General features: G+C 41.8%; 3 protein-coding genes across 3 annotated transcripts; all 3 read right to left on the bottom strand.

Moving 5' to 3' along the window:
* Positions 1–355: 355 nt before the first annotated feature.
* On the bottom strand, positions 356–34,089 carry sik2b (salt-inducible kinase 2b). The gene is made up of 15 exons (XM_068745140.1): positions 33,946–34,089; positions 30,686–30,802; positions 29,420–29,483; positions 22,682–22,843; positions 15,713–15,837; positions 15,021–15,144; positions 11,739–11,965; positions 11,108–11,260; positions 10,025–10,189; positions 7,932–8,163; positions 7,571–7,843; positions 6,240–6,397; positions 5,395–5,508; positions 5,054–5,142; positions 356–3,933 (listed from the first exon to the last, which is right to left on the bottom strand). Exons 1-15 carry the CDS (start codon positions 34,081–34,083, stop codon positions 3,327–3,329), a joined length of 2,748 nt encoding a protein of 915 aa, XP_068601241.1. The 5' UTR covers positions 34,084–34,089; the 3' UTR covers positions 356–3,326.
* An 836-nt stretch (positions 34,090–34,925) lies between these two features.
* On the bottom strand, positions 34,926–40,799 carry laynb (layilin b). Its single transcript, XM_068745397.1, has 7 exons — positions 40,641–40,799; positions 39,062–39,368; positions 38,707–38,864; positions 38,092–38,136; positions 37,607–37,672; positions 37,324–37,441; positions 34,926–37,080 (listed from the first exon to the last, which is right to left on the bottom strand). The coding sequence occupies exons 1-7, from the start codon at positions 40,711–40,713 to the stop codon at positions 36,762–36,764; spliced, it is 1,086 nt and encodes a 361-aa protein (XP_068601498.1). The 5' UTR covers positions 40,714–40,799; the 3' UTR covers positions 34,926–36,761.
* A 3,581-nt stretch (positions 40,800–44,380) lies between these two features.
* Positions 44,381–45,764, bottom strand: zgc:162608 (uncharacterized protein LOC100037332 homolog). Its single transcript, XM_068745738.1, has 3 exons — positions 45,674–45,764; positions 45,504–45,597; positions 44,381–45,236 (listed from the first exon to the last, which is right to left on the bottom strand). Exons 1-3 carry the CDS (start codon positions 45,762–45,764, stop codon positions 44,381–44,383), a joined length of 1,041 nt encoding a protein of 346 aa, XP_068601839.1.
* Positions 45,765–72,089: the final 26,325 nt, after the last annotated feature.

The raw sequence follows: 72,089 nt of genomic DNA on the forward strand, positions 1-72,089 counted from the left end.
TAAAATAAAAAAACAAGGGACATCCTGGATTCGTTTTATGTATTAAAGAAGTATCGGATCGGAACTTAAATCAAATGAGTCGGACTCAGGGTAAAAATGAAGACCGTGATCGGGACATCCCGACTTGTGACACCCCATGAATAGATCCTGTCAACGCGCTGGGAGGCTTTATGTGCGAATGTTCACAGAGCTGCTGCCCGGAGGAGAGGAGACCAAACCTCCACATGCAACTCTGGGGGGAATAATTCTACACGAAAGTGGTAAAAAAAAAAAAAACCCAGTGTGTGTTAGCTCTGTAGCCGTGGTCCAACCATCAGGATGAGCTCTGACAAATGTGAATCAAACACACACAAAGTTTTTATGTTCAATAAACATTTGTTTAATCTCAACAGCAAGTTAGCTTATGTGTGGTCAACATCAATGAAACTGGATTTCTACTGCGAGATTTATCAGCAGGTGAAATGATGATACTTGGAAACACGTCCACTGGAATCTTCATGTCTTCAACTAGAGCTATTGCTGTAATACTTCTGAATGACACACACACACACACACACACACACATACACGTACACACCGATCGACCCCACAAGACAAAGGAAACGTGGAGGAGCTGATTAAGAAGCTCCAAAACTACACGCGGTCGGTCGAACGAGGGAACTTCTGAGGGACTTTGGTTTTGTACCTTTGTAAGTTCTGATTCTTTCAATAAAAACAAAACAAACAAAAAAACGTTGGAAAGAAAAGGGGTGAATAAAAGATGAAAGGGTCCCACCAGAAACAACGGCTATTCAAAAACTTGAGATTGGAAACATAGTAAAAGGCACACTGAACACTTCCTACGCTCGACACAATATTCAGACAGACTACATTTATTTATCCAGGTGAGTTCTCTCTCTTTCAGTAACGACCTGGACCCAAGTTGCATGGTGGGAGGAAGCCGGAGAACCCAGAGACAACGCAAACACCTCACAGAAAGGCCAGAAGTCGGGTTTGAACCCACAACCTTCTTGCTGTGAGGCACCGGTGCTAACCACTGCACCACCGCGCTGCCCAACTTCACTGGGACGAGGAGGACGAAGGTGATCCCCACAGATTTCTGTTTCCTGGCAGAGCAACACAAATCTTTGCTTTTTCTCTGCAACATAACATTCGCCTCCTCCTCTCCGCTGCATCTCTCCCTTCCTCCTGGTCCAGGTGCTCGAGCGTTTAACGGCCACAGACCACGCAGGAGGCTCGTCGCAGACTCAATAACCGCTTACATCAAAACTCCACCCTTTCCTAGTTTTTCATGGATATAAATTGACAATTTAAAGTTCCCTAAATTATTTTACTCATTTAAGAGATTCCTCGTTGTGACCCAACACCCTCAAACGGGGCGTGAGGCTATTCCTGTCAACAAAATGTAAAAAAAAATATTATTAAAGAGTAAAGAACTGAAGAAACGGAAGAGGCAAAGATGGGAACTTTGCTGCAAGTGTTAAAATCTTTTACAAATGGCCATTTGTAACAGTCATCACAGACTACGGCTCTAAAATCTACACACTGGTCACAGTCCAATAATCTCACTGTTTGCTGTTCCATCCCAGTGAAAACATTTCTAAAACATTATCGGCTGACAGAGAAGTGGAATCTGCACAGAAGGGCGTCGAGCCTCGAGTCGACGATCCAGTGTCACATGACCCGACATTCTGCTGGTCTTCATGGGACAGCGGCCCCAACATGAAAGGAGACAACCATTCATGAAATGTCTTACAGGGAATCATTGCGGGGGGGGGGGTGGGGGGGCTTGACTGGAGCACCGGGGGAAACGCACAGCTTGTGTTATTCTGAATGGAGACATCAATACAGTGTCAGAAACATTGAAATATGAAATGTACAAACAGTCTCTCTCGCGCGCTCTCTCTCTCTCTCTCTCTCTCACACACACACACACACACACACACACACACACACACACACACACACACACACACACACACACCCTGCGCTTCCAGGGCGAGTGACAGAAATGATCTCCTGGTTGCATCATTAGTAAGTGATGTCACCGCTTTACGAGCTCAGAGCTCCCCGCGAACCAATCAGACTTGGATATACAGGTGAGGTGTCCAATCGTAATCCCTCAACATCAAGGATTAATATTGCTTCAGTATTGCCACAACAATAGAATAATAGACAGCCTAACACTGCTACCGTTTACCTAAACATGCTAATTACAATCAGCCCTCATTTATCAGGCAACAACACCCACAATTCGACGGATGCGTGACCATTTCATTTGAAATAAACTGGCAGTCATCCTCATTATTACTTCTTTGTTGAGTAAAGTGAAATAAATCTGATGGAAAGGTGGAATATCAGGTCAGTAGTGTAAGAGACACAAATTAGGATCAGTAGTAATAAATCACCAAAAACAAAGAAAGCTTAACAAAAGAACAGAAATGTATGTCAAATAAGTGTTTATTATCTACACTAGTGAGCCAAGAAAGAGTTTAGTGCTGCTTAAAGCACCAACGGTGTTTTACCAACCTGGTGGGACTCCATGAGCAAGTTCAGAGAATTTGTTCAAGTAAAGGACAAAAGTTACCCGTTTCTTTATATTTATAAATTTATATTTATAGGAATACCGTAAATAAAATGTCACTTATTCCTCTTCTATCTACGCAGTCATGGAAATGACCATCATTATTGCTCTCAACATTCAATCCGTTCGATAAAGTGGACGATATCGTCTTTAATGCTTGAATTGGTGGTGATAAATGAGGGCCGTTTGCTCTTGTTCAGTTGTTTATCTACTTGAAGAAAAAAAATACACAAAAGTGTTTTTAACCAGTCTATTTTCTGTCGATGTCGTCCTACTTTAAATACAAATCAATGTGAGCCATTGTCCTTTTCGGTTGCTTGTCATTCAGTCCGAAATGACTTCACTTCCAGAAAAACTTCAAGGTGCCGTGCTGCAGCCTCCGGGATGTGCAGCAACCCCCGACCCGAGCTGCACGCTGCAGCCATCGCAAGGCGGAACAATGTCTGTGACAACGGGGGCCTCGCCAAAACCATCCGGCATCGGGGGCGACGATGTGCGACGTGTTCCTGCTGCACAGAGCTGACGAGAACGAGAACGAGAACAGAGGAAGAGACAGAAAGGGAGGAAGGCTACAAGAGGGGCTTCTCTAGAAATGTTTGCCACAACTAAGAAATGAAGTTTGTATTGGTTATACAGAAAGGAGCACTTCTCCTCCCCCTGTTGCTACACTCGGGGGGGCACTCAGATCTCGTTCTCATGGGTTCTCCTTCCTTACGCGTTCTGCTCCCCCAGACCGCTGGCTTTAGTTGACCAGCACGAAGCCGTGCTGCGAATCCACAGTCTCCATCATCTCGCTGTCCAGGAGCGAGCTCTGCAGCTCAGGCAGGCCCAGAGCTCTGCCATCAGCTTCTCCGGGAGCAGGCGGGGGCATCAAGGTGGGGTCCGGTGGGAACTTGTACTGCTCTTGGAGGAAAGCCTCGGCGGAATGGCCCAGGACCTTCTGCTCACAGGCTGCATAGCTGAAAGCCAGGCTGCTGGCAGAGGCTTCAGGAGGGTGGGGACTGTGGAGATGGTGGAGGCGAGGTCCAGGGGGCAGTTGATGGGGGTAGTGGTGGTGGTGGCTCATGTAGGGATCATAAAGCAGTCCCTCGCTCGGTTCCATCAAAGGACTAAAGCTATGGGGGTGGCTGAAGGGAGGCGAGGCTTGAGAACTGCCCTGCTGCTGAGGTTGGGGCGGGTGTTGGTGTGCGGATGTCATGGGCGGGGCCTGAAGGGAACTTTGGGGTGCCGCCTGCTCGAGAGCAGGACCGCGTGTTGGGTAGGAGCCTTCAGCTATCTGCATCTGGTTGAAGTAGGCCTGCAGGCCCATGCCCTGCGACTGCTGCAGGTACATCCTCTTCTGGTGCAGCCTGTGGAGACAGCAGCAACGTCAGCATTAACTTCACCTGCTGCTTTTAGGTTCGACACCCTGGTGGCAGTTAGATGTTACTCATATTTGATCCTGACATTTTAGTCTTCTGTAAAACTTGACCTAAAACTCAAACCTGGTTTACCAGCATCGCCCTGCTCACGTCACAGTCCTGTTTTACTCTCCATTAACACAGCACTAAGACTCCTGAGTAAGATCTCCACCCGCTCAACAGAAACATGACCAGCACAGCCAGCAGTCACCGAAAACGACCACGAACAGGAACATTTCCTGTTCAGCATGAAACAGCGAACACGAGTTTCAGTCGGCCCAAACATCTCTTGCATTTCCTCTTTACCAGATAAAACTGAGTCTGTGAGTCGCACACAGAACCAGGTACTAGACGGATCCATCTGATTTCCAGGCCTCAACCAGATTCCTCATGGCTCACCATCTTTGGTTCTTACACTCTCTCACTCTCCACCTCCTTAGACAAAAATAGAAGTTTTGGTAACAGTTTTGTTTTTGTAAGAACAATTTATTCAAAATATTTTTTCCGTCAACGATACAGCAGGTTGATTGAAAGTGTTTGATGACGTTAGTATTATTTCGTCATTGTAAAAAGTTTCTTTTTGTTCGAGCATTTGTAAAGGAATTTAACTCTAAGAAAGACTTCACTGAATAAATAATATAAAATTGGCAATGGAAGGCAAATTAATATGAAAATGGAACTAAGAAATCAGAATGTTGAATTCAAACATGGACTTTCACACATTCCAGTGTGATGGGGAAACATTAGCCAGGTATGTGTGATGTGTTCAACCAATCGGAGGTCAGTAAAGAGCACTGAGGTCACCCAGGCAGGATCATCAGAGGCAGAAAAAATTAACCTGTTACAGACCAGGTTAAGAAAAAAAACAAGAAGGAGGTAGCAGCTAAAATGAACACAATGACAGAATGAATGAATGACAGGAAATGTAATTGTGTTCAATGGTTTACTCTCAAGTGGTAAAATGTCACCTAAGCTGAATGTAAATCAGAAAATGTCCCTAAAAATATGTAATAAAATATTTAAATAAATAAAATAATTAAAATGTGTGGACAAACATTAACTTATTTACCTGTGTTCCTGCAGCTGCTGCTCTAAACTTCGAGGAGTCTCCTTACAGAACAGTTGGCAGCTAGCTGGACTGTTAGCCAAGACGTTAGCCTTTTGGGCAGAGGAAAGATTAAAACTAAGGACTGATGCTCAGTATCATGGCAACACACTAAAACCCGTTTCATCGTCGTTGCGTGATTGGCAGAGCTAATAATCCTTCGATCCCTAAATAGTATCGCTGAATGCTAACTTGAGGGAGGAGGACGAGCTTGCATCTTCATCTCTACCAACAGCAAACGTGTTTAAATCAGCTGATCATTAAATGTAGTCATGATGAGGACTGCAGTTGGTGCTAGACTGTACCTGTAGTCTATGAGTGAGGTACTGTGTCTCCAAACTCTGCCTGCGGGACAGCAGAGGTGGATGCGGCCCACCTTGGTATAAAGCTAGGCCCTCCTGCTGCTTGGATGCCTCACCCTTCGATCAACAACAAAAATGATTAAAACAACGGATGCTTATGGTCGTGTGTTTAATGCATGCATGAATGTGGACACATGTGTCACAGGTCCCCTTCCCTGCCGGTTAATGGGTGCTCTGCCAGAGTCTGGGTGTTTCTAATTGGATTACCCGGGCTGTCTCCTGCCCAAATGCCTGCGCTGGTGACTGACCAGCCAGATGCCTCTTTCTAAATGGAATGTACCACTGGGATTACACAGTAGCTAAATGGAATGAAAGCAAATTAAAAGGATGATGGGCTACAGCATCATAACTGACTTAGAGCCGCATTATTGCATTACAAGAGATGGACAAAAGGAAAGCGACCAGATCTTGTCTGCTTCTACATTCGATTTTTTTTTTTCTGCGGCACATCACCTCAAACGGGTTTTCCTTGCTGCGTGTTTATGCGAGCGTATTTTGTTTTCTATGTGTTCCATCTTCTTGTGTGATTGTAAGGGCTACTGAGTGCCAGTCACTACAACAGTCTGACCAAAACAACAATGGATGAATTCACTTTGGCCCGAGCTCCAGGCCCCAGGGGGGATGGGACACAGTAAACAAGCCACAGAGGGCTACCTCTCCTGGGGATACACAACAAATTGGGCATGTGGGTCGATGACACTAGTGCGACCGAGGCTCAGAACAGGTTTTGGGAGTTCTTAAGTAAAGTATATGTGCATGATTTAGTGTGGTCATGTGGTAGGACTGACCTCCAGGAGGTTGTGCAAGTGGTGCTGTGGTCCCACAGGGCTCATGGAAGTCCCTTCTCCTGATCCCATCTGCTCAACAAGCATCTGGACCTTGTTAAGCTCCAGGATGCCTTTGGTCCTCGCCAAGTTTTGGAGATGCTGCCGAAATGCAACCATACCTGAGCGCACAAACAGATTCAATGATACAAAGTCACGAGTGATCCTCAGCAACCGCTGAACAAAAACAATCACTTTGCGATTCCTGTAGAATAGCAGGGTTAATCATCACTGACATTATCAAACTGGTTGATAATGTCTCTCTGCCAGTACAATCACTGGGATACAAATCACATTTCACTTCCCGACGCTTTAAAAAAAAAGACAATTTTTAATGAAATCGTTGACATTAAACGTAATTTTTAGCTCAAAATATATGCAACAATTAAATCTCATTATTTTTTGTAATGGATGCCCATCTACCCCCGTCTTAGAAGAAAATGGTTTGACCCCTCTCTGCCGCACAAGTTAGCCGCTAACAGTGCAAGAGTTTAGATTCTCTTCCATATACGTGTTCGTACAACAGCGAGTGACTCCCATCCACTGGTGATGAGCTGTGGCTGTGATTGACAGGACTTACCATGATGGTGGGAGTTATTTAAAAAAAAAAAAAGCGTCAGTCTGATGCAAAAGAATACACAGCATCAACACTCTCTAAAGAGGATTATGGAAAATTTCTATATAAATAACTGAAAATACCAAATGGCTGTCCGTGACGGGCTAGGCAAGTAGCAAAGCAGCACACATTTTAAAATAAGAGTGTTATCTTTAATAAATCACAGTTGGATGTATTGCTTGAAAATAGAATAATGTAGTTGCAAAGAAGAAAAAAGGTTCTTGAATACTCATTTGTATATTTTGACTTTTTTCTGTTTAACTTGAAGTACAGATGAATCCTTTTGTAGACCCCCCCCCCCCCCAAAAAAAGAGAAACAAAACAAAGAATCAGAAGTATACACAAGAAGGAGAATGAATGAAAAACAGGAGGATGGAGGATGAAAATGAGCGAGATGTGGGTTGAAAACCTTAAAATATTTGTCTGTTATTTGTGATGTGAATCACTGCTGTTGAAGTTGTCACGGGGAGTAGAGAGGATGAGCAAAGGGAAGAGAGAGGAAAAGAGAGAGAGAGAAAAAAAAGGTGTGAAAAGGAGGGGGTACAAATGACAGATTTGGAGTTAGTCACTTTTATCCACCCGGCAGTACATTTTTCATGCATTTATATTTGTAAGGTGTTCATTTGTGTGAATGGGGAAGCTTTGAAGAGGATGCCCTGGTATCAGATCCGGTTCTAACCTTGGGTGAGGGAGGTGTCAGAGGCACGTCGTCCTTCTCTGAAGCTGATGGGGGAGCGGTTGTGTGCCTCCCTCTGCTGGGATGACAGGGCAGCCATCGCGGGGTTGGTGGGCCGAGCGCTCATGAAAGGTGAAGGGTTGGTTGGTACCACTTCACTGAGCGAGGGCGGATCCTCTAGCAGGCCGAGGTCACTGTGTATTGAGCCCATGTCGTAGCCGATGTCTGAGTCTACGCTGCCCATGGAGGGGTTGTGTCCCAGAGCGAACAATTTACCTGTGGGGGAAAATGTTTTACATTTCAAGATGATGATGGGATGCAGCTGACAGAATACAGGAGTATTTTTAATCAGGCGATGTCATACCTTGGTTCGAAGGTCCAGGCTGGTTGGTCACCTCAGAAAGGGTGTGTCGTCGTTGGCCAAACCGAGCCGTCTGATAGGCGGAGAGCAGGTAGGGTGGATCGTCCTCCGTGTCGGGCTCCTCGGTCTCGATGCCCTCGTCAATCGATGTCTCCATCATGTTGCTTGGCGATGAGGTGGAGGACTTGCGGAGCACAGTGGGGGGAGGCAGAGGATCCAGCAGGCAGCCATTCACCTAAGTGGTGGCGGTGGGGAGGGGGGGGTTGTTAATGGTAAAGAAAGAAGGAACAATAAACATCCAACATCCAAAATTGACAGTGGTCAGGGTGGAACAATGGAGAGGTCAGGACACATTGTTAATGTCCATTTCCTCTGGATCACTTTGATGCGAGAACCGGCCGCCGCACTGACAACTGGTTACTTTCCTCGCTCCGAATTCCCTCCACATTTGTTTTCATACATTGTGTGTTTGTTACAGCATGAAGTCAGGCATGTGTGTGTTGGCCCAGATGCAGAGGGTGGGGATTAAGGAATGCAGGCCCAGGAAGTGAGCTTTGACTGAAAGTGCTGCGTGACCAAAACACACACACACACACACACGTCATTTGGATGAGTGATTGCAGTGGCGACAAAGCCTGATTTTGGCTTAGAGAAATAAACTTTGCCCAATTCCCCATTTGTTTTTGTAGGGTAGGAATGCTTCCAGTCAAATGACACACACACATCCACAGCAAAAAAAAAAAAGAAAGAACGAAAACAGATGACGGAAAGCAGCGCAGGCCAGAAGGGGAGAATAACATTAAAAGATACAGAAGACAGCGAGAAGAAACTGAACGCAAAAGAAGACGCTGCGAGAGATGAACTGCTGGATGACGGGTGGGGAGGTCACAGCGGCCAAACTGCTGGAGCAGCGCAGCAGCTTCCTGTCCATGTGTGTTCACTCAGCTTTGCATTCGGTCACCATCATCATCACAGGACTGCTTACATAACCAGGCTCCATTCACGCAGACTGCAGAAACTGTCTCTCTGTGGTTAGAGACACAGACACACACACACCGTGCAGATGCATACACACACACATAACACAATACACACTTTTTATTGGAGCCAGGAGAGGAGCAGGATGGAAAACAAATCTTGAAGAAAGCACAATGTGACTGGATTCTTACAAATGTGCGAGGTTGTCGTTTCAGACTAGGGGTGTCTGTCTTCTCCAACAGTTGGTCAGCTCAACAACATGTTGGCAGGAAAGGTTGTTGGTTGGCACAGATGAACAAGGAAACAGGGAGAGCAAAGAGTGTGTGTGTGTGTGTGTGTGTGTGTCTCGGAGACGTGTAGGACAAGCAGCTGTCCTGTCTGTGACGTGAGTGGAGGCTGAGTTCTTCTTACATATTCAACAAGAGACAATCAGAGATTGCAGACGCTCGCCTCCAATAGACTATTGGATCTCGTGAGACAGTAAACAGGGCTTCCGGATCAGAGGGGCCAAACCTGCTCTAGCTTGCTGCTCCGGAACGTACTACAAGACACCTTCTGGAGTCTTTTTCCCATCATGCCATTCGTGTCCCTCCCTCTTAAAGTGACACTCCCATGTTACAGCACAGGCACAATTCCAGATGTAAAAATAATTCTAGAATCTGGATCCAGATCCGGATCAACGCCATTCTCGGGGAGGACCGAGCCACGGACAGAACCTTGCTTGTGTAAAAATGTCAAGTCGATTGGGTTACTAGTGTTTGAGTTATGCGCGTGGACAGACAGACAAACAAACAAAACAGACCCAATTGCAATACCCTCGCCTCCCCTTAGGCGAGGGTAACAAGTCAGCTGCAAACTGGCAGGTTGAGGGGAGGACACACACACACACACACACACACACACACACGCACACACACACACACAACTGACTTAAAGTCAGGGGGAACGCTTATCAAAGCCAATCATTGTCAAGCTTATTGGCTTAATTTCTCAGAACATACTTGTGGAAACTGATTATGACGGTCACAGCTGTAACCTCCATAAGCAAAAAAAATGTGAACAACATTACAAGGAAAGCTCCAGCCTGATTATCTACTCCGTTTTAGAAATGGACATACTTTGGGCGTATTGACGTCCTCCACCATGAAATTATGCTCCAGGGAACATGCAGCTTGGGGGAAGTTGAAAGCTGATGAGTCTTGGGGCAGAGCAGGAGAGCACAACAATCGAACACCTTGTTGGTGCAAACCCGCCTGGGCCGAACCACCGGTCGACTGGAGAGACTGGAGAAACAGAAAGAGTTTCAATGTCCCAACTGGGCAATTCTTATCACAGCCGGTAATAATAATAAAGACCTCTAAAAACACCATAAATGTACAACTGCAGCACTGAAAATTTACACCTGATGTCTTTAACTCCAGGGGCCACCAACCTCTGGCCGGAAGGCAAGCATTTATATTCTGGATTTAGGGGGTGGGATGTGTCCGCTATAATGGTATATTGATTTCTTGAGCACCTGCTCATCATATATATCAGCCAGACATCTAAATTGTACCCCCACAATCTTGTTGCCCCCCCTCACAACACTGTTAAGGGCATTCTTCTGCCCACCACCAAGGTTACCGTAACAACAGATGCCTGCAAAGAAAATAACAGACTCTATAAAAGCCCCGTAAAACAAACAAAACTATCAGTGACTTATCCTCCTGAAATTTGGCTAGCTCCCTTAAACAGAAAAGGCTCTGCTGGCCTATTTTAACACAACATTTCAATATTTTTATGGAATTTCAGTCGATTGTAAATAATGGAACCAAGATATTTATAAGTGGTTACCAATTCCACTGCCTGACCATTTACGACAGAAAGATAAAAAGTATCCTCCAGTTCATAGTTAATACTAAACAACCCCTTTGATGAGAATGCAATTACAACTGAGCTGTGGCGAATTTGACTTACACAACGTACATTATTGCTAAGAAGAGGCGGTGGGTAAATAAAAGAAAATAATAATGTAGTTGATGGAGACACAATAAGATCAATGCTGAGCAGAAAGTCCAGGAAGAAGATGGGAGCTGGCTGGATAAATACATGAATGGCTGTCTAGCGGTTTGGTCACAGGTGCAGGTATGAATAACCGAGCTTTGATCAGGACACGGTGGACACCCTCTCCGTACTCGTCATTCACAAGCTCCTTTGTCTACCTTGACAACGGTCTGTTCGGCGATGGTGCTGGGTCGCCGCTGGCGGGCGTCAAGCCGTTGTTCGACGGGGAAGCTGCAGCGATGGGCCTTCAGTCGCTCCACAAGCAGGTAGTAGATAGCAGCAAAGTGGTTATAGCTTTTGTTTTGCAGAGACTGGAGGGTAGGTTGACAAATGTGCATTTTAGTTTAAAGTTATATATGACACTGATATAATTCTGAGTGAATATTGTAAAAAAATAAAATAGTCAATACAGTGGAACCTCGGTTGTCGAACATAATTCGTTCTGTAATACAGTTCGAAAACTGAAACTGAAAAATGTCCCATAAGAAATAATGGAAACTAAAACTAGATTAATCCGTCCTGGGTTTTTTCCCCCCTTCTCTTTCTCTTCAGCTCAGTTTTCTATTAAAAGTCGAAATCGTTGATTATCATCGACTTTGCCCCATTGTCTTAAACAAGGAAGGAAGGGTTCATCATAACAATCATCCCATCAATTATAATATCCCGTATGTACATTGAGTACTAACCACTGTGTCGCGGCACAGTCTGGCGCTCGGCTCTTAAAATAGCAACCGTTTATACTCCCGTTGGACGACATAAGCCGATTCCTCCCTGCACTTCAGTGCTCACCTCTATAGTCTTGTGCTGGTCAATGCCAAGGCTGTGCATGAGGCGAAGGACCTGCTCGCTGTACTCTCCCACGCCTGCCTCGCCCTCAGCAGATAGCGGGTGTTGGTGTAGAACGGGCCTCTGTACGGGAACGTACGGAGCCATCCATTTGTGCTCTTTGATCTGGGCTACAGACAGGCGCTTTGATGGGTCGAGGACCAACATCCTGCGAATCAGGTGCTCACAGTCTGCAAGGTGTTTGAAACAACAATGTGAGTGGGTTGGGTCACCGTATTTAAAATAAGAAAAATAAATAAAGCCGTTTGCTTCGTGTCAACAAAGCTGAGCACTTCATGTAGGGGCTTTGATGAAGCAAACTCAGTCACAGCATTTCAAGCCACCAACAAATTGGTGAATTGTGGCAGAAATAACTACTGGAGGCTGAAAGCCTGCTCAATCCTTTTCTTAGTATGCTATGACATCAATTCTGCAGAGTGTCGATGCTCCTTTCCACTTCCCTCCCCTCTTAATGAGAGCTCCTCACCTCGGGTTAGCGGCTAGAGGAGTTTGACGTCAGACACAGCTGGGTTCTAAACAGGATTACAGTCCCCCTGGCTGCACTGCTTAAGTCTGTCTGCTCCCCTCCTGCCCCCCCAGCTGCATTCCTACCCCCACCACACAGCATCATTACCCACATATCGTTCTGCTGCAGCTGGAGCAAAACAGGTGGCAAACAACGGTGGTACATTTAATTTAATCTGGTAGTTAAACACAAATAATTCATTAATCATTAATCATTTCGTGTCTGTGTGCAAGGAGAGAGTATTTTTATTTTGTTCGGTTTATGCATGTCAGCATTGCTGTTGTTTTTGTTGTTTTGATTGAGGACCCTCTTGAAAACGAGATTGTTTCATCTCAAGGGGTTTTATCCTTTCAAATAAATACATTCAAATTTATAAGACATGCAAAGCACTTAGATATGATAATACATGCTAGCCATTTTAGCAAAATTAACATGTTATGCTTTATCTTCTTGACACATTAGCAGCAGCTTCCTGCAGGTCTCCGTAACCACCCACTAGTCTGCAGAATTTCTGAAGTCCAAAAGCAAGACAGCTCACATGAATTCCTCGCTGATCTGCTTCAAATCCAGTAAACTACATTTTCTTTTGCTTGACTTACAGGTAGAGCCGGTATTTCAAATCAATATTAAATTTCAATTCAAACTTTTACCTCAACACAATCAATGAGTAATTAGTTAATGTTGTAGATGTTAGCTGGATAAAAGCTTTTCTGGTTGTCAGCCATACTGCTTTGCATACACCTTTGATTTGACTAGACAGGATGGAGTCACGTGACTCTTTTTTTAGAGACAGTTCATGAGAGCACAATTTGTGGAAAGCATTAATTGAAAAAAACGGATACGAGTGAAAATTATTTGACTTTTCATTTGGTGTCGATAGATTTCCATTGAATTACCACCATTGGACTCGGAAGGACTCATGTTTATAGCAACAGCTAAAGCTAAGCATGTTTTTTCACATTTCTATCCACCCGGGACACTCTGCCTATGGTAAAAGGCAGACACTGCACAACTGTCTGGCTTCTTTATCTGACTGATTCACCCAAGGCTCTTCGTCAGTGCATGACACCACCGTGACTTCACCACTGAATCATGGCAGGCAACGCTTGCAATGTCCCGAAGGAGCAGAGTTGCACCATCCTTGAAGAATTACACTGTAGTCAAGTTGAATTTAGGGTTTTCGTACTAAGGTTTCCCTGATTTTATAAGTTATTTAAACATAACATCTAAAATGTTAACCAACAAATGTGAACATAAAGGTAAGCCATGCTGTCACCAAAGACATGCTGACATTTATGAACGAATTAGAAAATAAGCTGACACAAATTCTAGCTTTTTTTCGGTAAGGTAAGTGCAAACAGCAGCACAAGGCTGAGGATTTTCTGCAAGCCATTTTTAATCAGGCTAAAACATTTGAACAGAAAGTTATTTTGCAAATCAATAATTTTGACATTTTTAAAGCCTAAATGTGTTGCTTTGACAAAGACAGAATAGGTGATTTCAGATTGGTCCTGGTGATTCTATAAAGTCCCATATAATTACCTTCAATTAGCTAAGACCTGGAGTATGAGCCAAAAGATTTTTCAAGGACTACAATCGTTCATATTTCTTCTGACGTGAATACAATAAAAGCAACCCACAAGAAAGCTTCTTCAAACTAAGATGAATGAAAAGCCTCCTGCATTCCAGATGATTGATGGATTAATCAAGAGAATGCTAGGAGATGCTGAGATGACATGCCAACATCTGCTGCAGTTATTAACTCAGTAAGATGGGAGTAGACCATGACATTACAGTGCTGAGGTGCTGTAGTATGAGTTCACTGTGCTGTGCTAGGCTGTGCCGTGTACCACGGGCTCTGCTGGTGGGAAAAACAAGAGATACGATGGGGATGAAGAAATCAGCACATTCTGTTCCCCATGTTCAGGGAACAGGGGGTGCACAGGGGCAGAGTGGAGGGCTTCAGTGACTGGCCTCAGAGCTGACTGACTATTACCCGTATGCCTTAACTGTTTCAAGGACATGAAAAGATAGAAATCGGATGGACTGTCTTACAACATCCCCCGGGAGATGTGTCACAGTGAGCGCGAGTCAGGCAGACAGACAGATGCAAGCAATATCTTCAGAGAGAGCCTCTACTGGAAGGTGTTACTGGCTCTTCCTCAGGTTACATAAACAGCACCAGCTCTGGACATGCTTTATTCTACTGCCAGTAGAGTTAGCCAGCCTGAATCACCCTGCATGAAAACATGCAAGCTGACGCATGAGACGTTTTTTCCTTGCCTCCGTCGCCAAAGTGCTTGCTCTTGTGGGTCTGTCTTTCCCTGCTACTCCTGTGAAGTACCTTGAGATAACTTTCTGATGTGATCTGGCTCTGTATAAATAAAATTGAATTGAATTGAATGTGCACACTTCACGGAGGACAATGAACGTTTCGGCTACACTATCCCCCTCAAATGAGTGTTAAGGAATGACCCCACTGTTTGTTGCAGCCACACAAGCGTCTGCTGGTAAAACCCTGTGTTTATGTCGACTTTCACAGAAAAGCGCGACGTGTTGTCCCATAATGCAAGTTTCACTCCAGTTTGTGCGAAAGCAACGGTGGGGTGAACTGAATGCCTTTACATTTACAGGAATTACTGTACTCAAGTACAAAGGAGCAAGAGTTGGCATTCTACTCGCTAATTCTGTGTTAATTACGTCAGATGGGCTCGTCTTACCTTCAGTCATGAAGTAGGGGATGCGAAACCTTCCTTCGAGCACTCTCTGCCGAAGCACAGGCAGGCTGGGCCCATCAAAGGGCAATGCACCGCACACTAGAACATACAGCACCACCCCCATACTCTGAATGTGAAGAGAGAGAAAAGAAGATCACGGAAGTAGGTAATCAGCCGTGTTTGGATATACATACTGTACATAAGGTTGAAATTTCTTGAATTCAACAACACAGTGATTGCACTAAGGCTAATGAATGATATATCCAAGCTATAAACCATGGCTTAGCAGAGCAGCACCACATGACAGGAACAAATGCTGCTGATTAAGCAGTCTAGTGTGTCAGATTTCCAGGGGCAGAAATGGAATACAGACAATGTTTTCATCAGTGTACAAATCATAAAAATAATGTGTGTAAAATACATTTTCATATCTACAGACAGAGCAGATCATCTCCATGTGTACCATACTGTTTCAACAAGCCCAAAAATTGTTTCTAGATTAGACGCTTCACAGTATTTGCTTTTAAACAGCCACTATAGAAGTGGGTGAGATGACTGGTGTTCAGTTGGCTGCATGCGCTTCACTGCTAGATGGCACAATATCCTGCACACTTTGACCTTTAATTAACACAATTTTGTAAGATTTAAAATAGTGTTCCACAACTGAGTGCCTCGGCTTGTGCCGCTGATCTTACCCAGATGTCTAGCTGTGGGCCCTCATACTGTTGGCCCTCAAAGACTTCGGGAGCAGCATAAGGTGGGCTGCCGCACCACGTGGCCAAAGGTTCCCCAGGCTGGAAGAAGTTTCCAAATCCAAAATCTGGAGGATTGAGGGAGGAAAGGTAAAGATGTGAAACAATTAAGCTTGTTAAATTCAATTCTGAAATCTGCTGCATGCATGGTGTGCATATAAATCATAACCTCCAACTCTGAAGTGTCCTTGTTTAATTAAAGTGGAGGAGGTTAGAGAGATGGTGAATGTCTGCAGTAGAGAGGACTGATGTGCTGAATTTGTACAAAAAAATAAAAATGTCCTGAACAAAGCTGGAGAATGGATTGACAGTGTTTCTCTGAGCCTCCATGGAGTTGGCAGGTTTTGTTTAATGCAATACGTGATCCACATATTTGTGTGTTGAGGAAACGGGCTTGTGTATGAGGTAAGCTACCCTGGAGACTGACATGAGGTCATCAATGCAACTCGCTGATTGGTTGTCTTTATAGACACACAAACTCTGATCTGACTCTGCAGAAGAACAAAACAGAAGCCCAACTCGCACACATATTACACACAAAACCCTGACAAACTCACCTACTTTTCATTTTAATCCAACTAGAAATTTCAGACAAATTTCACTGAACAAACATGCTCTATTGTGTGACTCTGACTCACTCCTTCAATTAACTAGAAAAACACTCAGAGCACAGACCTGCACCGAGCAGCTCATTCCCCTCCTAATTAGATCCACATGGTGATCTGGATCATCATCAAAAAGTTCTAAATTTCTCTTGGCATCTTCATTCACCAACCATGAAAAGTAAAAGTGAATCAGAGTTAATTTTTAACTAATCTTTGAATCCGTAAATGGGGTTTTCAATGTTAAAATGTTCTTTCTTAATGTCATTCTGAATCCGATCCGGAAGAAATTTGGTGGTAAGATAGAAGTCCCCGCCCTACATGACGGTGCCAAATTTTACAAACATCGGTGAACAATCAACTGAGAAATTGAGGAATACATCTTGAAGCTCCATTGAATGCAATTTCAACAAACATTTAAAAGTGATACAGAATCCAGGATATCTCCTGGATCATCCCCCAAATGTAATCAGACTTGATTGATACTAGTTACATTACATGAATAGATTAATTAAAAGAGCAATAAATATAAAAAAATATGTATGAGTTGCTTGTAGCAAATTATCTAAAAGGTTCATGAACATTTGTTGGGCCAATACAATGAAACTATGAATAACATTTGTTTAGTCAGATGATGAATGATGAAAAACAATGTTTGCTTATTCTTACTTGGGCATCTTGTGATGGTGTCATGGGACCCGAAACTAGGACCAGAAAATCAGGCTCCCTTAAGAATTTAATGGCAGAAAGTCTGCTCAGTATTCAGCTCCATGAAATAGGTCAGTTCCTTACAATAAACCAATTGCTCTGCTTTGACTGCATGACACATCTCACTTTGACAGCTGCAACAGAGAGTAATCTTGTATCCGTACATAAACAGGGTGTGTTTCATGCACAGTATTTAGAGTACCGTTAATCTCTTATTTGCATTGTAGGTGTGTGTCTGACAGAGATCGTGAGCTATCTTCATAGCACAAATATATTTTTCCAGGAGCAGGGTCATCTGCGTCCATAAACAACATGTTGTTAAAATGTATCTTATATACTGCTAAATAGCTTTCAGGTCTTTATTAGGCCTTTATACCTGTAGGTCTACAGTCTCCCACACTGTAACTTTGAGGAGCAATGCTGTGTAAATACTGAAGTAAAAAAAAAAAGGTACTTAATTGACATAAAAAAATACATAATTAAATGCAGATATGTGTTGCTTTATAAAATGTGAGAATCTCTATTGTAGAATGGAAACCACTCTGTTTGGTACACCTATCTAAAACCAACGTAATCTAATACTACAGAATTGCTGTATCGGTATGCTAACATGTATACAGTATTTTATATATTATATATACTTGATGTATAATAAATGTTCACTCCATCTTGGTTGCGAGGTGAGGTTAGGCTAAATAAGGACTGCACCTCCCTCTTTAACATAGCTCTCCATTACCGCCATCCCCCCCAAGTTGAATGTAGATTTAATTAATGTCTCACAAAATAACGTACAGATTGAGGAAGTTGTTTAACATGGCTCCGCTTATTGCATGAAGTCTGAATATGTGCAGCGCAAAGAGCAGACACTTTGTTCACTGTATATGCAATTGATTTTTGCATTATTTTATAATTAGTGTTTTATTCTATTTTCATTTTTCTGCTTATATTTATGATTCACAACAAACTGAATAAAAAGTATACAGGAAATACTAAAACTACCACTGCAAATGCTAATGCAAGCAGTGATGGTAACTTTATGACAGTCACAGGTCCAGGTTCTGCAGGGCAATGGACAGAAGGACCTGCAGACTGAGACACAACTAAGGACACACAGAAGGAGAAAGAGCACAACACTTTGGGGAAGAAAGCGGAATGAGTGACATATGTTTATAAAAGGTAAATAAACAGATGGAGAAGGAGCTCAGTGTGTCATAGGAGGTTATTTCTGTGCCTACTTCATACCCCAGACTTATACCCAGAAAAGTAACTTCGATTCTATCCTTGTACCAAAATAGAGACTTCAGTTTCAAAAGCTGTAGGTCACTGGCAACATACTTCCCTTCTTACTTTACATTGATGTCAATACATCCTTTTCATGGTGTCCATACACACCCACTCTCTGTTGCATCATTCCTTCACTGCACCCAATGATTTCCAGTGATATCGTTTCATTCCGTCCATATCCGTAAACTAAAATATTCACAAATGCATGCAAAATGATTGCAGAACATAGATGGAGGGCTCCCTTTGTTCACATGTTTCATGCTGAATATAAATGGACTTCAAGTCAAGTCGCTGAGTTTTGATATGTTAAGATACCTGCAAATATTGGCACATGCCATCAGATTAGTTCACATTTTTATTAAACAAAACCACAATGAAACAAACGGCAGTACAAAAATCTCCTTTCAGTTCATAAAGATACCCACCTCAAGAGAGAACTTGGTGCTATTTTAGGTAATAATAATAATCACCAAATATATTTCAATAACAAACACATTTATATCTCCTTTCAGTCATCGTTTCTCCTTCCAAAATTTAGTGAGAATCACGCACATTTCTCAGGTCACATTTGCTTGCAGATCAATCATTTCCACCCAGGATCTGGCCACTTGAAGATCTGTTAAGCCTCCTGTGCAGTCTGGTGATATTTCTGACCAAGGAGGGATTCTAAATGAAAAGTGTGAGCTGGACTCCAAGGATGAAGTTGACAAATTGTTTGCAGACGTTTCCAACCAGTTTCAACATGATAAGAAACACACCAGCTGTCAACATGAATTTGTTTCATTGTTGAAAAACGTGTACAGTCCGCTCTTTGGAGATCTTTGAAAAAAAAAAAAAACTGGAGCTATTAGCCAAGCACACAGTTTATTGCCTTTTTTATTTTAACATGAGGGCAGCACCGTGGCTAGTGGGTAGCGCTGTTCTCTTAGCAAAAATGTCCTGGGTTCAAATCCACCTGAGGACCTGGGACTTTTTAAATGGTGTTTGTTTGTTCTCCCGATGTCTGCATGGGTTCCTTCCGTGTAATGTGAACTGGTAATGTGTGTGGGAATGTTTGTTTCAATCTCTGGCCCCGTGATGAACTGGCACTTGTCCCGTCAGCTGGCACAGGCTCCAGCCCCCCCTGCTACTATGTCAACTATTAAGTTCATATTATCCAATTTGTGCTCATCCTCCAAAAACTGATCGAATTGTCTTGCCAATGTTGCCATATAATTTCTCGCTTTTGACGGTCCACAAGCATGCTCATTTATTCTCGGTGTCCTTATTTTGGACTTCTGCGGTTTAGTCTTATTTCAAGTGTCCACGTTAAGCTACAGGATAGCATTTAACAGATTATCCCACTTTTGAAAAATACAACAGTTGCTGTGCAAGAGTTTGTTCAAATTTCCCATTAAATACGACTCGTATGTGATCTCCTGTGTGAACGGCAAGTGTCCCGCAAGTGTGCAGAAGAAAACGCAAAGACGTCAGACATTGACCCTCAGAGTTTGCGGAAGTAAATATGGATGTAACGGTGGTGCGTATGTGGCGATTTTAAAACCGGACCCAGCACATTCACTACGTAATAATTCTTCCTACTTCTTTTCGCTCATGTAAACTGCATTATGGCTATTATTTATTATTTGCGTTATTATTATTTATTAATTACTCTTACATGTGATGCGTGTGTGTGAATATGTCTTTATATATGTATGTATATATATGTATGTGTGCATGTATTCAGCATTGTTTATCGTTTTTATTCTTTGTTGTTTACATGATCGAAATAAATAAATAATATCTTGAAGAAGAGCCAGGTTTTTAGCCATGGCGTTTTGTAGGGCGGTAGCACCAACGTTTCGACAAAGAAATGGATTTGGGTCACTTCAGCCTTCAGTGTGAACTAAGCCGAAATATATTTCTATCCAGTTTCAACTGTGAACGTTAATTTTTGATGCATGACCTTTCTGCACATCTCTTGGCTGAGCAGATGCACAGATGTATTTAGCAACATATGCTAGCATCCAAGTTTAGCAACAGAATTACCAATTAGGGCCCATGAGGTTCTACTTAGCTGGTTGTGTCTTATGTCTTCTGCATCCTACCAGCTGCCCTGCAGCCTGACGAGCCCCTTCCATGTTTCACTGTAGATATGCGTTATAGTTCTTCCGCTGCCAAGACAGTTGATGAATAGTATATCTTGCCCTGTGATACCATGTGGTTTGTATACTTGCGTGGTCAATTGTACAGCTTAAACAATGAATTCATTAGCAATAAAACACAACCAAAAACATGTTATATAGTTCCTGCTAAAGGGACAAAAAGGGCAGCCCACCTCTCCTCTTCTGATCCAGAAACTTGCTTTTGTTTTTTTAATTTCTCCTCATCCCTTTCCACCCCATTCAATCTGTCAACTCAAATATACAGGGTCCATTTGAAGTGAAAACACAAATGCCCCCCCCCGCCCCCACCACACCACTTTTGTTCCTCCCTCTGCAGCCACTGTGAGCATGACCTTTCTTTGACTAGCCGCTGCCTTGTTAAGCTTCATACAGACCAACAAGAGCTGGCCTTCAGAAAGTAGAGAGACATCACAAGACTGCAGGAAAACCCCAGAAGCAAAAGGTGCAGCACAGAAACACAGGTTTGGACATATGTATATTGTCAGCCTACTGCTGAAACTACAAGCTTTTTGTGTTACTGTACCAGTGTTGCATTTATAGTTGGATTTATCTTACAGGGCCTCAAATAAACCAACAACCCCACCATACATCATACCGACTGGAGACTCCATTGTTCTTCTGGGGGATTTCAATGAATTCAATTCTACTTATGAAACTAGAAAAGCACTCTGAGCGTGCAGACCTCCACCAAGCAGCTCATTCCCCTTGTAATTGGATTTACAAGGGGAACCATCCACATGGTGATCTGGATCATCATCATCAAAAAAGTTATAAATTGTTCTTAGTAACTTCATATACCAATCATGAAAGGTAAAAGACTTGATAAGCCTTGGCTTCTTCCTATTCCTTTTCAAATGAGTAAAATGTGTATTACATTGAAGCTGGATTTTTTATTTTTTTATTTTATGGGTGTTGTATGTATAAATATATATATAAAAAACATTTCCTGACAATTTCATCAAAATCCATCCTTAACCTTTTGAGTTATCTCGCTAAAAGTCAAACAAACCAATGCCAGTGAAAACATAACCTCCTTGGCCGAGGTAATTAGGACATTTGAAGTAAATAGTTCCAATTTGGTGTAAAGCAGACATGTGTTCCTGTCTAAACTTCATGCACCATTAACTAAACTGGTCGGAGCATGTTGTGGGTAATTCAAGGACAGAATGTACTCTCCTACTGAACACTGCCTTGGATACATCACAAGGTAATGTTCCGTCATTGTTTTCCTGCTTCAAATCTAATCTGCAACGAGAACATTTGGCTGCGATTCAGACCCGATTAAGAAAATTACTGCCGGGGTAATGACATCTCCAGGTTTTCATCTTGAACCCGTCTAAGAGGAGTTTACAGGATTATGGAAGTAATGATGCAGGTGAAACGTTCGGTTCCCTATCATTTAGTACATAATTTGGTCTAATTTGTCCTTACTTGATTTGATATTTCAGAGCAAACCACAAAACATGGACTATAATGGGGATGAAAATATGAATGGAATGCACATATTTCATTTTCATTTATTTGGTGTCATTAATCATGCTAAAAACTAAAGTTTCAATTCTAATGAAGACAAAGATTTAGGGACCTCTAAGGAGAAGACTACTTTTCCTCTTCTCAAAGGGTATCCTTTCACACTTGTATATTTATCCCTCCTCGGTGATCCGCTCACTTTCTGAGAATAAAGAGATAAACTTCTGCTTTTTTCAGAGCATTGTCATGGCTGCAGTTCTGCCACCCTGCTAGCATGCACCATTCCTTATCAACCTTCTTTCATCCTCTCATTCAACACTCCACAGGAGCAAATAAACATCACCTCCTCCTCCAATTAAAGCCCCTCCTGCTCCTTTCACAGCACCGCCCATTCTCCACTCTGAGAAAAGAGCAGTAGGTTGACATTCTTATAAATGTCACCAGTTTAATATTCACACTTTGAACTTCAACCTTCAGCTTCATCTTCATCTTAAATCTCTTCCTTGGGTCCGTTACCCTCTCTGTCCAACATCTTCCTCAAAATTAAAGCTATTGGCCGATGAAAGGGCTCTTAGAATCACCTGGGATCAATTTTTGATAAAGTGGATCATTAGAATGGATTTTTGTTGAGAACTTAGGACATTTGTGGCATCTTGCACATCCTGTATCTCTGATTTATGCACCTGCAATTTTGATGTTCATGTGTCCATCCAGCAGCAGATTCTCTGCCTTCAGGTCCCTGTGGACAATGTTTCGGTTGTGACAATACTCCACTGCAGAGAGGATCTGCCAGAACTTCCTCCTGGCCTCTAGCTCACTGAGACGGCCATGCTTCGCCAGATAGTCTGCAACCAGAAAGAGAAGAAGGGTGACGTGTCACTGTCAGAATTGTATACAGATAATATTTCACGTTGATGAATATAATCTGAATCAGAAGTGTAAAATGTTTTGAGTTTGTAAAGCTGAAAAATGCTTTTTGTGTTGATTTTTCAATCTGGCAAATGTTGGTGGTTATGTTGAAAGGACGATTTACCTTTTATGGAGGCACAGGAATGGAGCCATTTGTCATTTACAGCTGCTCCATATTATAGAACTATTTGTAAAATGACTCACTCAGCCCATGAAGTACGGTGTACATGTTTCCAATAAGCATTGTACCACAGTGCACCTAAGCGTTTCATCATGTTTGAGTGAGTAATGGCCGATTCTGGGGGGATGCTCTTTGTTGTCATAGTGGGAAAAGAGTAATGCGATGTCTGAGAACTTGTCTTTTGATACATGATGGAACAAGGAACAAGGTGTCTTGTTCGGGTGGGATGCACGGTGCACAGACAGACAAATTAACACATTTTTTAAAACACCTCGAGTTTAAATATTATCCTGACAGACCAAGTGTGTGGTCATTTAGAAATATGCACAAAACTGAATCTATTGATGTCTAAGGGAACAATATAATTTTTCTTCATACATGGATATTTTTTTTCACTCTTTCACTCTAAACTTTAACCAGATTTTTGATGGGATATTTTATGGGATGTATGATATATATATTTTTAATGAAACACAGTATTTTATTTCAAGCTCAAGCTTTGCTGCATACAATTAATGAACCTCTTTAAACATTGCTGAATTAAAAAAAAGTATCTTTGCCTTTTAACACATTATTTAACACACTAGATAATATTGCTATGTACACTTTTTTTTGATAGATTAAAAAAAAAGACATGATTACCAAAGTCATAGTTTATCAAAATCACAAACATTCCATCATCACCTAAACATAAAATATTTTACGTGGAGAAACACCTATCCTGAGGCCAACAGTATGGATCCCGATACACTCTCCGTCGCATCAACTCCGGGTTGACCACAGGGTCAGCTGCGTGTTGGTGCGAAGGCCATACAATAAAAATGACTCCAGGATGTAAGTTGCAGCATGAAGCTTCGGGGAGATGCTGCTGTTCAGTCTTTTTTTTTTGGGGGGGGATGAATAGTTAACATCTGACAGAGTGAGGAAACCTGATTAGATAGCGGCTGGCAAATTCCAGTGAGGGGGGGCTATTCAATGACTAGGGCAGCTTTCTTGCAAAGCTGCTAATCAAAATACACACTGAGGAGGGGAATGTGTAGAGGAGGCATAAGTGGAGAACACCAAAGTGAAATCAGTTGAACTTTAAAAAATAAAATTAAAAGAACACCACGACTCATCTAAATGTTACATGTTGTTACTGCAACAACACAAATTGTTACTGTCTGAACAATTAACACACACAGACACGTTGCAGTTTGTTGCCTCAATGGAAGGATGACTCAATGTTGTCAGGGGCAAGGGCCTCAAGCACAGCGAGGCACCCAGAGCTGCATTCGGGGAAAGTGAAGAGAACATGTATGAATCATAGTGGTATTCGGGAACAGCTCAACAACCACTGTGTTCCACTTCTGCTGAGAGCTGAGTGAGGAGCTAAGTCTCTTAACAGCTGCTCAGATTTGGAGGGGGCAAACATTATGGGTACGAACTGGGTTGTTGGCTGGACTTCAGATAAGACTAAGGGGCAGGAATGAGTGTGTGTGTGTGTGTGTGTGTATATCCATAGAGGACAAGGGGCAAACACACGCTCCGTTTCCACATCAGTAACTGATATCCGAACCACTTAAATACGGCAGCGACATTAAAGCCACGTGGGGGTTTGATAGATGGTGGTGCAGATTGAATACTGGCACCCTTTGGGGTTAAAGTGGGCTTCAGCCAGCTGGAGCTGCACACTCCCCCTTTCATCAAGGCTGAACTCATCCAAAAATCAGCTGCGGCTACTGGTTGTGAGTGACTTTCTCCTCCACGGGGTACTCGCAAGCACTCCTTCAGGATACTGTAACCAGTCTCAGCTCAGAGAAAGGTTGAATACAGATGGGTGATGCTTTAAAATGTTCCAACAAGCAGTCAACCAGCAATTGTAAATAAATGTATTGTCAAAAAGGTTGAATACTTCTGCACTGTTTTATTCTGAAAGTATCTGTTCACATAAAAAAAAAAAAAAAGAAAAGCGGTTGAGTCACTTCAGCCTGGCAATGTGAGCTTAGTCAAAGTATGATTCATTTCAAAATGGAAAAAAAAAGTAACATTTTCTAATCATCCATTATTTTAATATGTTTGGACTGATTAATCAGAATTCATTTCCTTGGGTTCTCCATTTCATAGAATTAGATGAATACAGCTGGTTGGTAAAACACCGCTAATGAATAAAAGGGCCTTGACCTATTCAATTGTGTTCATTTATTTTCCTGAAGGGAGTTTGGTGCAGACTCAGAAATAGAAAGCCACAATATCTATAGAGGATGTTTTTATTTGATTATAAGATCTTGGCATCGCTTTTAAATACCTGCACTCACTGAAGAAGATTATCACAAATTACCTCTACTCAATTAAAGATAGAACATTTATTATCACAGAATATTTTGCCTTGTAATTTATTTATTGACAGTAATGATGCGAAAATGCTGCCTGTAATTTTAGTGAAAATAATTGACTATCAAAAGGTAGAAACCCGCTACCTTCAAGAATCCCAGGAACAACTTTGAAGGCAGACAAGCGTTCTTTATTAGAAGTACAATTACCGTGGCTAAATTAGTTTAATTTGTTTAAAGCTACTTTGGAGAACCATTCCACCATTAATTTACCGGTATGCTTTGTCTCTTATTGCCATCAAAGTCAAAGCTGCCACACCCTTGCTACTGACAAGTACTGTATGCAGAAACAGAGCTCATATAAAGGACGGGTTATGGTGAAACAGAAATTGACGGAATGTTGAATAAAAAAATATGCATGTATTTTTTGAGAGACAATCTCCCCGTGCCCTTCCCTTTGCATCAGTCAGACAAGAGATCTGAGTGATTCTACTCACTGCCAGCCATGAAACTCCCATCTCTCCAGCAGTGCTTTCTTAAATATGCATGCCCTACATTTCCCACCACCTTCCAAATTCAAATGGCTGTCCCCTGCTCTTGCCTATATAATCTTCTGCCTGCTTCTGCTTCCTTCCTCACCTGCCTCAGTACTGATTTGTGAGTGACCCAATTTCTAGGTTTGTAATATCCTATCATTATGATGCAGACTGTGTGACTGACAGACGCATAGACACCAACAAGCTGCCACAGATGCCTCCTGCTGTGCGCCCTTTGCAAGCGCAAACCAATCACTTTCAGCCTTGTTTATCCAAATCCAGGTCTGTATCTTTGTGTGCGCGCGCGCACACACACAGACACAGACACACACACACTTCTAGTCATGACAAAACATTAGACTGGAAAGGTTCTGTAGTCTAAATGGGTAATTTACTGCTCGTTCTGAAGAGAGAATCAGAGGCTGAGCCAGTATGTTGTCATTATTGGGCTGCTAAGCATCAACAACTGCACATCTTCTACTCCTCGACACGTATGGCCAAAAGCAGCCCAGAGAAATTCATCATGTCAGTAAAGTGAAGAGAACTCTCTGGAGGGCGATTGTGGAGGAAGAGGCTATGAAGAGGCACGACGATATATGGCTTGGCAGATCATCCATTTGTCTGAATGCATCATGACATAATGGCCTGATCCATCTCCAGAACATGAATTTGGAAATCTGAAAAGATTGTTCAATTTTGTGAGCTTGCGCTACACTTATCAGTTACCGTCTGCCTGGGCTGAGTCAATGTGCAGCCGGTGATGGCATATTCATATTACATAACTATATTGCATTGTGCAATCAGGGCAGAGGGGTCTGAGGATTTAGGATTCAATGGATTTATAATACCCTAAGATTGTGAATGAGGAAAATCTAGGGATTATTGAAAATGAAGTTGTCCAGCCATGATGGTTATTTAAAGAAGAAGCGATGGCAATGCAGCCATGAGGCATTGAGCAAAGCGTAGCAGACAGAAAGGAGGGAATAACTAGCATAGTTCTGTTCATTAAGTAACTATAATATATATATAATATATTGCACAAAAAATAAGTAAATAAAGACTGGCTGATTGATGGAAAGTTTGTTAATATGAGAATGGAGTTTGAGGCCTTGATTATTCAACCTTTCAAAAACAAGGTTTCTAACTGTGTTGTGTTTATCGCCACTCCACCAATGTGGATCTACTCCACATATGTGGGTCTGGAGGGTCGATCATTTAAAAAGGGGTCCACCCTCACTACTAGCTTGACATTTACACTGCAACATTTTCAGCCATTTTAGTGAATTCCTTTGAAAACATTACCACGTGAATTCAGCAAAAATCATTGTCGCATAAACTGGGCCTAAAATAACCCGACTATTCCTGCCTGCAGCCTCATATCAAAGAGACTCGTATGAGGGGGGGTGATGAGTCTCACCTAATCCCCTGCATGAAAGTAATTAGCATATTTACCAAAAAAAACCGAAAGTAAATGTAATTACTATTCCTTTTTGAAATTTCTGTCTAGTCAAGATCGTAATGCTATCATCTATCATCTATAACGCTGCTGTTTGGAATATCTAATAGAAAAGCAAAAAGGATTTCATATACGCAACAATACAGCCAAGCTTTCCGCCGTCTGTCTGTACACTGTTCTTCTTTCTACGCTCCTTTTCACTCTGCTTCTCAGCTCCATCTCGGTCATGCAAACAGGAATTACCATTGCTGAGTCAACATCACAAGTTGAACACTGGCATCAAAACTACAAAGACAAACACACTCACTAGACAAGACTCTGAAGTTTATTGTCGAGGATTGCGAGAGTAATCCTCTCAGCTACTATGTCTGACAGTGCTTAACATTCTCAGACTGTCTAAGTCTAAGAGGTGAGGAAAACAATCCATTTGGATCATGCTCTACTTACAGGTAGTCTACATCAGACAGATCTACACTCACGTTATAAAATCGCAAAATATTTGAATGTACAATTTGGTTCGTGCCCACATGTTCAGAACTGAATTAATACCAACAAGGTTTTAGTTTTTGAAAAGCAACGTTGCAAGTATCTTAACATTCGAAATCCTGCAACAAATGAAATATTTCAATAATATACTAATTCTCAATAAAAAAAAAAAATGCATTGGAATGAGCACGAACTGGATTCACAAGTGAACTGGCAAAAATGAACGCATTCTTCATTTTTTAACTTTTTGAAAAATCACAGTGTTTAATTTAAAACAAGAAGAATGTTTTGAGCGAAACAAAAACGTTTTCTGCTTTAATATTGTCGCAGAATAAAGGTGCTAAATCTAAAATATAGTAAATGGCCTAAGTGAAGACACTGATGTCATAAAATCAGCAGGGAGGTGGCGATAGTGCCATGTGGTGCAATGGCAGTCAAAGATAATGTAAACCACTTCCACTGTCAAACCCTCTTTTTGTATGATGTAAGAATGAACCGGTTACTTTTGTGACTCGTTTAGTGCTTATATTGCAAATCTGAGCCTACTTCCTCATTGGTCACTTTTTTCTCCAAGTAGAATTTGCATTCAGTACCTTAAGAGTTATTGAAAAAAGCGGATTCTATTTTATCTGTGATCTGCTTGATCAACACAAAATAATATTTATTGACTATGCTGCTATAACTATGATCAGTCTACTGGTGCCAAGGAGGTTATATTTTAACATTATAGTAAATGGAGCTTCAACATTTGTTCCTCTATATTTCGGTTGATTATGGATGGATCTTGATGAAAAGAAAATCGCATTTGCTTTTAACGTGAAGTAGCTTGGATGGCAGTTCTTGAGAAACGGCATGCATTCCAAGCACTCAGCACACTGAGTTTTTCTAAAGCTTGATTTGGGGAAAGGCTTCTGTTTAGGAGGTCAAGGTTTCTTCCCTGTCCCAAGGTTCACTTCTGTTATCAGGTATAATAATGTTTGTCTAGTGCTAAATAATTCAACCATTTACCATTTACAGATCTGCCCTTAGACAGCTGAGCCGTAAAGTTAAAACGAAAGGTGACGATCACCAACAGCAAAGAATAACAGGGCATTTTGATTTGAATCTGTGTCCTGTGACGCTACAGTGCCACGTGACGTTGAACGTCGCGATTGTCTTGCGTAACATGCGAGTCGTAATGTAAAAACCAGTGAGCAGGGATTATGCAACACATGAAAATAAATCAATTCTTTCCACCGTGAGGTTGCCTCTGTGTGTTCTTCAGTCAGCCAGCGATGTGACGTGATTTTTAGATGTCTGGAAAACAATGTCAGCACAATTATGATGGTCGTTACCAGCATATACGACGAGGGCCATAACAGGGCACTGCTCTCAAACGTCTATCGATCATGTGACATTTGAGTCTGGGGCAAAGTGCAATAGCAATGGAAAAATCAACAAAACTTTGACACTCATTTTTCAAAACTTTGCTGACAAAGATGAGCAATGCAACGTGGAGGACATGAATAAACTAGGTTGTTTAAAGCGCTGATGTCACTCACCGAAGATCTCCCCATTCTTCGCGTACTCTGTGACCAAGTAAAGCATGTTCTTTGTCTCCATCACCTTACAGATGGAGAGGGGGGGGGGACAAGGGAAGGGAAATGAGAAAAGAGTAACAGAATAAATGCACAGTGAAAAGCATATTGGAATAGCAATACTCGTTTACAGTCTCCTGAAACAAGAGAGAATTAAACGAAAGACAAATGATAGAAAGAAAAAAATATTACACAACTGCCCCACAAGGCTTGCCGTCAAGTACAAACACGGTGTCTGGCATCCACAAAGTCAGGAGAAAAATAAAACGCATGAATGGCACAGATTCTAAATATGGCATCCATTAAGGAGCTGGAGGTGGACAGTTGGTGTTGAGGAGCATATCTGAATGGCACTTGAAACCTCTCGGCCTTCACACGGCGCTGTGTGGTGTAGGAGGAGGAGGAGAACCGATTTAGAAGCAGAAACACTCGGGGGATGAGGAGAACTAAATGCAGAGGGGAGAATCAGATGGAGGGAGGAGGATGAATCAAGACAGTGAGACAGACAATCACACTTGAAATCCCACACTCATTGTTTATGATCAATCTTCCATCTGTTAACTGAGCGATTCATGGATTTAGAAGATAAAGGCCAGTTTGGGCTTTTGTGTTAGCCCTGGTTGTGTCACAAAGAATATGTTGCTCACTATCTATTGTGAAGTTTTAAAACAAGTAATCAATGACTTGAACACATTTATAAAAATATATCATATTGTGAGACAATTTGGTAGATCATTTGTGAAAACGTTTTTTTGGACTTGTCACAAAAGTGCAACTAAAGATGTAACTGTCTCATTTGTGTATCCAGTACACCCACGTGTACAATAGTACACCCGTGTATAATGCAGTCATTATTAAAAAGATTGATTACATCGATGATTTTCTATTATTTGGTGCTGCTGTGATGGCGTGCGTCATGCAACATGCTAACTAGTAGCTTCAGGTGCTGACTGGCGCGGAGCGGAGGCTAATCATTATTGATTGGGAAAGCAGCAGACAAAAGCAGGAAAACATCGGATGTTTTATGCTTCAGTTTCAGCTTTAACGAGTCTTGCAAGTAGTACTGGGTGCTGTTAAACAATTTATAGACTCATTTCATTACAATAATTAACTTATTAATCCGTTTGACCACTACTAATTCCGCAGCGTCCTGGTAAAGGCCAGCAAAAACAGAACCTCCTCGGCGTAGGAAACGACTTTCACTGGCAAGCAGTGAAGCTGGAGGTTCACCTGGTAGAGCTTGATGATGTGGGGGTGGTCCAGCATCTTCATGATCTGCACTTCCCTGTAGATCTTCTCCAGATTTACAGCATCCAGCTGGGTCTTGTCGATGATCTTAATGGCCACCTGCAGAGCAATTGGACATAGTCAACAATTGTAATGAGTCAGCTTCTCAATAATAAAAAAAAACAAATCATTTTTAGGGCTCATCAGACTCAACGGGCAATAAGACAAGACCTCCACAAACTCACGCACGCACAGTAACCGAGACAGCCATTTCATGTTCTCTGAGAGGCAAAGGGAGACAGCGTGTTCCGAGACACAAGATAAACACTTTACAGCTTGTGCAGGATTCATAAATAGTCTTACAATTGGAGCTAAATTATGTGAAATATCTCATGGAGGTACAGCAGAAGCAAACACAGGCCCCGTTGTATATATACACACACATATACTCTGTGACAATTGCATGTTTAAACTGCACACTCACAACTTCCAGCTCGCTTGGATTTGATTAATGATGCTTGGTAGGCAACTAGGAAATATTATCCTTCCGTCTGTCTCATAAACAACGTTTCATTAGCGCGATCTGAAGAGTACCGAACGTCTGCGAGCCAAGTTGGAGGAGTAAACACCACAAGATCCCACTTCCCCTCTCAGCAATCACACCACTGTGAGATTAAACCAGAGTTAAAAACACGCTGCCTCTACTGACATTTAAGGGGCAGCGTCAGGCCCTAATGAGGCCTCAGCTGACAATTATTTATTTAACCAATTCTTCAAACAAAGGCCAAATGATTCTAAAATTATATCAGTAAATAATCAATGGATGTGGAAGATCTGACAAAAAAAAGATCAATATATTTAAGTGCAATTAAAGGCAATGATATGAATTACATTTTATTTTGAAATAAACTTCAGACGAGTCACAGAAATAGTCAATGAGCAACTCTACTGGCATCATGAAACTAAATATTACATTGTAGAAGCAGATAAAAATGATTCAAGGGACTAAAGATATTAAAAGTCCTTCTTGGTAGTCACCAAAGGAAGAAGTACATTTACTTTCCTGCTCTGTTATCCAACAGTACAGGCAGATCTGCAACTAAATGATGTTTTGTGATTTTTTTGCAAACAAGCTGCAGGGAAACGAATGCCAAAATCGAATTGATTCACATGAAGAGTGGATTGTGGATACGATAAGTCTGATCCGGATCTAGACTTTAGATCCGATTGTCTCACCCTGTTAGTTGATTTTTTTTTTTTTAAACCAAAATAAATTGGGATTTTAAAATGATCTGCAACACATTTTTACAGTATCCCCTAGGCTCGTGTACTGTTGGTTATAGGAAGAAGCTTTTCACCTGTGTAAACTCTAGCTTTGGTGAAATTGTGACATTATATTTCAGCAAATAATCACTTAATAAAATAGAGGAATGAATAATGACAATGACAATAATAATAAATTTCAGCACGTAATCAGCTCACGTAATCATCGCTTACATAACCGTGTCGTCGCCGCCGACACCCATTTTGATCAATTCTAAGTAAATAACGCTCGAACATGTGCAGCAATGGATGTTTTCATCCTTTTCACACTCATCTTTGTCATTTCCTTCTAACAGGCATGCAATTGGGCATGAAATACTACAAAAGGAATCCAAAGGTCTTAAGGGGACAACTGCTATGAGTTGAGACCTCTTTAAAACGTCCTTAACACAAAAGATCTGTGCTAATGCACACACACACACACGAACACCATAAGACGTCTTGTAAACTATGGCTGCACAAGGTCACTTAAGGACAACGAGTTACAGAGGAATTAAGCTCATAAATGACGTAATGAGCAGAACAATGCAAGCGATCGCAGATGAATAAATGTAAAAACCTGCTGGGCCGGCAGACGGGCTCACATGGGAATCGACCGGCGTTACGTGAACCCAGCTGTAATGCACATAATGGGATGAATGGGTCACGATAACGCAGGCCGCGAGTAGAAAGAGCAGGTTATGCACACACAGGTACACTTATCTGGGAATATGTACACGCATGCATAAGACACTGTTTCACATTTCATGTCAGTAAGTCCCACTGCAGACGAGCGCCGGTGTCTTTTGTCCCCTGGCAAATGCCCAAGACTGATGGCATCGCGCGGGGTTGATAACCTACCTCCCCGGCCGACCTCGGCTGTTATCTCTATGCAGACCGGGGCTAAGCAATCTCAACCAAACCCAGCAGCAACAACTATTCATGTTTCATACAACCCCATTATCACACCCATAGAGAGGGGAGGTGCAGCGACTTTGCCAAACGAGCTGGTGCAGTGTGAACTGAAATTAAAAGCAGCATCTACATAGCCGTTAAACCATTACATGGGACGACACACACAATGCCGTCACGCAGAACAAGAGCCATGTTCTTGGTTAATTATTCATTTTAACCTACAAGGCCGTCCCACGGGCAATGCAAATCTTTGCTTTTCTGTGCAGTGGGGTTCCCACAAACAGGTGGCAGCTCTGGAGATCAAAGATCACATAGTGAACAATAGATAGTTCACTATAGTCCAGCACCTCCGTCTCTCACACAGCGCTGCTTCTTCAGCTTCATCATTTTAAATCCCTGCGCCTCAGCCGTTACGACAAAGTCATGGCACGCTGTGACACTGGTCAAGAAAGGCCTCTCTGTGTAAGGCTGACAAAAAAAAAAAAAAAATATTGGCAAACTTGGACAAATGTTCCTTTTGCATTTCTGAACCAGCATGTGTGTGTGTAGGGTCAGGAGATTACCGTCAGCCTGCGTGCGTGTGCGTGTGCGCGCAGAGTACTTTGCTTGCCTGCAGCATTCTGCTTCTCACAAAGCTCTCTTGGCACTGCTGGCATTAGAAACGACCAGAATCGCGTCGTTATTCGGATTACATAATCGGACCACCGACCAAATGCTGTGCATGCCCTGCATTCTGTCTGGGTCACCACCAGCAGAAGTACAGGTGTACGGCACTGATCCGGAAAGATAGTCGTGCTTACACTTGTTTTGTTTTTGTTTTTTTGTTTTTATCAGCGATGCTCCGGGGGGGGGGGGGGGGGGACGACATGTGCAAGTCAGTCATTGCTCCTGTAGCTGCAGGATTCAAACATACCAGTGACCGACATTTAACCCGACGCAAGCTTCCATCATTTCACCCCGTCCAGTTGGTGCACATGAAAGTTACGTAACTCGGCTGAACAGTAGCGCAAGTTAGCATTCGGGCTAGCGACTTCGCAGGCGCTCACCTCGGTCTTAGTTATGCGGTGTCTCGCCAGCTTCACCACGGCGAAGTTGCCCTTTCCCAAAGTGCGCTCGATGTCGTAGAAGCCCACTCGGACCGGAGCCCGGATCAGCGGTTTCTGGACACCGTCAGCCATGACCATGCTGTTCTGACCGGGACCGCCTGCAGAGTCGAGTCGGAGGTCGCCAGACCAGGGGGGGGGGGGGGGGGGGGGGGTCGCTAAGGGCAGCTTACAGATAGAGACGAAAGGAAAACAAACCGCCCGCCGCCGCCGTCCATTAAAAAAATAGACAAAGTTAATTTCTCCGCCGCCCTGCCAGCCTGAACACAAATGCGGCGACACTTCTGGGCCATTCGCTGCTCCTGGCGGGGTTTGTCACGCCACGCTCTCCGACACAATAGCGCTGTAATCGGCCTAGCTCGGCCGGAGGTGCCTCTATCAGCCGCCGCGCACACGAGTTGACTCGCAAAGAGGCATCATGTTCTCTCCGGTTTGACGTGTATTGACGTCAAAGCCATAGGGGTATTTGTACAGGGGGCGGGGCTACGGAGCCGTTCCACACTTCAGTGCCAATTGGTTGCCACGACAACCAGACCCACCTCTTACGTCAACCGGTAAATTGCTATTCTGAAACGTGTTTGCTCGCCCTGCCGTCTTTGACTGCACGCAAAGGTAACTTTGCGAGTTTGTCCCGTGGGCGGAAAGAGGTGCCTTATTCGGCTGCCAGTGCAAAATGTCGGGGGAAAGGTTAAGTGGATTTGAGATCTAAAATATGAGACTTCAGCCTTTTTGATTGGGAAGAATGCATGGGAAGAAAAATAATAATGTATTTTATCAAAAATAATTTGCTATTTTTTTTATATTAAAAAGGGAAATAAAATGTATGCACATATTTAGAGCGAGAAATGTAAGGCAGAAAAAAAGTGCAATATGCATTATAAATGTCATAATGAAATATTATATAATGCAACATACAGAGCATGTGAAATTAGACATCTTTTTAATCACAAAGACTCTTTGGTCAGCTGAATAACAGCGCCATCTTTTGGAAAAGTTGGAAAATTGAAGCAGGGCTGCACGATTCCTTCGAGATACACTGTTCAGTACAACATCTGGACTTGTGTCGCTGTCTCGTTTCACATTCGCACACATGTGAATGTTAAATATCAAATCACATCACAAATTCAACTATACAATACCTTGCAATGAAATTGTATTGGACACCCAGTAATATTGTAACGCATGAGAAATTGCATACATTCAACAGCGGTTGTTCGCTTCAGCTCATGCAGTGACAGTTCAACAAAAAAAACAAAAGAACAGTCGGTTACAAAGTAGGCAGGCAGAGCAATGCTCTGAAGGCATCACGCTGTCATGCATAGACTTCCTGAATGTAAGAGTTCCAGATGTGCCTTTGGCATTTCCTGTCTAACATTCTCCAAGAACACCCTCAGCCTCTCCTCACTGGGCTTGCTACATTGTTCCAAACAACTGACCCAACAGCCCACATACTACGAACTGACCGACAATGAGTTTCAGAAATGTTAGCTACATCTATACATAACAGGCTTATGCTTACACAATCAGTCACGAATGAGTCCACAACACAGTCCAGATTTCTGTCAGATTAGGAAGATGCTTGAGTTTCTGGTGGAGCTGGGAATCCACACACGTATGAGGATAACAGGAGTCCTCAGAGCTCTGCGGTTAGTTTTTCCTGTATCTGCTGTCCCTTCGATCAGAGTCCAACAAGGAAGCCTCGGAGAAATGGCCAGAATAGTCTATGAATAGAACAACTCTTCTGCTGAAGGGAGCGAACAGAATCATGTCCTTATGACATAATATGATGATGTGATTGGAAAATAACTGAGTAATTAATTTAAAATTGTGTACAACATGCCTCGGTTCAAGGCCAAGCTTAGATTTTCAATTCACCAGACCATATATATCCTCAAATAAAAACAATTTGTCTAGGTGACATATTGTGGTGTCAGATAGCCACTATAAGACTAACACCTGACTTTAAATAGATTACCTTGATGTTTGGCACAGCCATTCAATATTATAATAACTTGATAATGCCCTAAGATTTCCTACATTTATATTTTCAACTTTGGTTGAGACTCCCCTATAAAAAAGCCCTATGTATAAATCTGTGTTACTGGTATACAAATTCATGTGCACCATTTTTTAATCATTGATTACGGATTCATAATCCCTGCCCAGAGATTTATAAATCATGCAATTCGCTACCATGCTTAAAACATGGTTGTTACCATCCATCCATCTTCTTCTGCTTATCTGAGCATCAGTCTAAGCAGGGATTTCCAGACTTCCCTTTCCCCAGATGCCTCATTTTGCATTGAAAAAAAATTATGGATGTGTTGTTTTATGAAATGCATCTAAAACAAACCAGACTCACCTTACAATCTGAATATTGAGCGGACAATTCCATTGGAATTCATTTGAATGTGTAGTATGTTCTCTGATTGAAAAGAACAAGGTTACACAGAGCTTTTTTTTTAGGTGAGCCCTTTTAAAGCTCCATGCTAAACTAAACTTTATAACCGTTAAAGGTGGACATTTCACATTATGCCTTGATCTGATTAAAAATGTGATCGACAGTCTGAATGTGCTTTATTGGTTTGGTGTTGAGATGATTGGGTCCTGCATAAAAGTCAAAGTTCATTTTGACTTTCCAGTCACCGTATATTTCACATCATAAAACAAAACAATGAGACATACAAGAAGAAAGAGAACCGTGTGTTCTTATGTCCAATTGCATCACACCTGTTTAGGCCAGATGGCCATCAACAGTATTATCCGTAGATTTCATTTTCCACCCAGCCATTCTGACTGCGACAACGCCAAGTCTGAGCTTTGCAGGTTTCATAAAGGTCATTGGTTACAAAGCCACTCTCCTTGTCTGCACATGGTACATTTTCATAATCGTCACACTGGGAGGGACCACATGGGTACTTGGTAAGGACATCTGCTTTCGTGCTGCTGTCTGGGGCAGTGTGAGGCAATTTGGTAATGTCACTGAAGGCATAAGGTCCTGGGATGGCGTAAGGTGAAGCTGATGTTGACATCCGTGGCGTTGAGCTGCTGGGATAGCTTTCTGTTTCTGTCTTCCTCCTGTATATGAAATAAATAATATTAAAGTAAAGGAAATGTCTTTTGGGTAAACGCTTGGAGAAGCGTTTCTTTCATATGCTCTACTATAAATGAATATTCCATAAATGCATTTCATACACTGATAAATTAATCAAAGGATATTATATTTTCTAGACTACTATTAATATGTAAATTCATTACTTTATTTAAGGAAATAAGGTGTCCTGTATTTGAAGTAAATGGCACGTGTACATTTCTGCTTACCTCTTAGTATGCTGTTTATAGCAGAGGCATCCAGCAGCAGAAAACAGAAGCAGCAGCAGAACAGGAATAGTTGCATAAAGGATGTAGGAGACATTCAGGGCGTTGTCCGAGAGAGATACTGCAAAGGAAAGAATATTAATTACTTAATAATACTTGCCATAACATTTATTTAACATTTATTCTTGAACAGCTATCTTTTGATACCACTTAATTTATTTTTTTGCATATTTTTATATTTAAGCACAAAACAAATGAACAAAAGCATGTTTGTGTGTGTTTTTACCCAATGACTCAGTTAGTGCTGTTTTGATCCTATCATTAGTTTCTGTAGTTGGTCTCAGAGATGGAACTGAAGCAATCAGAGAACAAACAATCATCAGTTAAAATAGCTCATCTCATACTAACATTGCAAAGTTTAAACGACCCAAACAAGAAGTGACCACATGCATTTGAAATGTGGCTAAAGTAGCATAGCAAGTTATGTAAATCTAACCTTTATCCCTCATTAAAACATTTATTATTGACCATACTAAATACTTTTTTGCATACTGCATGGTACTGTAATATGCATGATCTGCAGACTTTACAAAATACAGACACCTTGATAAGTTTTGCTTAATTTATACAAAAGGTGACATTAAAAGTTTGTGATAAAGTAGTTTGCTATGACTAATCTTTATCTAAACACATCTGCAGTCAGGTGTTATATGTATCCTACAGAATCACCCAACACACATTACTCTATGTGTGAACCAGTTTATGTTTTACCTGCATGTGCAGCATTCTCTTCCTCACTTAATACAGGTGGGGTTTCTGCAAAGGACACAGTAAAGAAGTTATTGAACACAATTCAGTGATTATATGCTGTACAATTATACTATTTATTGGTTCGAGACACCAATGGAAGGGGACTGTCAGTGATTTCCAGAAATCAAATCAAATCTGAAAACAATTAGAAAAAAAAGTATGTTTTTGACAAAATTGCCCAAAAAATATGAACAGTAAGTACATTTAAGTTAAAACATAACTTAAATGTACTTACAATAACTGAAATACAAGAAAAAAAATGAGCTGACCCTGCCATATCATTATAAACACAGTTTGCTCCCTCAACATTAATCTCAGAATTTATTCCTCAACAAAATTTACTCATTAAAAGATGAAAAATCTAATAATAAAGAATTTCAAGTCCACATTCTGTACATCCAGCAAGGTTGACAGGCAACAGAAGATTACAGGAATCGATCAACATTAGAATTAAACATTACTTGTTTAGCATTAGCTGTAGACAGAACAAAATAAAACAACGGTATCAACATTCAATAATTCCCAGCACTTATCCCTGAGACACAACAACACAGTGTCTGTGAGTTACTAACTCACCCTCTGGGTATTTGCAGACAAAGTTGTTTTTGGAGTTGCAGTTACCATCGTCCCACTGAAACAGGAAATGACCTTTTTCATCAGGAGTTGCGGATGGCTGGTAGTACAGAACCGCACACATTTCACCTCCACATGATGGCTCGTCCCAGTGCCAGTTCCTGAAGAAAATAAGATGCACAAGTTTAGAGTGGTATCACATTTATACTGGACAATTTGCACTGAATAGTTTTACATTATATGTATACATTTTATCATGACCACATTCTTGCAAAGGATTGAAAATTAATCTCTTCCACACAAGAACCACTCAGTCTAATAATATTTCATAAGATTGAAATGCTAAAATTCAAGAGACCTGAACTTGGCCTTGCTTCCATCAAGCCAATAATACTGTGAGGAGCATCCTGGGCTTGTAGCATCTGCTCTGTGGCGCTGTGGGCCACGGCGGAGCCCGATCCAGTAGTCTCCATCTCCAGCCTGCAGCTGTTGTATGAACCTCTGGATCAGGCGCTGCTCACCTTCCGTTTCAATGCTTAGCAATAAGCCTCCATCCAAAACGCAAGCCTGTCTGGCTTCCTCAAAGGTCAGCCTCCTTCTGCTGTCCTGGACGTAGGACACCTTGTAGCATGGGCGCTGTGTCCCAAAGCGACAGATCCTATGGCCTGGACACCGCATCAGTGTCAGGAAGATAAGCAGTTATTTCTGGTGCACCAAATATAACAGCAAGATTGACAGCCTATTATGGGTTCATTACAAAAGTATTTTTTTCCCCAAAATCTTGGCACAGTTCCTTGCAAGTAAAGCATCTACTGTACTTTCGGCTGGTCATGGCTCTGGAAATGCTTCCTTGGGCAGGTGATACCTGGAGTGCATGGAGGGTAGATTCTTCTCTTCCTTCCCACATTCTCCATCACTCTGCACTGTTGACCCGAGGTACCTGAAGTCCTCTCCCTTCTTTGCCTCTATCCCTTGTAACCTCACTGTCCCCCCTGGGACCGTCTCATTTACACACATATATTCTGTTTTACTCCTGCTCACCTTCGTTCCTCTCTTTTCTAGAGCAGACCTCCACTTTTCTAAATCCTCCTCTACCTGCTCCCTGCTCTCCCTGCAGATCACATTGTCATCGGCAAACATCATATTCCAAGGGGCTTCCTGTCTCATCTCATCTGTTAGTCTATCCATCACCATGGCAAACAAAAAAGGGTCTCAGAGCTGACCCCTGGTGCACTCCCACCACGACCCGAAACTCCCCTGTCTCTCCTACTGCACATTTCACTGTACTCTGACATACTTCTCTGCCACTCCAGCCTTCATCATGCAGTACTGTACCACAGTTCCTCTCTAGGCACCCTGTCATAGGCTTTCTTTTAATTAATAACTAATAAAAATTGAATTATAGCTAATCCCACATAAACCGTACCTGCTGCTATTCAACCATGTCAACAACCACCAATCTGTCAACCTGGACTAAATGTTTTATTTTATTTTATTTATCTTGACCGTGTAGTATTGGAGAAGAGGAAACTTGTGCTACAGAGCATTTGAAATTCAGCATCAGTCCACGCGTAAGCGCGTGTTGCGTAATGACGAAGTTACTGTCGGTCACGTGACTCACGTCGACGTTCTGTTATCAGTAAACAGTTTTTGGATCCTCCTGACTTCACGAGCGTCCTCATAAACAAACCGATGTTTATTTCCCCACCGCGTGACGCGCACGCAGTTTATACCCAGCAAAGTATTATGATACTCCTAATATAACCGTGTATTTTAGGCGTCTGGTATATCACAATGGTTTAGCATATCACATGAGTAAATAGAGGAAAAAAGAGCCCTGTCCTGTCCTACCGTGTACTACTACGTGGACTTATACTTACAAACAAACAAAAGGCGACGTGTTTTCACGGCGTTAAAGTAGCTCCGTGGGTTCTTACCGTTTATTTTAGAAGCGGATCCAGGGTGGAACAAAACGGCGACAACGGTGCCAAACAGCGTCATAAAATCCATCTCTACATGTTCACCCGGGTGTTAAAAATCCAGAGTAAACTTTTGTTGTTGTTGGGAAAAACACAGTCGAAGGCATCCGTGGATGTGGGTCGACGTCGAGTCGAGACGTGCGTAATCTGCGTATGGCTGACTGGCTGACTGGCTGAGGGGGGAAAAAAATAAAAAATAAATCAAGATAGTCCCAAAGTTTCGCAGGATGTTGCTTTTCTGTTGTTCTGGTCTCCAAAGGAAACTTTTGTGGGTTTTTATTTTATTTATTTATGTTGACATGTAGAAAACAATACTACCAAGACACAAATAGTATGCAATAAACAACATGTGTTGGGTTGGAGCAGGCAGCGTCTCAGTGATATAGCAGAGACAATGAACACAATGTGCAGGTTCTAATAATTTGTATTAATAGTTAGGCTGCTGAACGCTGAAATATGTAATTATGTTGTTTTGTGAACATTTAAAACGTTTTATTCCCCCTATGTGTTTTAGATTGATTGGCAGAATTTCAATAACTTCATGCAACAAAATGTAATCATGTTCTTTGCCAATCTTAACACACAACCCTTTTGCTGACCGATGCAGTCTTCAACGGCTTGGTGAGAATCTTCTCTCCTATACCTTTTTGTTGCTGGTGACCTGCTGCAAACAATGAAGACACCAGCTGCTTGGCAATGTTCCCGAGGAATCCTATCCCATTCCTCAGGGGCAAAGGCTTTCAGTTCATACACCTGGTTTATTGTGTTTCAGCTACCGTCTTCAAATCCCACCCGAGATTTTCTACCTGATTCAATTCACACAAGTGTGGCTATATATGGAATGATAGAAGGCCTCTTCTGAAGCCAAGCCCGAGAGGACTTGGCGGTTTAAATGGAACTATTAGTCCTTTTGGAATTTGTAATGTTTACAGATGGTAAAGTGCTTTCTCCCCTCCATGCACTCCAGGTGTCACCTGTCCGAGGAAGCAAAGCATTTCCAGAGCCACGGCCATAAGTAGGGTTTTCTTTTTGGTTTGAAATGTTCCAGTTTTTCATTTCATGACAGAAAAATAATAATAATCTGATTTACTCAGGCGCCTTGAGAACATGGAGTCAATTTTCTTGTATTTTTGGGCCATAAGGGTTGTTTGTAAAATTAAGCGTTAAAAAATAATAATATTTAACACAACACATATTTAACACAAGAGTGCTTGTCTAAGTCTCATGATCAGACTGGGCCTCTACAGTCTTGCACGCAACCAGGAATGATTTGTCCCCCCTTGATTTGGTCATGAAAAGTTCCTTTCAAGTTAACGTAATTATTGGCTGGTGCACGCAAGTATTTCTCATGTGACGACGTCTTGTTTGTCAAACACAGTCACATGCTAAATGGTCAAATGCTGCCAGGATGGCCACATATCAATAAATATATGAAGGAATGCTATTTGGTGAATGTACAAAACAATCTACCTAATTTAGGGATAGGCAGCATTAAGGTCACCTTACAATTTATATCCTTTATCATATAAATTAAAACTTGAGAGGTCACAAAATGATTCAATTATGTTTGCACAAAGCATTTAAGATTGAGTAAATTGTTCCAGGTTAACGAGGGCACTTACACAGGTCCTTCTTTTATAAACATGAGCAGCTGTTGATTTACATCATGGCTGTCACTGTGCTGTCAATACATCAAGGAGACATTTGTGTATCATTGCCAGCACGCCTCCACCCTGTGAACCCCGGGAATGGACACAGGGCAAGTGGACTCTGTCTAATTTTGGCCAGCAGATGACACCAAACATTCAATGAGAAAAGGCTGCAGAGTTCATATGTGTTCTGGTTCAATGATGTGGAAACGGTAGATTTACTCAGCAACTGTACTCATCTATATTTTAAGATGAGGTACTTGAGCATTTTCAACTTAAATTTGCTTTGTATTTGACAGATGGATTTGCTCGTCTCCTTGAACCTTGTCGTCTACAAATACACACAAGAGGCTTATAAAATAAATGAACTTGCTTAATCATAAATTATTGTCCACATTCCTTTTGCCTTGTGACCATCAATAAAAGAAAAAAAAATCAATCAGTTTCTTGTACTGAGTTTCACATGCTTCAAGTTGTTCCATCAGTACTTTATTGATAGTCATAATAGAATATACACTACGGTGGGGCGACGGTGACGCAGGTGGTTGAGAGGGTCGTCCTATGATCGAGAGGTTGGCGGTTTGATTCCCGGCCCAAGAGGACTTGGCAGTTTACATGGAACTATTAGTCCTTTTGGAATTTGTAATGGCTAACGTTTACAGATGGTAAAGTGCTTTCTACCCTCCATGCACTCCAGGTATCACCTGCCCGAGGAAGCAAAGCATTTCCAGAGCCACGACCATAAGTAGGGTTTTCTTTTTGGTATGAAATGTTCCAGTTTTTCATTTCATGACAGAAAAATAATAATAATCTGATTTACTCAGGCGGTTTGAGAACATGGAGTTAATTTCCTTGTGTTTTTTGGGCCAGCATGGCTGTATGTAAAATTAAGCGTGAAAATGTTTTTTTTTATTTCAAACAGATTTTGTCTATGAATGTTGGCTCAGTTTTTTCACAACATCTAATTGGAAGTTGTGTGCTCCTATGAAAAATGCACTGGAGCGATTAAATAAATTGTTTTCATTCTTCCAATTTCCATGACCCATGCTAAAAAAAGGATTGGTACTTTAAGGTTGATTATATAATAAGGAGAGGAGAGGAGAGGTAAGGTCTCTCTGTATGGATACAAATACACACGAGAGGCTTATAAAATAAATTAACTTGCTTAATCATAAATTATTGTCCGCATTCCTTTTGCCTTGTGACTATCAATAATAAAAAAAAGAAATCAATCAGTTTCTTGTAGTGAGTTTCACATGATTCAAGAGGGGTTAAAGGAAAAGGAAAAGATGATGCCCATATCTGATGCATGGAGACAGCCTGTGTAAAGTAAGTCTGTGGAGACAAGAGCGGGTTTACATGTGAGGGAAATTAGCAAAGGTTGTTTTGTTATCAGCTGATCTCTGTGTGATATTCATTCATTTTTAAATATAAACTGTCAACAGTTTATGCAGTGAAACACATAATTTGATAATTAAAATATTTGTCTTATAAGAACTCACAAAAACAGTTTCCCACATTTTCTCAGACCAGGCTAAAAAAATATGCACTATCTTGCATTTAGGTATTTTACTGTTGATAATTTCCCCTCCACCTTAACAGCATTGTCTGCTTTGACTGAGTCTCCTGCATACAGCAAACTCTTGTTCTCTGTCTCCCTCTGCTGGTTGTGCTGTTGCAGCCAGCTCTTTGTCTCTGACTGTTCATCAGAGAGAGAGAGAGAGAACCCTCTCATATTCATATATATATACACAATATTTTTGCGCAAAGATTTACAATATATAAGTGGGTTCCAATGTTGTGTTCTGTACAGTTTGAAAATAAAATATAAAATTGTTGTTCTCTGTGGTTCATGTCACATAATTAGCAACAAAGGCTCTTTGCGAAAGCAGCTTCTTTTCACATAGTAAAACATATCCTGACATTTAGAATACACTCACTCATAAAATATTTACATGCTACTATGAACAACAGGTCAAATCCACGCTCAATATGGCAGGAATCATTACATGACCGCAATGACAGTTCCTGTTTTGCCGTCTCTTTTAACTATACTGAATGCAAAATATCTTGGATCAGAGCAGAGAGTTGAGCTGTGAAATCCTCCTGCAAAGAGCCACCTGGTTGTGTGGATGACGTGGAAGAAGTCAGAGTAAGGCTGAATGCACTCTGGACCTGCAGCTCCTCCTCCAGCGCCTGAAACAGCCTCTTCAACTGGGCTTGAAACATTTGGCTCTGCAGGGATGCGTTTTGGCAGAACTGCTCTATGCTGGCTGTCACCTCAGCTGTAGAAAGTTGTGCAGTTTTCAGCAGCGTGGCAAGCTCTGTTTTTAGAGCCCCCACACTGTTATGTGACTTCACTCTAAATGAGCTCACTTCCTGTTCCAGCCTGGAGCTAATATCCTGCCAGAGCTCTGAGTGGGTCGCCTCTTGCTCACTTGAACTGATTTCTTTCAGAGGTTTGATCACTCCTGTGATTTCAGCATGGAAGTCAGTGATGATTTCAGCCACCTCGGAGGTGCTGTGCTCTATGGTTTGGCTCATCCAATCAAGGGCTTCCTGGTAAAGGCCGGGTCTGGCCTCCGGTCGGGTCTCTGCTGCCTCCAGGCCCTGCAGATAGCGGCTCAGCTGGCCACGCAGAGCTTGGATGTTGCTGCTGAGAGACTTCTGGAGTTGCTCTGTGAGGCGAGGCAAACGCTGCTTCATGCTTTCCAGGGCGAAGCTGAGGCGGGTTGGAGATGAGGACAACCTCTTCTGCAGCTCGGCCAACTCTTGTCTCAGACGTGTTCTCAGACGCTCTGACTCCATGTTGACTTTTTGTTGCATCTCGTCTGCCATGGGGCTTTTACTGTGTACATCTGGGTTGTAAAGGTCACTGCTGTCTATGTGGTTCTTGTAGATTTGACTGCACACAGATAGAAAGATGGAGATAGAGGGTTTTTTTTTTGCATAAGTTTATTTTGTGGGTGAGAGAGTATTTTTCAGTATCATCAGGTGCTGCACACATTCTTTTTCAGCACAACTTCAGCTAACACTTTTATAGAGTATACTAAACCATAACCAGAATAAAACACAAAATAAAACACTTGATTGACTGTGATGTGACGCTATAGAATAGATCCAATATGGGTGCCAAGTTCAGAAACAGAAAGTGTATTCATAAAGCACTTACCCCATATGTTTCTGGAGGTCTGTTGTGTCATGAGCTTGGTTGGCCTTTGAACCAGTCCAGGTTGCCTCCCTTCTGTTACGGTGTAAAGGGTATGCTATGGAGACATGGGGGGGGGTAAATGAAAAAAATATGCTTCCAAAAAGGTACCTAACAGCATTTGAGAAGAATACCTGCAGCTGTTAAGAATGTCAAGGTAAAAATCACAACCTGTACATGCATGTTGAGCGTTCTGCAATGGCACAGATGAGAAAGACAATACATTAGAAGGACAAACTGACTAAATACAATGATAGAAATTTGAACATTTCCCTAAACTCCACTCACTTTTGAACATATTCTCATTTCAGTCTATGACATGAAAATGAATATGTAACAAAATGTTCTTTACCTGCAGTATCAGGGCTCTGCAGAGGGACATCTCCTCCCATCTCACTTATAAAGGTCCTGGTTATCCGAACAGCAGCCTGTGTCAACAGTAAACACGTCGAGGGTCACTGCATGCATACACAAACAAACTGGGGTTGTGCCAATGCTGTTCACTGTTTAGCCTTCGTAAAAACTTATCAGCATTTTCGTAGCACCGGTTAAAGGGAATTATGTCATAAGTCAGTGAGGCCATGCTCACCCAACCTTAATAAGCGGATATTAGAATAAGAATAGACATACAGCAATCACATAACAATACAGTTATAATCACGATTTAGAAAAATTACTAAAAACCTGAATCATCTGTGACGCCTCAAAAGGAAGAACAATTATATCAGTGTTTAGAGTGGGGCCTGTTTGAATGATTTATGGAAATGTTAAAGTGGAATTTGTTACGAATCGTTTCGATAAATCATATTTTAATTGATTATCAAGGCACAGCCTGACAATCAACTGTTTGTACTGTCCATTCAGAACAGCCGCATTTAAGACATGTCATTATGACAAACTCTGTGATAAAACTTCCACAAGACATTTATTGATTTATGTATCTGCAGCTGTCTGTGCTGTATTTTTACTTTTAAATTAAAGGCATGAACATGTGGGTGAAAGTTCAGCACAGTTCTGTTAAACAAGTAACGTCACTGGAAGCTCATAGTCCATGGCTAGTGTGATGAAATACGAAGGCTATTCCAATCAGCCAAAGTCCAACACATATTTCAGTACAATAACAGTGTAGAGTGACTAAGGAAATAGTTACTGTACTTAAAACAAGTTTGCTGCTTTTTAAAGATTTAGATGCATTTTTTTTTCTTTTTCTTTTAAATCAGTTAGCAAATTACTGGACAGCTCCATACACTTCATTTCACATCAAACTAGGGCTGGATCTCCTGTTTCATTCTTCTTTTTTTTAACAAAAATAATTATGTCTTCTACACATCAAATGCAAGATAATTATGAAATTAAATACACTTGATTTTTTTTGTGAGCCGCAACTCTACATATTAATCCTTCTGCAGATGAAATGAACATTTATTAATGGGAACGGTCTCTCACTTGGATGATGGTCACCCTCCCATTTTGCTTTCTGCAACACTGCAAGCCACGATTAAACACAAATAAAATGCACAACAGTATTCACTCTGTGTTGTTTTTGTAAATGCAGCTTGAATGAATCCAGTTCCTGCATTTGAGATATTTAAATTTGAATGTGAATTCAGTCTTCTGATGATCAGGGGACCAATCATTAATCAGTTTCACGGAAGGGATGAGGAGAACAAATTCAGTAATGTGATCCGGCAACACCGGGCAGATGCACTCTCGGTTTCCCCTGCTGCTTTCTGCCCTTCACTATCACTGTCACCTTACCTCACAGGCTTCATAAATCATTCAGCAGGCCATTGAAAGTTATGCAGACTAACCAGCTCCCTGCTTAAGCTACAGCTACCAACAGACCAATCAGGACAAGCATCCCTAACAACATCAGACAGGAGAGGCTTATCATAGCGGGGAGGGTATAACAGCATCTTCATTATTTCCTTGCTGTGGCCAAAATAAGGCAGGAAGCTAAGAGTTTGTCATGATCCTCGTCAAAAACTTTCTTCCAGAGTCAGAAAAGTATATTTTCTAACTTAAACCAGTCTTTTACTTCAGCAGATGGATGCATTTCACCATGCTAGGAACATGCAAATGCAAGAGATTCGGGTGTGTGTTGGGGCTGAACGCTTTGCTCCTTACTCTGGTTCACGGAAACGCTATAAGTCATCAGTTCCAGAGGACATCCTGCCTGCCAGGTAGGTTGTCCTGATAGCATTATTAATCTACATTAAGATTAGCATTACATTGAATATTGCATTCACATTTTGTTTTTAGTCCCCCCAACACACACACACACACACACACACACACACACACACAAAAGTGAGGAAGGGTGATATAGGAATGCAAATCTCAAATAACACTCAATATCTGAAATGCTTGCTAAAGACAACAACCAAGCACTGATTTTTAATTTTTAAGAGCTTTTTTCATTTATATATTTTGACTTTCCAGGGGTTCAACTGAATTTTAGGCTCATTCTGTAAGATGGATTTGGTTGAGATGAGAGTTTATGCATGGTAGTCTAGTACATCCACATTGACCAGAGAGGTTTCTTTCAACATTGCTTTCCTAATAGGTTTCTACTGTCCTTCGGGGAGCTTCAATCCACTCCCATGTCCTAAGGGAACCTACGGTCCAGCTGCAGATGCTGTGTCCTTAGACAGCTGTTTGGAGTGTCCACCTCACCACTACTGTCCGAGAACCGGTCTGTCTGGCTCCCTGCCCTGTGGTTCTGTGGCTCAGCAGCCTCTTCCTGGGCAGGAGTCCTGTGTATGCTCAGGAGAGGGACAGAGGTTCCAGGTGATTGCATGTTTTCACAGCAGGATTAACCAAGTCATTCCACCTGCATGTCTGTACCCTCTGCTGTGTTTATGATATTGTCCGTAATGCTTGCGTCTCATGTTGTTCCACTGGGGCACGATGTGTGGTCTAATGTCAAAGTAGCTTCCTCATATTCTGCCTGAAACATTACACTGAACAATCTGTAGCTCCGGGCTGAAGGAGTTCTGTATCAAATTCCCTCACAGAACGGATCTTGTTTCCTTGTCGGTCACAACTTTGAGCAGATGTTAAGCTCATCAGCTGGGAAATAAAAAGAGTATTGCAGAAGGGTTATTGCCAATGCATTGAAGGGAGGGAGGAATGGAAGGAAAGAAGCAAGGAAGATAAAAGGAAAGATGGAAGAAAGACACCAAAAACAAGGGTATCAAGGGAGAAAAAGAGGCAAGAATCAAATATGCTAAGAAAGAAAGTAAGGAAAACCTGAAGGAATAACGAGGAAAGCAAGGAAGAATATAGGCATAAAAAAAAGAAATAAAAAAATAAGTAATTAAGTGGGTCAGTTGGTCAGTGGAAGGAAGGAAGGAAGGAAAGGATGGATGGATGGATGGAATGAAGAAAGGACTATATTAGGTAGCAATAAACCAATAACTGACACCGGGTTCGAAGCCTGCTATCTTTTCTTACAGGCCAGTGACGGCCAGTGTCACTGTACCATTGGCTACCAACTCCACAACAAGGGCGATTTGTGTGTTCACAAATTGTACGACGTCTGCAGAGATGGAGAAAGGCGGACACAGTACGGAGAATGTTGGGCCAGATATCAGTGGTTCCTTCACTGCGAGCAGCAGGTCAGACCTCGAGCAGTCACAACACAGGTGGCAACACTAATGTAGAGCAAAGGCCGTTGAAACGACTGTCACAGGACAGGAACGTCCGTTGAATAGTGTTTTTGGATTTGTTTACTCAAAGGAAGAGCACAGTACACGCTGACATATTTGGCCGTCATAGACAGAAAGCTACAAAATGTTTTTTTTCTCTCTCCATGAATCAAACCACAGTTTTTCCAGTAGACATTTGGATTAGTCTCAGCAAAAATGCTCATAAAAACAATGAGAAGAATGTGATTTCCTGTTCTGCTTTCATATTCAGTTCAACTCAAATATACACTGACCAGCCCCCCAAAATAAGATTTGTTCCTCAATATCTCGGTTGATTATTGACCGATGTTTATAGAATGTAGGTCATGTAGGATGGGGACCTCTATGTTACCATCAAATTTCATCTGGATCTGATCCAGAAAGAGGTCAGGAAAAAATATTTAATTTTAACATTGAAAACCCTATTTAGGGAGTGAAATATCAGTTAAAAACACACATCAACTGCGATCCACTTTTTATCTTTCATGGTTGGTGTATAAAGATACCAAGAACAATTTATAAGCTTTTGATGATGATCCAGATCAACATGTGGACGGTGCAAATCCAATTACGAGGGGAATGAGCTGCTTTATTCTTCTCCAGGTGTGCCAATCGGCAGACGACTACAGGGGCTACGATGGAGAGCTGGGTCTGTGCATTTGCAAAGAACCTCCTGGAAGAGCTACATGCGGAGCGCTATGCAGAGGAGATCTCACGGATAAACTGAGGCTCCAGTGCCAATCCAACGGAGGAATGGAGCTGGTGTGGAACCATGTGGGTCAGGTGAGCAGACAACCGCAATTCTCTCTTAACTTAAACGCACCACTATCTTCATGTATAAAAGGGAGAAGCGCTGAAAGCAAGCATGGCAATCTTCCTTCTTGTGATATTATGTGATGTGATTAAAGTAAATTACATTACCTGGTCAGAAAAAGCACACAATGTATTCAATGTATTTGTTGCACTGGCAGTAAAAGTGCAAAACGTGTCTCTCTCACTGACGTTGTGTCTGTGTAGGTGTCAGTCGTCACAGGAGATAGGCTGGATATGGTTTTTAAACACTGGGACCTCCGTGGAGCCCTCCAGTGCTACGTTCACCTTAATGAGTCCCATCCTGTTCACATTGTTCAAACTACAGGTGGGGATGCGGCACACATCTCACCTGTGCCCCTGTCATATTCTGTTCTCACATCTTGGTCTCTCTTGTCCAATTGCAGAAGCGGGTTTCCTTGGACTCCTCAGTGGACTCCCACTGGAGCTTCACAAACTGTTCCCCGTCACCACGCCGCATGACGCACAGAATCAAGCTGGTCTGTCGTGACCAAAATAATAATTTTGAACATTAATTAAAAATGATGATAATGAATGTATGAAGGTCCTCTGCTGTCGATTTGTAGAAAGCGATTTAGACATTCTGCCCACCGAAGCTGAAAACAGGATTCAAGGAGGTGAGGAAATGAACTCTAGCAGAAGGAAGGAGGAAAAGGTCGATGCCAAAGAAGACAAGCGCGATAAAAGTGTAACTGGCATTCTGAACCCCACGGCTTGTCTCCGTCTGGGTGATGTTGTGCTGTTTACTGTCAGCTCCAATCACTACCCTCAGTATGATCTGTACGTCAGATGCAATGTGTTTTTCTTATTGTTGAGATATCTCTATTTTGACTGGCTTTGCACTCTCTTTTAATCATTACTTCATACTGTTTCAGTGACAACTTGTACAACACAAACAGTGACTTTGACTGGGGTGCATTCAGACAGCTAAAAGAGGAGCTGACTCTGTCTTGGACTCCTCCCAACTTCTTCTCAGTGGCCTTTAGCCAGCCTGGGGTGTATGTCTTTACACTGAGCAGCCATCAGCACAAACACATGGTAGATAGTAGAAGTATATTTTCAGATCTATCTACTTTTATGACCTTAGATATTTCCAGTCTTTGCATTTTCTTGTTTTCTGGCATATTAAAGTCACTTGAGTAGAGGAACCTGCCCACAAAATATTGCAAAACGTTACAGAACATGTTTTAACTAGTTTGTTCCTTCTTGACTAAAATAAAAAATGTGTATATAATGAGCCACATGTCGAATGAAATTAATTTAATAATGGAAATATGATCCTTTTTATGCATTTAAAACAAAACCAGCCAATCCCAAACAATTCTTAAATAGATGCAACAACACTTTCAAAGTTAAAACTCACTTATTTTGCACATATATGAAGGGTTCACTCAAACTGACCCCTGATTTTGTTCTTCCTCAGTATGTCAGAGTGATGGCTAATGGTGGACAGTGCTACGAGCCTGGGCCCTTTTTCCCCACCACCGCTCGTCATGTGACCCGGGTGGGAATCAGTCAGAGACGCAACCTATTACTGAGGCCAGACTGGCTGGTGACGGGAGGATTGCTTTTTGGCGCTGCGGCCATCCTCTGTTTATGTGTTACACTGCTGGTTAGTGTTGTACGCGACACATGCTGTCGCTTTAGAATTAAACCTTACGGAAAATCGCTCCCTTGTGTAGATCATGTTCCGTGAATATGGATGGCCTGAGAAGGAACCAATCAGAGTACACTATCGCATACTGCAGTTGGCATATCACATGGAGGATTACTCCTCAAAGGGTTCAAGAGTGATATCACTTCAGAAGATTAACCGAAACCAAAAAGCAAGAATAACACAAGAATCCATTCAACAAGGTGCGATCTTGTGAACACACACACTCTGACACATTGTTCATCATAGAGGAATATGTGACCTTTAAATGTTCAGAGAGGCGGGGCTAGATTTAATGTGTTTTTAGGATTAAACTGAGCTCTCCCACTCTCTCTTCTTCCCTTCCCGCTTCTCTGTGCAGATACCATGGAGGACTTCTGGGATTATGAACACCAGGTGGATCTGGAGGCATTCAGCAGCAGCACCTTCTATAGCCTTCTGCTCAAGCAGAGTCAGTCTGTCACCAGTCAGCTGGAGCGACTAATGACTGAGGTCTCGAGCTTTGAAACTGAACAGAAAGTCAATTGCTGAGTTTTACACCACTATCATGTTTGCATGCTGTAAAAGATGCCACAGAGTAGCTCTTCAGGTTATCTTAACGTCATTGGAAACAAGGGAAATCAACATTATCTATGTCTGGGGGTCTTGTTGTCAAGCCCCCTGCCATTGAGGCCCCCTGCTCGCATAATAGCCCCGACCCCTAGCCTGGCTACAGGGCGGGGCCCCGGTTGCGCCATACTGGGTGACATCATACTGGCAATACTGCAGGTTTTAGGAAGGCACAAGCATTTAAATTCTAGAGATGTGGAACAACAGGAAAATGGTTTTGTGGCTAACACATCTAAATGACCTCAAATTACAAATTCGAAAAAACCATGTGTTTATCCAGGTAAAGGCGCTATATCAAGGCGTGCTTGGGAAACTTCACCCACTCAACCCACGCTTGATTACTGGGGAGAAGATGGGGGAGAGGTATGAGATGATAAAGAACGAGGTGGAAAAGGAAGTGTCACGACGAAAGACTCTGGCATCACAGCTGAGGACTCTGCTCGAAAGTCAGCTGGAGGTTCACTGACTTTTTAAGTTTCTCACTGTAACAATAACACATTTACATAGACAGACAAATGATGCCATTCTAATGATAAAAAGACAATGAGAAACGAGTGGGTGCAGTTGTTTTGGACAGCTATAAAGAAGCAGCGACCTGTGTTCAGGTGCAACACACAATCATTCTAATTCTTAAGATTTAGAAGCTGGGATAAGAAGAATCCGTGCTTGAAAAGTGAATGGAAACAAAATAAGTGCATATCATCTTCCACTGATTAATTAGCCAATCACTTTAGCTTTAGATGTTGAATTAGGTAATAATGCTGATTTGTCCAGGCTTTGAGGCGAGAGCAAGACTCCCAGCAGAAGGTCAACAGCATGTTCATAACTCATCTGAGAGGATGCACAAGACTACTGGCCAGGGTTTCTAACAACAATCCACCATCATGTGAGCTACACCAGCAAATGTAAGGCTTCCATTTGTCATTTCAGAGGCAGGGAAGAAGAAACCCTAACATGTTGACTCTGTTGCCTCCCATCTTCAGTTGGACCCAGAGGCTGACATCACAGATGGATGAGATGGGAGAGTTGGTGTCGGCAGAATGCCAGCGTCAGGGGGCCTGGGGATTGTTGGGTGATGGAACAGGGGCCAAACTGCTCTGCCCTGACTCTGGAACGGTGCTGACCAAGGACCACATATTTGGTGAGCCTCACCCACCAGAGTGCGATTACTACACTTTAATATTTCAAGTACTCTGTGTATGGAAACAGCACCATCTAGTGTTACAAATGTATACTTGCAACACAAAGTTAAACATGGTACATGAAATACATTGAATCAAGTATTTCTGTTCTAGCAAGTATATTCACAGACGCCTACACATTCCCAGCATTGCTTAGAATCCACAGGAGCCCAAACATCTGTTAGTCTGTGATTGATCCATTATAAAAGTCTGAGCTGTGCGATGATATCAGATAAAATCCAAGAGTCCAGCGCAGGTGAGATAATAACTAGTTGAGTGTGACTGTAGTCAAGCCAGTTGAAATCGTTATCACAGTCATTTGCAGTTATGCAATTATAATTGCTCTCAGGCATCTGTCCTGCCTCTCTCCAGGTGCTGATGGTTCCCTGCGTGTTTGTCAGGCCCTTCAGTCTGATTCAGTCACAGGCCTCATCAGACCAAACGCTCACAGCCAGATGCTGCTGAGCAGCGGTCACACCATGACTGTGCCATCGGATTTCTTTCTCCACCCACAGACATGCAGAGTTATGCCTATAGCCGGCAATGTGGCTTACGATCCTGCCAGCTCTACTTTAGTGTTTACAACGGACTCATACGCAGGTAACACGCGGTGTGTTTGTCGGGCGGGCTGGTGGGTGGGCAAACTACTGGTGAGGAATCTACACCTGACTCTGTAGAAACATGATCTAACTTTTGTATTTTGGTGTTTTTCTTACAGATAAAATTGATTTTGAAGGAAAAAATTCCAACCTTCCCTACTATCAATCGGAAACTTAAAGTAGCTTCGTTGTCAGCCTAAATAAAATTCAGTGTCCAATGGTTATGATTTTACATTCAATTGCATTAGCTCTGTCTCATACGTTTTAGCCTCAGATAATGGATGTCAATGTAACACTTTAAACTCTGCTTTGCTCAGGAGACAGCAGGAAGTGGGACAGTCCGCTCCTTCCTTTCATTCTTTACCCAACCTCACGCCACTCAGACCAGCCTCTGCCGAGCACCCGGCTCAGAGGCCTCAAACCTGGCCAGAGGCTGCAACTGGGTGCTCCAATGGCGGACCCAGACACTGGGGTGCCTGTTCCCATTCTGGCTGTCACCATCCACCCCAAGACTGGACTAGTGTACCCACTCGGAGGGGTGCACACGTGTCCCCTCACCCGCCAACCGCAGCCCATTCAGATTGGTTATCCCATGCTGGACTCCAGGACAGGCAATGTTGTACTTACTGTGGGGGTCGGTCTCGATCCAGTGACAGGTTAGTGTTGGAGGTGACTTTTCAGGACAACTTACTACGTTCAGTGAGATAACGTTATATGTATTTTGCAGGAGCTGTGCTGCCACTCGGGGGAGTTCTTCTGGCCGAGCCTATCATTGAACCCCTGAGTGGGCGAATGGTGAGAGTAAGAGGGGCCAGCATGCAGGCAGGTCAACTGGTGCCCAATTCAGGAGGATACCAGGCTCTGCTAGACAGCAAGGTAAGAGCCAACATCTCTAAGATGATTTAATCATAATAATTTTCTTAATCAGATGAAAATGTGATTTTTTTTATAGTAAAATGCGAATTTTCTCTTAATGAGAGCTGACTTTGGAGAAAGTGCAACTTGTAATAGAGTTATTCATCAGATGTTCAGTAAAAAACTTCTACTTAAAATGAGAACTTTTCTCCATCAGGTTCTGACAGCAATGTTAAAATCATTGGAGCTCCTAAAGCCTCTTACTGTTCAGTGGAGCTCAGATCCATCCCTACAGCACCATCAGGCCACAGAGATGGGGAGTGGGCTACAAGACCATCTTCTCTCTGCAGCCAAGGAGCTCCAGCATGCCTGGGAAAGGAGTCTGCACTGCCAGCTCCAACTGCAGACCAGGCTGGAGATCCTGCGGGAGTGGACTGCAGGTTTCCAGCACGATGGAGGGACTCTGGGTAAGGAAATCTCAGTGGGAAAGTGAATGGATTTCAACTTCAATGCTTGTGGGTATTTTTCCCTCAAAGACCTCGATCTTCTTTTTTTTTCATGACCTTGATTTAGTTAAGAGGGTTGTTATCCCTCTTATAGATTAGATATATTATATTATATTATAGATTTATGGTTATAAGCTCTTGGCAAGTGCATAAAAACTTGCAAGAAATGCATTGAACATAAATCATACAAGACTGAAATGGAAAATAAATATCGCAGCACCTCTAACCCTCTGATTTATACTGTGCTGTTCAAACCAGGAGACGTGCCTCTCCCAGGTTCAGATATATGTGTTCCAGCTCTTCTGGGCATGGAGTACCCTGACCCCCTGGGATCTGGTCTTCATGTCCCAGTGCTTGGCTGTCAGACCGATCTTATCACTGGGAGGATATCGCCATTGGCAGGGACCATGGAGGATCCCGGTGGAAAAGGTTGTATGACCGAAAGCTATTGTACAGGTCGATGTTCATCTGGCCTGATAGTAGTTTAAATTCACTCATTAATGCTTTTAAATAATAATAATAATAATAATAATAATAATAATAATAATAATAATAAAACACAGTCCTCTGTTTCTGATTTTGTACTGAACAGGCTTAGTGGCCATCTGTTATGGATCTCTCACTGTTGATCCAGTAACAGGGGTGGTGGCCCCAGTTGTTGGAGCCCGGCTGGATGTGTCCCGAAAAATTGTTGTACCCATCACAGCTTCCTACTGGCTAACTGTGGCAGATCAAACTGATAGTGTGCAGGTGGGAAACGGATTGAAATCAATGTTTCTACAATCAACAAAAAATACAGGAAACCTTTATTTTGGCCATGACGAATAAGTGCGATTGAGCTCTTCACTGGTTTGTCAAGTTAAGGAATTTTGAAAAGTATAAAAATGATTCAAGTTGACAAAATTCAGTGACTCTGATTGACTGTTTTTTTGCCTGCTTGTGCATTAGGTAGAGGCTCTGCAGAGAGAGGCATGCATGCGGAACTCTCACTGGCAGCAGCAGAGACAGAGGGAGGAAGATCTCCTGACTGACCTGGACGCTGCTTTATTCCAGTGCCTCTCGAGACTCACGGAATTGAACTCATATCAGGTTGACTTGTGAAGTTACTGTTTTTGCTGCAGATATCTTAAATTCCTTGGATGTTTCTATGCTATGTTTTAAACAGTTCAAGGAAGAGGATCCAGGTGTAGACATGAAACAGAGAGTCTTCAATTAATGAAAACCAAAATATACACAATTTAATATCAGTCAAATGATATCCATCGATCAACCCAGCTGTAGGACTGGGATCCACTCTGGAGGCTGGAGGGTGCTATGGGGGTCTGACATCTACTAAAAGGGACCTGTGCCCACCGCACAGCGCCGTGTTGCTCGACTGGCATTCGTCAGAGAACACCAGAATTGTTGGATCCACCACTGGTGCCTAACATATCAGGATATGGATGGATTGCTATCTCAGGCAAAAAATAATAATTATATAGTTATATTTATCCAGTGATTTGTGCAAAAAAAGTTATTTTTCATTTAAAATTGTTGAATTTTCACATTTATCTTTCAAATACAGAGAAGAGACATGCAGTGAGGCAGCAGCCAGTTCAGCCTCACCATGGATTGATCAGTTACCGGTATTTGGCTAACTGTACAGCATGCTGCATAGCATGTAGTACAGAGAGACCGTATTGCTGTCGCTCTGTATGTCGCTATGCTATAGCTATAGCTATATTACCATAGTTTAGCTATAAAAAAAACTACATGTACTGTATGTAGTGTTTTTTTTTTCAACAACTATATCTGTGTTTCTGAGTGTTCATAAAACAGCAGAAAAAGAGGAATGAGGTGAAGCATGTAGTTTTTGTGTCTCAAGACAGGAGGTGCTGTGATCTCAAACAAGTTATCAATGCTTTTGTTTAGAACGACTTAATTTATAATTAAAGGCAAGATCATAACAATGTTTTTTATTTTTATTTTTATTACACATGCTTTTTTGTGTGCTACACTTTGTATGTGTAAAAAATAATGATATGAGATTTTTAATATAACCCGTTAACTGCTGCCAATCAAATGGTGAAGATGCTACTCTGTAAGGTTCATACGTTTGTAAATCTGATTGTAATGAAATCAGTGCCTCACCAGCCATATATATATGTTTCATTTCCAGTGGTCGGGGAGGCAGCTTCGGGTCGCAGCGATGGAGCTGCAGGATTCAGCACAGACCGAGGCCCAGAGGCGAGCAGCTCAGTGCTCCAATTTGGCTCTGATCTTGCCTCCACGTGTCTTACACATCCTCACACAAGGTAAATTAACTTGCAGAATGAAAAGGATCACAAACAATCATACATAGTACAATGTTATGAATTTATTCTCTGCATTTGACTTGTTTCTGGGGAGCGGAGGGCAGCTCTTTGGCCCCCTGGGGAGCAAATTGGGGTTAAGTATCTTGCTCAAGAATACATAGGCATTAGACTGGGGGAGCTGGGGCCCGGCACACCAACCTTCCAATAAGTGAATGACTCTTACCACCTCCTTACCACCCCAGCTGCCCCAGCATTTAATGCATTGCTCTCTGTCTGTGTGTCAAGGTGATGGGGACGAGTGGCACCAGCAGTGCGTTTGGCACTCAGAGCTCATGCTGGGCCTTGAAAAAGTGGATGTGTCTTTGGAGCAGCTGCAGAAATACCAAGAAAAATGGATGAAACAGGAAGGAGTTTGTGCAACAACGGTCCAAACAATGGTCAGAAAAATGCCATGATAGTCACTTTTGGCCCTTTTATCCTAATTGCTGACTGCTTGCTTGGTGACAGTTGGGTCAGCTGTTCACCTCCCTCTCTGGCTGCCTGCACCAAATTAATTTACTTCGAAATGCCGCAGGGAACTTTGAAACGTGTGTTTAAGCTCTGCGCCGTGAACTACGCGCTGTAACACAGTCTAAATTCAAATCAGACTTTATAGCGCTTCTTGTTTAAGCCTCTGTTTATTTATCCTCCAGGACAGCGAGCTTAGGCAGAGAGAGCTGCTGGAGCAATTTTTGTCCACGCAGACAGGGATGGCAGCTGCCATCAACGCGCTGCACTTCGTCAGACACCTCTCTCAGCTGCGTGTCGACACTGCTCAGGTCTTTGCCATCATGTATTCTATTTGTTCTGTCATACGCAATTCAAGTACACATTTGACTGCGTTTGCTCTAAGGCACCATTCTGTTCCTGTTCGTCTAGGCAGTACTAAGTGGGAACTTTTGGTACAAGGAATATGGGCTGGTTCAGACTAGTGTGCACAGACCGACAGTGAAGGCCATGGGTCTGCTCCAACAGGCTGCTTTGCCTCTACTGGAGAGACTGAATCGACTTCTGGAAGACAAACAACCAATCAACTTCTTTTCCAAAACCTGCAACCAGCATGTCTCAGTTCCAGACAGAGGTGAGGATGATGAATATATTTTTTAGATAGAATGTTAGAGTACAGGTACAGTCACACAGTAGAATGTATTACAGTACAAATACATCCTGTGTAAGAGGAGCATTTCAAAAATGCCCTTGCGGTCTTGTTTCCGTACTTAGTTGACAATATAAGAGCGGTACTATTATAGGATAATGTGCAAACACCTCAATATAAAAACCTTTCGTTCTCGGAGCAGCAGGATTCTTCCAGACTGAGGGGATTATTTAGGGGCCTTTCTGTATTTTTAGGAGGATTAATTCAGTGTTTGTTTTTGACTTTGTTGTTGCATTTGTTGCTGAGAAAATCGGAGAGCTGATCCTTTAAAATCAATTTGTTTCAGACTTGTCAACAAAGCAGGTGTATGGATCGGAAATAGCCTCCAGAGTCTGGACAGCTTCAGTGCCAGCAGTGAAAGGTGTGCGCTTTTCAAGTTGCTCTTCTTTGTTCTTGGTCAAAATGTTGCATAAAAGACAAACCTCTCTGTCACTTAAGGAGCTTGATGATTGATCTCCAGCTTGCATTGTTTGAATGGCCTCTGTCACTTTTTTCTCTAGGAATCTCCACCCAGTCTTTGAGGGAGCCTGTCATTTTAGCTCAATCCCAGTACATGGGTCTGCAGGGCAGCTCAGCCCTGACACCAAACTCCCAAAGCCATACTGCATCCTCTGGCATTCACTCCGAGGGTGAGAAAAGGCACAAGTCATCCCTGCAAGTGGTATCAGAGAAATTCTTTCCACATCAGCCTCCAGTTTGTTTCTAGTATTAAAATGGGATTTTCAATGTTATCTAACAATACTCCTTAAGATTAATTTGATTCAGTTCAATCCAGTTTTATTTCTATAGCACCAGATCACAACAGAAAGCCATCGCAATGCACTTTACAGGTGTAGCAGGGAAAGACCTGCAGGGACCATCTGTCTTGACCGATGGAGTGGAGAGAGAGAGAGAGCAGAGAGAGAGAGAGAGAGAGAGAGAGATCTATGTTGTGGTTCATAATTTGTACAGGAAGCTGCTGATGACAGTATTGATGGGCAGCAGGCAGGTCCAGGTTCTACAGCTGCATGGACAAAAGGAGCTGCAGACTGAGACAGGTGGAGGGACAATAGAAGGAGAGCACAAATGCAAACGACCGTGGTCTCTCTGCATCTGTTAACATTCCTTTGAAATTCACTGTGAATTAGTATAAGTGATGGTATCGGCCTTTCCATAGACCTTTCTCCCTTCTTTCCTTCTTTCCTTTCAATGGATTATCAATATTTAATAAATACATTTCAGCTTGATTTCCCAGCAGAGACCCATCTGATGAAAAAGTCTGCTCAGTCTACACATATGTCCATCCCTGTGATTCCAGGTAACCTCATTGTGTATAGGGTGTAATATGTGGTGTGTTGCTACGCATTAGCTCTGTCCATCATTGCTGTTTGCATCACACAGAAGAGGAGTGGACCAAGCTGTTGGAGGTCTCCCCTCTGTTCCAGCTGCTGAAGGAGGTGCAGCTACAGCTCAAGGGCTTGGCGTGCGGAGCAGGGCTTCTTCAAGGAGAACTCAAAGGTGGCTTAGAAATAACTGCATTTTGCTAAAAGGAGGCACGTTTTCAGCTGGGAGTGTAATATAATGGTATAAAATCGTTAAAACATTATGCTCTGTGTTTTTTTTTTCTTTCTTCCTCCAGAGCAAGACAAGAGTTTTATAGATGTTCTTGATGCTCGATGGGAATGTGAGGGAGAACTGATCCCTTTGGATTCATCGGTCCTTAACCCCAGAGAGTTCCTGGTCTACCAACACGGACTATTCCTGATAGACACACTGAATAATCTGAAACTGGTTGGTGCCACAGTCATGCTCTTATTCTTATTTTATTTATACATTTTTATGTGATGCTTTTATGTGTTACATTTTGGGGGTTCCCTCTATAATTTGTTATAAGCTTCAACAGATAAACCCTGTCTTTACTATGATTAAAAACAAAAAGGAGGCTTGAAACCAACCTTTTTTGTTATGTGTAGATATGCTGACTTCAGCAATCTTTCATTTTGTGTGTTGGCTAAATATCAGTAGACATGTAACAATTAAATAAGATTCCATTGTTCTCTGCTCCCACAGACTCCCATCATTTCCCTTCAGATAGCAGCGAGTCTGCCAAACAACAACTACTTAAACAATGCCTTCAGAAAGTCCTTCTTTTATCAGGTAAATGTAAATTTCTTTGTTCAGTACTTTGTCCAGCATTCGCACAAATGAACTGACTCTAAATTCACAAGTCCAGCTGAACAGCCGAAGAACCCGGAGGAAACCTACGCGGACATGGGAAGAACATACAAACTCCACACAGCGAGGAATAGAACATAGAACCTTCTTGCTCTGAGGCAACAGCGCGACCCACTGCACCACCCTCCTCATATTCCTACTGTTTTCTAATGATGAAACTAAGAATAATTGCACAGTTTCCTCAAATACCCCCTCATGCGTCACAGTTTACATGTCACGGCACGATGAAATTCTTTTTTTTTTCATGCTTGGACAATGCATCATCTTTGTGTGGCTGAAATGCTTTCCCGAGACATCTCTCACACATGTGACAAAGACTGCTGTCTCTGTCTGTGCTGATAGGAGGCTGAAGAGACACTCTTTGTTCGCCGGCAGAGGCTCCAGTCAGTCGGTGGCTTCTCTCTGCTGCTGCTGCACTGTCTGACACATGTCAAAATCAAAGACATGAGCTCCGACTCCAGCCCCGCCTTCCAGAGGCTTTTCTTCAAGGTGAGAAACAACGTCTCATTTTCTATAAAACATTATCCGTTTAGTACTGCATCAAATAAAGCTGAACTGACATTTATTATGCATTCACTGCTGGTTGGTTATTCTTTACAAGCTTTTTTGGGGGGAGGGGTTTAATCTAATTCACAGATACTGCAGGAATGCGTGGGGCAGCTCTTTCAGGCCAGACTGGGTGTGCTGCCCTTCGGACACGGTGCCAATTTGTGTGGGTTACTTCAGGACTGAGATTCTGTAGGAGATTTAAAAGAGACGCTGCTCCAGAAACCATTCACAAGATTACTGTCTGAGGATGTACAAATATTTTACTGCTCTCCAGATTTAATGTTTTAAGAGAGGGGCATTAAAAAAACAGGTATTGTGTATAGTGTTGATTCTGTGGTGAAATAACCATCAATTTAAATCCATTTCATGTTCCAACATGTTCAGTTTCATCAAAATATTGTCATTTTACCTTTGTTCAGTTTGGATTTTGTTAGCTTTTTTGTCAGTTAGTAGAGTTTTCCAACTATTTAATTTGGCAAGTTTTAAAATGAGTATAGGGGGAAGATTACAATGTTTTTTTTTGTCAATGAATTATGAATGCCGTAACTTTGAAACATGTCAAAACAAAATAAAAAAGAATTCTTGGGCCAAAACATCTGTTGTTGTTTTTTTTGTCTTCTGCTTTACTGCTCTGTTCCTGTAAAAGATGGCGTATTAAATAATTTTCTTATATTTTCATAATTTTCTTCAGATATTTTTTTATTATGATTATTTCTAACATTCCTTCAATTCTCCGAATAACTACTCACAGAAATATTCATGCTGCAGCGTTTATTTTCTTACAAAAACACATTTCATTTTAAAGCAGGAACAGCTTTCTCCTTTTGACAAATCATGCATGTTTAATCAACACACGTAATGCATTATATTGGCATTTCTGGGATCTGTTTATGGGTGCTCATTTAAAGGAGGCCCGCAGTCACATGCAAGCATTTGTATGCAACCTTTGTGTATGCATGCGTGCACACATTTGTTTCTATTTTGTGGTCCCGGGTGTGGGTGAGGGGAGGTTCATTGCGTCAAAAACAGCGCTGAAATCCCGTCTGCAGCCAAAAGCAGGCGCCTTCAGTATTGTGTGGCTTTGAAAGCGATGAAAATGATGATGAAAATGATTCCACACACCAGGCCGATGATATTCAGGATCTTTGCTGTTCTTGATGCATCAATAGCCGTGGCTGACTCTCCAAGCTCGTTAGCATTCTTTGCCTTAAAAAAGCAGTTAGCACGATTATCTTCAATTTAACTTGCAATTTAAATAACCAAAACAACAACAACAAACAAACACTAATACAATCTGAGTAGATTAATAAAAGTTTGATTAGCAGTAAAAGTAACCTACCCTGCAGGAGCAGACTATGGCAGCAATCCCGAGAGGTAGACAGCAGCACAAAGTGTTAAAGATGGACCACCCAAGGTAGGATGGAGCAACGACATGGCTCTGGCCTCCTTCCATGGCTTTTCTCTGTGGATGGGAATGATGCTTTGTTGGCCGATTGTTGGTGAGGGACGAAGCCGACGCTCTTTTATACTTCATGGGTGTGGTTTAAGGCGTCACTTAAAACTAACAGCAACAGCAAGCAACCAGCGTGATTGAAAAAAAAGAAACAGATGTGTGAGTGAGCGGAAACATAGGCTTTTCGGGTTTTGTAAATTGGCCTTTGACACATAAAGGAGATTTCAAGTTGGAAACGTGTTAAATTAATCATACAAATTTGCAGAACAATTAAAATGTATATTGCATTAGACTTCATCTTCATTTTCAGGTGATGCCTGAGCATGACTATGTTCACTGACGTCTCCGACTACTGGTTAAATTCTGTTTTGCACGAGTATATCTAATTGTCTATATTAGTCTCCAACCATAACCCTAAGACTAACCCCATTAAAAAAAATTCTAAAGAGATAATCCCCTTTAAAATAGTCAACTAATAATCAGCCTGAATCCTAAATACATCGGTGCAATTTGAATTGGCTTCAATTGTACAACTAAAATATCCTTTCATTTCTAACCGCTTATTCCGCTATCGGGTCGCGTGCCAAGCTGGAGCCAGGCCCAGCAGTCAATGGGCGAGAGGCAGGGGACACCCTGGACAAGCCGCCAGTTCATCGCAGGGCAACACGGAGACAGACAACCAGCCACACACACACTCACACCTACGGGCAATTTAGTGTCACCAATCAGCCTAGGCTGCATGTCTTTGGTGGTGGGAGGAAGCCGGAGAACCCGGAGAGAACCCACGCAGACACGGGGAGAACATGCAAACTCCTCACAGAATGGCCACAAGCCGGAGACAAACCCATGACCATCTTGCTGTGAGGCGACGGTGCTTACCACTGCGCCACCGAGCCGCCCCGTAAAATATCCTTTTCATGGTTATTATTTTAAATTGTCATTTTAATACATTGACCAGATTATGCTGAGATAATGCAATTTAAAAACTATATTTTATGATTTCATTATTTTTATGTTATGTTTTATGTTTATGTATGTTTTTTTTTTTTTTTGGTAAAGTTTTAAAAATCCTGAGTTGTCTGAAAGATTATTTAAACCCTTCTGTACAATTTATATTTTGGATTAATATTTCAAGAAAACCTCAGTCGAAAGAGTGGAGCCTTGAGAGGCTCAATAGAGCAAAGGTAGATAAGTAGAACGCATCTAGTCTGTGAAACAATCAGACTGCTTTTGTTGTCATCTGTAACACAACACAGCGGCATCTGAAGCAGCTGGAGTCCAGACACAGAAATCAACAGAAAACACTTTGTGCATTCTATCCATCTTAATTCCAAAAATAATGCAGCGCACCGACATCCACAAATAGTGATGTTCGCTGGTCATTATTCTGACAAGCAATGTAAATTTCAAAGAGCTTTATTTGAAAACAACTCTACACCTCCCCTCCTCTATGTTGCTTATGTTCTGGATATGCTGGATTTGTTGCTTGAGCAGTCATCATAACTCCTTTTTCTGCATTTGGTGGTGACTTATTGACCAGCAACATCCTGGCAATGGAAAGCTTTTCATCTGGCTATTTTAAGACATTTAACAGCACGTCACCATGGAATAAGTATGTGATAGTGCATGTAAGATAGATTAAAGAAATGGAGTCAAAAGAGCCACAGCAAAGCATTTCCTGTAAGAGGAAACCTGTACCCTGCATTTGTACATGCTTTTTGCTGCATTGAGTGACTTGCAGCCACGTCATCCTGACAGCAGGCTTTTGAGAATAAGTCATAAATACTTATGTACCACCAATTTTATGTTTTGTGGGAAAAAATAAACTGTTGACGATTTTGGTGAACCAGTACCTGTTAACTACCTGGCATGGTCGTCACCACGGCATAGAATAAAACATGATATGCTAATATTGTTGTCACTTTGACCGTACCAAATGTCTTTTTTATTCTACATTTTGCTTTTCTTTTGGACACTTTTCTCCTCCTGCTTGCAGTTTCCGCTTGTAAAGCACAGATGCTAGTGGTTAATCATACACTACAATGTGTTTAACAGCAATTTCCTGTTTTGTCACTTTTGTCCCTGATATTCTTTTGAGAAACTGGGTCAGACTTGTGCGTACGTGCCTTCGTAGATGACACCGACTTAGGGAAGAAGTGGAGCACCAAGAATTACTCTGCAAAAGCAACATAACTATCTGCAGTGACAGAAGCATGCTGAGAATCTAATTGTCATGATGTTTCGCCCATGATTTCGGATCTTCATGTCGCCCTCCATTGGAAGCTGAGAAGCAGAGCTAATAGCAGCACATCTCACAGTGATGCTAGCCATGACTTAGAATGCTTTATTGTTTCTCAGTCATCTGGCTGCAGACCAAGATGTTGCTTTACGGTGAAGCAATAGAAACGTGAAAGATATGCTATTGCCCCCCCTCCCCTTGCTGCTGTAGTAGTATTAATATCACAATTAAAGTGTTCACTTTAGACTTTAGTGTTACTTACATGTTCAATTGTTTTTTTGTTTTTTTTTACCATTTTAATACAATGTCTGTGGAGAATTGAGCCATAATTAAATCATGATTTGGGATGCATTGTATGCAATGTGAGGCTATTGCCAAGGAACTAATTAGCTTTGTCTCTGTTTCGGGTTTGGGAATAATTTAGACAGCTTCAGCCTATTTGGGGAGATGAATTTACCCTCAGCAGGGATCACATATCCCAGAAGGATTACATTTCAATTTGTTTAACTAGCTCGGTTACCATTCGCTGCCAAGCTATCATCATTTCTCCACAACACCCCTAACACAGCAGGGCCAGGCCTGAGCTTTTACACCAGAAGCAGACAGAGTAGTATGAGAATATATCAGCCTTTACTGGCTGCCAACCGCTATTTATCTGACTGATGTGAATCTCAAATTACCCCCCCACCCCCAGGAAATCACTGTTGTTGAACAAGAGACTGCTGATATGGAATAATACCACCTGCTTTGCAAAGAGGCATTAAAAACTGGTTCCAATTCTTTTTCTGACTCTGGTTTCAGGGCTGATGGTACCAACATGGTCTGTCAATGCATTTCGTTGTTACTTTAACAAGCACAATTCCTTTCACTTGTTCTAAACTGTATAGATCAGGAAATACTGGGTTTCGCCTTTCTGTGGTGAATCTTCCATGTGGTTTGAGTATGATTGTGCTCCCAGTGTTCATCATAATGTCAATCTATAGTTATCTGATATAGATCTTCAATCTGATGTTTCTATGGGTCCGCCTCTGTGACTGTGACCAGTCAATATGCCTGTTGTTAATTTGTCCTGGGACAAACTCTTCCAGGAATCTCCAGCTCCACAAACGAGCCAGTCATTTCTCGAGCTGACGCCTCTGCCTCTGCCTCTGCCTCAAGCCGGCTTCTCCGTCTCACTGAGCGGAACCATCTGAAGCTTAGTGCTCACATTGTTGCCAGTGACAGAGAAATCCCCTTTGAGTACTTTCTCTCAGTACAAACCGCATTATCTTCAATGGCAGCAAACCTATAAAGTGTCATAAACCATGCCATTTATAACACGATCATGAACATCTGCCAGTACAATTTGGAAATAATCCAGATGTGCGTTCCGTGAGCGTCATGTTTGTTATGTTGTGTACCGTATTTTCCTCTCCTGGTGCATGACATCATCAGCAGCTTGAGCACCTCAGAGATTTTTGTTTGGTGAGACGAATTACGTTGAGCCCTTTTTCCGGTCCGGTAGGATGATGGTAGCGAATGCATGCTTGGATATTTCTGATTGTGACCTCGTGCTCTGACCTGGTTTCAGTTTGTTTGGAGCCGGAAGGTTTGATGGTTGTTTTTGTTGTTTTAAGGCGATCTGACTCCAGGTCATGATTTCAGAAGACTGTGTCACACCACTTCGGCAAGACAGAAGGTCAAGGTCTCATTACTTAATTGTTTGAGTTTATATCCCTAATTTTAGCATCATTCTATGTTTTAACATAGCAATATTATTTAAACAAAGTGCTAAAGCTCTTTTACAACTCCTGACCACTTTTGCTTGTGCTCAATGTTTTTTTTTCCTTATTTCATTGATTCTATTGCTGTCCTGCCCTTGAAATGTATCCGTTACGCACCCAAAGGAAGTTTATTTGATCTCTTATGCAAATATTGCTTTTAATAGTAAGAACATTTTTGTTTCACTGGAATGATGGAGTTGATCACACTGGATCAGAAATCACAGAAGTGTTATTCAGCACCTCCATGGCCTTCAGGCCACACGTCCCTGTCTGCTTTTTTTTTTTTTTATCTATTGTGAAGCAGGGCCTCTAACCCCAACTGTCCACATCTTTTCCTCCAGCATTGAGTGCAGCATTGATTCACACGAGTGAGAGTGACCAGACGGAAAATAGGGAACATTTTTGTTGAAATACGAGAATAATGGCAACAACAAAGATCTGTCTTTCTTTAAGAGTTTAATTTAGAATTTAGAAACGGGTCAAGCATGTAGCGGGTCTGCAGAGTAAAAAACAAAGAACTACTGTGTATATCTCGTCCTTACGCAAAAGAATGATCATGCGAAGGAGGGGATGCCAAACATTTCACACAAATAACTCATTTGTTGCTGGAATCAGAGACTTCCAGTTCCTCATCTTGGTTACAACACAAGAAAAAGAAGACATATAGCAACAGAGACTTAACAAAGATCCATTCATTTAGAGAACACTTTCCATAGAGATTCAAGCATACTAGCCTTTTAAAAAACATTACATAGTAACAGCAAAGTGATAAAGACTGAAGATGATCAGATTTTATTCTCTGCATTGTCATTTCTACATACAAGCAAGTCTTCAGACACCTCTCTCAGTATGTCAATAAATTACTTCCCAGGCTCTGTACATCACATCTGTAAAGTTTATATTGATTTTTAAACATTACTCATGACTTTTTTAACGATCTGCATGATATGGCTTCAAGATGCCTGGCTGAACTTATAGCTGAAGATCAAGATTGCAGAGCTTTTGATGGGCCCCCGATTGTAGAGTGGAGTGTGTGAGTCTGCATTATTCTAAACATCAATGTGGGTTGATTTATGTACGAAGGACTTTCAACGGAAACAAGACCGCAAGGGCTTTTTTGAAATGCTCCTCTTAGACAGGATGTTTGACTTTATTTGTACTGTAATACATGCTACTGTGTGACTGTACTTGTACTCTAACATTCTATCTAATAAATATATTCATCATCATCAATGCTTTATTTTGGTACACATTTTAGCTCATCATTCCTTATCCAAGCCAATTGTGTTTTCGAGCAGATTTCAACGTATGCCTTTCTGTGGGTCTTTGACCACAGGGAGGCAGTATTGACTCACTGACAGGAAGAAGAAAGGCGGGGTTGGACTCTTTTAAAATAAGATAACAGAGGGTTTGTGATGCTTTTGGCCGAGAGAGTGCTGAATCCTCTGCTTTTCTGAACTAAAAACTCTTAACTCTTCTGATGCAGACCTTTTTTGTGTTGAATAGCCTGCATCCTTGAAGCGACACAGTTTCAACATTACAAGATGGGTTATAGCAAATTGAAGGAATCATCTTTTAATTGTATTCCTCTCTTTTGCAGAGTCTGCAGAATGAAAGTCCAGGTAAGCAGGGTGTTGAATTTTCCTGAATTCAAAACATTGTTTCAGCAGATTTTTGTATTTGTCACCATTATGAATGAGTTCGCCAAAACACGGGCTGTGTATTTTACATACAGATGTATACATACATATAGATGACTGTTCAGGTATTTTAGCTGTCTTCTACCAAGTTAAATCTACCATTCCTGCACTCATTCTTGTGCCTCCTCACCGGTGATAGGCATGGCCTGAGGTATGATCACGAATCCATATACAGGAGCTCCAAGTCAATTTCTTGTGAGAGTAATATCTTAGAGATGCTTTGTGGGAAAACTTCAAATGTGGTATAAATGTCCACTTGAACTCCAAGATAAACTGATTAGAATATGGCCTTCAAAGATCAAGGTTTTTTTTTTATACCTGCGGTACTTTTTTTTTTGGCAAGTAAATGATGGCAATTTATTAGATTCCTTCACAGTCTTGACTCCAATCTGGACATGCAGATATATAAACTGCAACTGGGCTGGAGTGTGAAAGTATACAACAGCAAAACAAGTTTTAATTATGTACTCTGTAGTTTCTTGTAACATTTCGGACCTTTTTTTTTAAAGTGGCCGCATTATCGCTTCTTACAGATGTAACATTTCCTCAGGCTTAGTGAGATTTTTTTTTTTTTTTAACTGTGCCTGCTTGCCTGATGACCCACTATTCGCTGTTGTGAGAAGAGAGATGTGGTAAAAGATGTGTTCTTAGCATTTCAGTGGCCCCCTTGAATTCTTGTCCTGCGGGGCAACCATGCTTTGCACCATCTCTGACTTGCCTGATATGAATGCTTTAAAAGATGTGACAAAACAAGGGATAGCTTAAAGTGAAAACACATGTATTTATGAAGTATTAAGTTATTGCAGGCCTCATGCTTCAGAGTGTTTTTTGATGTTGGAGCAGAGAATTTCATGAAGATAATGGAGAGACAGGAGATTGAGGAAGATTGCAAAAATCCCATAAGGCAATAGGTATACGATTCTCTTTCCGCTTGTTTCTCTGTCATCCCCCGATGAGTTGGCAGCACTTCTCTTTAATGATACCTCGCTTGTGTCAGTGAAAAGGGGAATGTGCTCAAGAAGACTATGAAACAGCTGTGAAGTATTACACTGAGGGCTTGGCCGAACTTTGCGACATGCCGCCGTTGTACACGAACCGAGCGCAAGTGAATGGCTTCCTATGATATACATTTGTTTTCACCCTGTCTCAATGAATAAAGCTCTGCCTATCAACAGTGCACTAGTCGCTCCGTCATGTTGCTTTGTAGTATTTAATTTACAAGACAATGATAACAAGGTCAAATATAAAAGTCAAGATGTCTGTTTCTGATTTCCAGTAGCCACCAGTCCAGTATTTATTTATTTCTTATTAGGCTTTCATCAAGCTGGGGAAGTTTCAGGCGGCCATCAATGACTGTGAATGTGCCCTGAAGGCAAGTTGACTCGTTCACTTTCATGTCAACTACTCTGCTCATCTGTCTGTCCGTCTGTCCCGCCCTCCCAGTTTGGGAAGCAAATTAATGTTTAAAATGAAATCGGCTCCCACCATAAAAGGAATTTTTGATGAGAAACATGGTCTTTTCTAGCGATTTTCTTTAATGATATCACTTAAAATCATCCCAGGCTTTCAGAAACAGAGTGTCTCTGACGTTCAGATTGGGTATTTCTCTCTTGCTGTGTTAGTGTTATCACTGCAGAAACATAAAATCACCATCATGTGAGTGTGTTACACCCCTCGTGGTAATTGTCTCTCTCATCAGTGTAATGGGAAGTGCATGAAGGCACATGCGAAAAGCATATCTGGTTTTAAAGAAATATAATGAGGTGAGTATAATTGCCTTTGATTATATCTACCTGTTATCATTCCTGTTTGTTCTACACCTTGGTCTTGTGTTCAGATGACTTATCTAACTATTTCATGAATATGAATATATTATGAAGGCATAGAAAAGAGAATTATGAGAATAAGTATGAACATATTGCATATATGCAGCCCCAGTCTCACATAAGTTTTATTTTAAATTAATGAATATTATTTCATATTCATTATTTGAAAGGATAGTGGAAATTGAACCTGAGAGGGAGAGGATGATGAAAGGTATGTTTTCCAGAGGTGAAGTTAGGATAACTTTACTGTATGCCCGCCTGTGATAACATAAAGTTATGCTAAAGCCCAAAAGTATAGTATTGTGCAGTCTGTCTATTCTTTTTGTGTTGTTTTTCAGTAATTCTGCTTTCACACAGGCTTTAAATTGAGCCAGACCAGGAACCAAGACCTCCCAGATTGAAACTGACATGTTTGATTACATCTGGCATCTCATTTGTCACCATCAAAATCTCTCAATAGAATATTAGAAATACTTCATGTTGTTTGCTCTGCCATGCTTTATTTGAATATACTCGTGGCTATTTTGGATTCATTTTGAAATCTGATTGATGAGAAAATTGTTGTAAAAGTGATTTCTGAAGCCGAAAACAAATGTTCTTTACACTGGAATTGTGTTCAATGCTTTTTTCTTTTCTTTAATGGCATTTTAGCAAAAGAAAAAATATGGGATAATGGTTGGCATTGATGCCCGATGTTTTGCTTACGCTTTGCTTTTGTCAAATGTGTTGTACCATTAAAGTTCTAGTGCAGGGACAACATAGTTACTTCTGAGTGCTTCTCTTAGTTATTTTCAATATACAGAATACCTGACCCAAGAAGATTTAGAAGAGAAGAGAGAGAGAGTCAAGAGATGAATGCAATGCAAGAGCTTGGCAAAGTGAGATGGGAAGGAGAAGCTGTCAAGACCTGGCAAAATGGATTGAGGATTGAGGATTCTCTCACAAGCAGTTACAGATGGCGAGTGCTCTTTGTGGTGAATCTTTGTGAAATTGTCTCTCAATAATCTCTATGCGTCCACTCCTCTCCTCTCTATATATCCTGCTTCAATGGTGCACTTATTTCCTGATTCTCTGGGTAAATTGGTCCGGAGGCCAAGGAGGTTAGCAAGACTTGAAAAAGAAAATGAGAGTCAACAGCATCAACAGTGTGGCAGCACTCACGGTGAACATTTTAGGCCTTGGCATCAGAGGCTGGAGGGGTGAATGATCACAATGTTTTCTTTACTTGCTCCACGATAATGATCGAGCAAGAGCTGTCCATTTCATAAATTCTCTTTATGCCGCTTTGTCACACCTACACACACACACACACACGCACACCATAGAACTGTTGTAGATCATTTGTACGATTTGATCATGATATCAACAAATTGTTATTTTACAATCTCTGACA

The sequence above is a fragment of the Brachionichthys hirsutus genome, chromosome 11 (assembly GCF_040956055.1).
Source record: "Brachionichthys hirsutus isolate HB-005 chromosome 11, CSIRO-AGI_Bhir_v1, whole genome shotgun sequence".
In the NCBI taxonomy this organism is placed as follows: domain Eukaryota; kingdom Metazoa; phylum Chordata; class Actinopteri; order Lophiiformes; family Brachionichthyidae; genus Brachionichthys; species Brachionichthys hirsutus.

Excerpts from the sequence above, each read along its gene's own strand:
- sik2b (XM_068745140.1), bottom strand. The coding sequence starts at position 34,083 with ATGGTCATGGCTGACGGTGTCCAGAAACCGCTGATCCGGGCTCCGGTC. Across the intron at positions 11,966-15,020 it reads CCCCTACTTCATGACTGAAG|ACTGTGAGCACCTGATTCGC; the intron begins GTAAGACGAGCC and ends AACACCTTGCAG. Across the intron at positions 6,398-7,570 it reads TGACACCTCCCTCACCCAAG|GTATGGTTGCATTTCGGCAG; the intron begins GTTAGAACCGGA and ends TTGTGCGCTCAG.
- laynb (XM_068745397.1), bottom strand. The coding sequence starts at position 40,713 with ATGGATTTTATGACGCTGTTTGGCACCGTTGTCGCCGTTTTGTTCCAC. Across the intron at positions 39,369-40,640 it reads ATCCGCTTCTAAAATAAACG|GCCATAGGATCTGTCGCTTT; the intron begins GTAAGAACCCAC and ends TGCGGTGTCCAG. Across the intron at positions 37,442-37,606 it reads AGCACTAACTGAGTCATTGG|TATCTCTCTCGGACAACGCC; the intron begins GTAAAAACACAC and ends TTTCCTTTGCAG.
- zgc:162608 (XM_068745738.1), bottom strand. The coding sequence starts at position 45,764 with ATGTATTGTCTTTCTCATCTGTGCCATTGCAGAACGCTCAACATGCAT. Across the intron at positions 45,598-45,673 it reads GACATTCTTAACAGCTGCAG|CATACCCTTTACACCGTAAC; the intron begins GTATTCTTCTCA and ends ATGTCTCCATAG. Across the intron at positions 45,237-45,503 it reads GACCTCCAGAAACATATGGG|TCAAATCTACAAGAACCACA; the intron begins GTAAGTGCTTTA and ends ATCTGTGTGCAG.